We start from the raw sequence: 72,089 nt of genomic DNA, 5'->3' as shown, positions 1-72,089 counted from the left end.
GAGACATAAAGCGAGGGTCTCGATCTGACACTATCGATCATGGAACCCCATGAAATCTAACTATCCCATTCACATAAAGCTCTGCCAAACCCTCCAAGTTGTGACTGATCCTGATGGGCAAAAAGTAGGCATTTTTCATCAGATTATCCACTATCATTCAGATGGCATCGTGATGTCTATGGGTCCTTGGAAACCCTATGATGAAATCCATTAAAATATCATCTCACTTCCACTATGGGATATCTAGTGGTGGTACAAGTCCTCCATATTTTTGGTGCTCGGTCTTCACCTACTGGCAGGTGAGACACTGAGACACGAACTCATCGATGTCGCGCTTCATTCCATTCTACCAATACGTCATCTAAAGATCTTTGAACATCTTGGTGGAACTAAGGTGAATAGAATATCGAGACCTGTGGGGCTTCGATCATTAGTTCTTTCCGCAATACCTTCAGGACCCACCATCTGTCTCTGAACATGATGATCATGTCCTCCTCATGACAAAATTATGCATCTAGTTTCTGGGCACTCACGCATAACTTTTCAAAATCTTGATTAGTAGACTAGAGCTCCTTAATTTGGTCACGCCTGCATCCCTGCACAAAGAATGCATCCTGAGTCATCTGCAAAAGGCTGCCAACTGACAAACTTTTTAATCAGATCCCAACTACGTCCTACGAGACTGGCCACTGTGGTAGACGCCTTCCTGCTAAGTGCATCCGCCACCACAGTTGCCTTACTAGGGTGGTAGGCAATAGAGAAGTCGCAGTCCTTCAGGAACTCCAACCACCTACGATGCCTCAAATTCAAATCACGTTGAGTGAATATGTACTTGAGGCTCTTGTGATCGGATACGACCTCAAACTGCTCTTCATATCGATAATGGTGCCAGATCTTCAGCACAAACACTACTGTTGCTGACTCTAAGTCATGTGTAGGGTAATTCTTATTGTGCACCTTCAACTGCCGAGAAGTGTATGCAATAACATTTTTGTGCTACATAAGAACACAACCCAGTCTGGTGCCTGAAGTATCGATGTATACTATGAATTTACCTGTACCAAAAGGCAACGTCAAAACCGATGTTATGGTCAACCTCCTCTTCAGCATCTGAATGCTCTCCTCACACTGAGGTGACCAATCAAACTTCACCCCTTTATGCAATAGTTGAGTCATCGGGGCAGCAATACGTGAGAACTCTTGAATGAATCAATGGTAGTAACCCACCAACCCCAAGAAACTCTTGATGTCTGTCACCATCTTTGGCTGCTCCCAAGACAACACGACCTCCACCTTGGCTGAATTGACCTCAACGCCCTTTGCAAAGATCACGTGATCGAGAAACATCACTCTATCGAGCCAAAATTCGCACTTTGAGAACTTAGCATAAAGTTGATATTCTCTTAGTATCTGCAATACGATCCATAGACGCTCTCGGTGATCCTCCACACTCTCTGAGTATATGAGGATGTCATCAATGAATACGATAACGAATGAGTCTAGCCACAAACTAAAGACCTGATTCATAAGGTCCATAAATGTTGTAGGGGCATTAATGAGTCTAAAAGACACCACTAAGAATTCATAATGTCATATCTGGACCTGAATGTGGTCTTCAGAATATCCTCCGCCCTAATCTGTAACTGATGGTACCCAAAATGAAGGTCAATCTTCGAAAATACCTTTGTTTTCCTCAGTTGATTGAACAAGTCATCCATCCTAGGCAAGGTGTACTTGTTCTTCACCGTGACTTGATTCAACATGTGGTAATCAATACAAAGTTGTATTGAACCATCCTTCTTCTTGAGAAAGATGACTGGTGCACCCCAAGGGGATACACTTGGTCCAATAAAGCCCTTGTCAAGAAGCTTCTGCAGCTTCTTCTTCAGCTCTATTAGCTTTGCAGGTGTCATGCGATATGGTGCTTAAGAAACTGGTGTCGTGCCAAGTACCAGCTCGATCGAGAACTCGATATCTTTGTGAGGTGGTAAACCAGGCAAGTTCCCGAAAAAATATCTGAAAACTCATGCAGAATATCAATATGTTCTAAGGGTGTCTCCTGACTGTCCTTCGCAGACACACTGGCCAAGAACACCATACACTCCTACTTGTGGTACTTGGAGATCTTAAGTGTCGAATCTATCTTCACATCACCCATCGGTCTAGTCATCAGAAGTACCAAAGCAGATAAATCAGGATGCTCTAATCGAACCTTATTTCTCTGACATTGAAGGGTGGCATTATGTTTAGACAACCAGTCCATACCCAAAATGACATAATAAAAAGTCATATCTAGGATGACCAGATCAGCAGACAGCTCATGCCCCTCGATAACTACACCGACTGCAGGAAAGCACCTCCTGCAAGAAGAAAATATACCCATCAAGGACATCACATCAAGAGTCTTCTCAAGACTCGATGGGACCAAGTCAAGCAAACTTGCAAATGAAGTAGATATAAAACTGTGTGTGGCACTTAAATGAAACATTACACGAGCAAAATGATCGACAACTAAGAAGATACATTCAATCAGATCAGCCTGATCACCCTGTGTGGTAGTTGTACTCTCCCATTCGTCCTCCATTGTGCATGTTGCTGCTAAGGCCTCAACTGCTGTTGTGGCTACTGTTGTTCTCCCTGAGCTATTGGCTTGTTCAGACACTGAGCAGCGATATGCCCAGGCTATTGGCACTGGTAGCAAACTCCTTTAAACAGTAGACAAGAGCCCTATGGATGGCTCTTCTTGCACCTTCAGCATATCAATGGAGTCTTCCCCTGCTATTGTCTCTGTTGGGGTCGACCTTGCTGGGCCTTCTGTCTCTTGTCGCCCGCATGTGAGTTCTTTCTCACTCCTCCAATAGTGTTGCCCCTATTGCCACCCTTCTTCTATAGTTCGCCTTTGTACCTCTCCCATTCCTTGTTCAGGATTGTCGCCAACTCTATAGCACTGTATAAACACCCTAAATTTCACTCATAAAACCCTTTCCTTTTGCCACTAGGACTCACTCTCTGCAGGCTTTAGGAAATCAGTTGGTCGATATTTGAGCCAGGGTTGTTCATAGCCCAAATTTTACAATAAATTTCAATACTTCATCCTACAATCAAGATTTAATCCTCATTTTGGCTCAATCTCAATTATCAGTTCTCAACTTCAGATGAGAATCTTCAATCCTTTGTGTCCGCTAGGGGTTCAGAATTTCAAGTCCCTCATCCAAGGTTTACATTTCATGTGTCATTGCATATCACTGCAAGCATTTGGTATCTCATTTCATATCATTTTGTGTCATTTCATATCACTTTATGACATTTCATCTCATTTTCAAGATCCACCACTCTGGCTTTTCAAAATCTTTCAATCCAGATTCAAATTTTAAAACCTTATTTTAAAATCACTTTCAAAAACCTGGGTTTTTAGATCAATATTTTGCCATTTTCCAACCCCAGAATCTTTATTTCAAAATATTTTCTTTAGAAAGCGAGATGGGTTCATTTTAAACTCAATTTTTAATTGATCTTGATTCTTAGATGAGACCCATCTAGGTGGTGTCACTTATGGATTCCTTCATTCCTCAAATTTCTCAAATTTTCAGAGTTCTAGTTGGATTAGGACTCTATCTTTTTACTTTTTAAACCTTTTTCAAAATTCCATTTTGGTTTTAAATCAGAAGTAGTCATATCCCTTGTCCATTTCTGTCATTTTGGCCAAATCTCAGAGTCCCAGTCGGATTAGGACTCTTTTCCAGAGTTTCAGTCGGATCAGAACTCTACCTTTCACTTTTATTTTTTACCTGCTTTTGAGAAAACCTTTCAAGATCTTTTGTTTTAGAGAAAATTTTAGAGTCACAATCGGACTAGGACTTTGTCCCAAAGTTTTAGTCGGATTAGGACTCTATCCTGATTTCATCATTTACTCATGTTTTTCACTTGTTTTCAAAAACCTTCTCATTTGACTTTTAAAAGGACAAAAATCTTAGAGTTTCAGTCAAACTAGGACTCTGTCACAGAGTTTCAGTCACAATAGGACTCTGTCCTCCATCTCTATTTTTACTTGTTTTCAGCAAAAAATTCAAAATCTTTCATTTTGTTCAAAATTTTAAGAGTTTTAGTCGAATCAGGACTCTGTCCCAGAGTCCCAGTTGGACCAGGACTCTAATTCTGATTTCAGTTTTCACCTTATTTTCATCTATTTTTGTGAAGAAGCTTCTAAAACTGCCTTGTTTATTCAAAATTCTGAGAGCTTTAGTTGAATTAGGACTCTGTCCTAGAGTCCCAGTTGGACCAGGACTCTAATTTTGATTTCAGTTTTCATCTTGTTTTCACTTGTCTTCGCGAAAAGCTCCCAAAATCTTGTATGTTTTTAGAAAAATCAAAATTTCTAAAGTTTTAGTCGAATTAGAACTATATCTCAGAGTCCTGATCGGATCAAGACTTTGTTCTGATTTCTGTTTTAACTCCCATTTTCACTTGTTTTTTAAACCTTTTCACCTATTTTTTGAAAAAAAACTCAATTTTGTAGAGTTTTAGTCAACTTAGGACTCTATTTCAAGAGTTTTAGTTTAACTAGGACTCTGACCCTAACTTCATTTTTAAGCTCATTTTTTCAAATTCTAAGAAAACCTTTTAAAATTCTCTTATCTATCTTTCAAAAATGTGAGACTTTCAGAGTTTTACTCAAATCAGGACTCTGTCTCTGAATCCTAATCGGGTTAGGACTCTATTCTGAATCTTATTTCCACTTTCAATTCCACTTGTTTTGAAAACCTTTTCATTCATTTTTCAAAAATTAGTCTGGTTTGTAGAGTTCAAGTTGATTCAGGACTCTATTCCAGAGTTTCGATTGATTTAGGACTCTAACCCTGACTGCATTTTCTGACTTATTTTCATTAGTTTTGAGAAAATCCTTCAAAAACTTCTTTGTTTGGCTTTCAAAAACCTAAATTTCAGAGTTTTAGTTGGTTTAGGACTCTAGTCTAGAGTTTTAGTTCGTTTAAAACTCTATTTTCAAAACCTCCAATTGTCATCTGGTGATTGTAACTCTATTTTAAAACCATTTTCAGTCTTTACTTCAAATTTTTCAAAACCCTGATGTGGGGCCCACTCAGTTGGCACCACATCCGAAGGAGTCTTGATCTAGTCAGGACTCTGATTGTTTAAATTAAAATTTTCAATTTCAAAACCAATTTCATTCTAAACCTCTTTTGAAAACTTTTATTTTCAAGTTTTAAAATCATTTTTGAAAAAATCAAGTGAGGCCCACTCTGGGTGATGCCGCATTTGAAAGAGTTAGGGTTAGCTTAGGGTTAGTTAGTGTTCTAATTAGGTTAGGAGTCTAGAAGAATCAAAACTTGATTTTAAAATTTTCATTTTTACTTTAGATTTTAACTTAGGATTTTAAAGTTTTAAAATTAGGGTTTTAAAATCAAAAGTGGTGCCACCTTAGGAAGCTTCCTAAGTAACATAGAATTCTCATTAGATCAATTAGGGTTAGTAATTAGAGTACCACCAAGGTTAGGATCCCACCAAAAATTGTCCCCCCTAGTGGGTTTTAGATAGAATTTTGAAAAAATCAACAAAAGCATTAATTACACCCTAATTAAGTGGGATTTCAAAAGGCTATAAATGGGGACCTAAAGGGGATCAACCCATGCTTTCTCACCCTCTATCCCTCTCAAAAATTCATGATCCTCTCCTTTAGCAGCCTTCCTCCATTGTTTCAGCCCCTAAGGTAAGGTTTTATTTAATTTATTTTGTTATTTTAATCATTTTTATTGCTTTATTTTATTGATTTCACCATTATCGCCCGTTATTTGTTGGATTCAAGTATGCTTTTAGTTCAAAAACCATAAAAAAATTTCAAGAACATGATCTAATGTTGTACCATGATGTCTTTTATGTTCTTGATCCATTAGAATAGCTTAGATCCATATTTTTTATATTTATGCCGAATAAAAGATGAGATTAGCCTGTTCAATGGGTCGAATCCCTCTTTCAAAGGCTAAATCGAATTCCAACCATGCTTTCCCTAATTTTTTATTTTATTTCATCATATTAATGTTTATTTTATTCATAAAAACATCAAATCCAAATCTGTTATGTTATTTGCAAGATTTTTTTTATTTTCCATGCTTAGATTAGGGTTTTTCATGTTTTATCGATAATATGTGATTTTTGATCTCGGGCATGCGGGAACCACGTTATTTTATATTTGAGTTTCTGTCAAAAAAATATGATTTTTTTAAGGTTGAACTCTGAACATGTCAGTGATTTCTTGTAAAAAAATTGGATTATTTTGGGTTCTGTAACTCTATCAAAAAAACAGAAAACCGAACCTTGCTTTTTAAACCATAAAATCGCTATGTTGATTCGAGAACAACTTGCCGATGCAATATCTCCCTCGTCAAAAATCCAATTTCTAGATTTTTATGCATTTGTTTGCTATTTTTCCTCTGACAGAAAATAGAATCAGTTTTACAGAGTCGTTATGCATTGTCTAAACCCTAAATCGACTTATGTCAATCATATCTCACTCACCGAAGATCTGATCGATGATCTGTAAAAGGGAAAATCTTTTTTTGTATATTCACTGTCAACTTCTAAAAATTTAAAATTTTTAAACATTGTTTACTATATTTTTCTGTACATGAAATTGGATGTTATTATTTTAACTCGTTATATATTTGCTGGAATCAAACATATATTGCTGAAACGATATCTCCTTAACCAAACATGATGTTTCCGATATGTAAAATAGGAAATCTCTATTTTTTTAGCTAGTATCCCTCTGCAAATGTTTATGAATTTCCATGGTGGTTTAATACCTTATTCGGGTCTGACACTGTGATAGGTACGTGCCCGCAGGCAAAATCATATATTTTAGGGTTTTATTCAATTTTTATATTAAAATAATGTCAAAAGTATATCTTTTTTAATTTAGTTTAATTTTAGGGTTATCAGAACTATCCATGTCAATTTTTACTGATTTTTGAATTTATTTTATATATTATTTGATGAAATCATGAAAACAGGGTGCTCACGGAGTCTCGGTTCAAGTAAAACACTGGCAAAAATTACTATTTTTATGATATTTCGATTTTTTTATCAAAATTCTGATGTTTTTAATGTTTGATCATGTTTATCATCACTCTAGGGTGCTTCACACCCGATTTGGTGTTTATTTAAATTCATTTGAGCCCTAAATCCAAAGTTTTACAAAAAACTTTTCTGAAAACCCTCATTTCAAGGCCATAGTCTTGTTTTTGGGGTATTTTTGTCGTTTTCTCCAAATTCCAAATTTCAAAGTTATTTAGTTTTATTATTACTTCAATTTTATATCATTTTTTATTATGTTTATCTCAGGAAAATATGGAAAAAGGCTTATATCCGGATAAATCTAGTAATTTCCAGATATTATTGGATAAATCTAGAAAATCCAACGTATTTTCACTAACAAGCTTTCTAGTTTTGCAAGGACATTAAAGAGTGTATTTTATTTTCTTTTCTTTTTTCTTTTATGTAAATTGTAATTGTAAACATTGGAATAAGAAGTTAATTTTCTACTTAGAATAGGATTGCATTGCATATAGTTTTATTTTTCAATAATGTTAATGTGTGATGGACGATGATTCATGCATATTCAAACTCACCATGGTCTACATAAATGGCACGTGCACTAGCTTCTAAGGAGTTGATAAACTCGGTGGGTTTCGTATTTATGGACATAGTCAGAATACGAACAAAACTCAGATTTATCATCTTTTTCTAAGCCACAAATGGCCTACACTCTTAGGCATATTAAAAAATTATAGCGTATTTTCCAAACTTTTCTAAATATTTTCTCCTTTTAGAACCAAATGAGATATAATTCAATGCATATTCGTGGCCATAGTTAGGGATATGTGCTGAGTTTATTTCATCTAAATTATATAAGGCACCAAAATTCTCTTTTTCAATGATTTTTCTTAAAATTTCTTCTAAAAATATCTTTTACAAGTTTGCATTTATGCATCATTTAGGTTAGATCACATCATGAAAATGTTTCACAGAGCCACACACCCATACTTTTTTATTAATTCCAAAATCAATTTTCTCAAAATTTGATTTTCTCAAAACTTCAAGATTCCTTTTCCTCAAAATCGATCATTAAGGATTTTCCTCCTTTCAAATACCTTCTCTAAGTTCAAAAATCGATTTTCCAAGTTTCAATACTTCTCAATTTCAGGAGTCAAAATCAGAGAAATCAACTTTCTCTAAGTCTTTTCTCAAAATTGGTTTTCTTCAAAACATCAGGGTTTCTCCAAAAACCAAATTTCCTTTTCTCCAGAAATACTTTCCAAATGTAATTCACGATTTTCAGTGTCTCTTTTTCAAGTATTTTCCAATTATTCTAAGCAAACATCACATTTTTTAACCTGCATTTTCTGAAATCCATAGCGCATGCTTGATTCTTTATGCATTTAGGAAATAGAACATCGATCTAGACAAGTTAAGCAAAGCACCAGATTGATCATTAGTTTGATTACCCCTGATTATGATGCCAGGAACGGTTGAACCTCATACCGACAGGCGAGCCTCGTTCTTCAAAATTATCCTGCATTTTAAAATGGAGGCGAGTTATTTTCAAAATCTTTTTTAAAGGTCAGTTTGACTTGCAAAAGTAAAATTTTGCAATGATAACAGGTTTGGCAACCGAGATGGGACCTGTCTTCGCCTGGTCAATCTAGTGTTTTGTTCTATTCAACTTGTCAAAATTGTGTTCTACAATGTCAGCTCTATTTTATGTGAACCTAGGAGCCTAGACTCAAACCCAACTGACATGGATTGCATGTAGACTTAGGCATGGTTTGGTAGGACCAATTGAGGAGGCATTACTCATGCTCACATAGACTTAGGTCAAATACAATCCTCCTCAATCTAGGGTTTGATTGAAAATAATGTTTGCTTCTTATAAAATTTTCAAAATTCTACTTCTTTAGGTAATTAGAGTCTTCTATTTTCTTGCATGTTGATCATATTTCAAAAACAACCCTACCTACTTTTACCTGGCCACCACGTTGCTGGGCTTTCTTCTAGAACCATAGTTCGGGACAAAGCCTCACAATTGGGCCACCTATTTGGGTTGACCCCTCCTACCACGTACCGAAGGCCATAGTCCAAAGTATATCGGCAGGCGCTCAAGGATGTTGAAAAACATGAGCCTAGAACCGGAGAATTCTTTTTATGCCACGTACAACGAGTCTCGACATGAATATATCAGCATAGCATGATTGGACACAGATGATCTGAGCTTTAGAGTTAGGATTAGGGTCCTACTGCTATTTCAAAACTTGTGCATTTAGAGTCAGCTTTTAGGAAATGTTGTATGTGCATACTTGATTGTACAGGATGTGATTGAATGAATTTTTAGTTATTTCCCTTTAATCCTTTTATTTCCTTATATTTTTTCATAAATTTTCTAAAAATACTAGATGGTTTTCAAAATCTCCTATTTTCCATTTATTTTCATGTATTACCTGACATTCCCTTTTATTTTCTCAAACCCTGGACGATTTTTCAAAACCTCTACTTTTATTCAAAAATTCCAGGCAATTTTCATCCTTTCTTTCCTCTAGATTTTAAATTTTCAGCATTATTTTAATCCTGCCTGCTATTTTCTTCAAAACAAAATCTTGTATTCTTTTTTCTCCTCCAATTTCAATCCTATTAGTTAAACTCTTCACCTTATTTTCCTTGTATTTTCCAGTGAATTCTCATATACTTGTCAGTCATCCTGACCGAGCTTTTCCTTGATCATTCGAGACATTGACAATACCAGTGCTTTCTCGTTTCTCATCTTGCTTTTGTCATTTTGAAAGGATGATGTGATCCCATTTTGCTTTCCTTGATTTGTCATTCTTCCTCCAATGCATCAATAAACTTATCGATTTTTCTCATAACTTGGTGCCATCTTTTGTATTTCTCCTTCTTTATAAAATGTCTTTTTGCAAGGAGTAACCTCTTTTAGAGTGCCTCCCGAATCGATCAAGAAGTCTATTACCTTGTTACCTTCAGAGAATGTTCGTCAAATACCAATTATTTATCCTTTTGTTCAATGTTTTATTCCCTGTTTACACTATGGTATTTTTTTTTTGAAAATTTATCCTTATTTCCAAATGTCTTGTATGCAGGCAGGATCAAACAAAATCTTTCACCATCTATTTGCATTTGTATGCATTTATTTGCATTCATGTACAGCTATTTGTATTCTTTTGCATCCATCTTCATTAATTTACATCAAATTTATTTACCCATTCAGGATAAGGGATAATCCTGAGACCCCGGCAAGTTGTCCAAGTCATCGTGAGGGTGAAGATTGAAAATCTCCCATCACAATCAACAAGCACTTTTCAAAACACCAGTCTTTTTTAAATTTGACCTTCGGGTCGAGTCTTTTATCAAAACCATTTTTGCCGGTCATGTCAAAATCAACCTTCGGGTTAAGCCTTTTTCTAAATCCAGTTTTTACTAGTCGAACTCTCTAAACCCGATTTTTACTGGTCAATATTTTTGAACCCAATCCACACTGGTCTAGTTTTCCTTCGAAGATTCGAGTTTCGACTTGAATTTTCTAGTTGCCTTCGGGATTTGAGTTTTGACTCGAATTATCTTTTCTTTAAATCTAAATTGGTTTTCCTTCGGAATTCGAGTTTTGACTCGAATCTTCTTTCCTTTAAAACCTAATTAGTCTAATTTTCCTTCAGGATTCGAGTCCCGACTCGAATTTTCTTTCCTTTAAATCTTAATTGGTCTAATTCTCCTTTAAAGATTTGAGTTCTGACTCAAATTTTTTTTCTTTTAAATTCGAGAATTGGTCTAGAAGATTCAAGTTTCGACTCGAATTTTCTTCTAAATCCAATTCATCTAATTTTCCTTCTTTTAAATTCAAGAATTGGTCTAGAAGATCTGAGTTCTGACCGGAATCTTCTTTCAAATCCAATTTGTCTAGTTTTCTTTTGAAGACTCGAGTTTTGACTCGAACTTTCCTTCCAAACCCAGCTTTGCGTTGGTGCTTTTTCAAAATCCAATGTTCATGCTGGTACTTTTTCAAAATCCAGTGTTCGTGCTGGTACTTTTTCAAAATCTAGTGTTCGTGTTGGTACTTTTTCAAAATTCAGTGTTCATGCTAGTACTCTTTCAAAATTCAGTGTTTGTGCTGGTACCTTTTTCAAAACCCAGTGTTCGTGCTGGTACTTTTTCAAAACCCAGTGTTCATGCTGGTACTTTTTTTCAAAATCCAGTGTTCGTGTTGGTACCTTTTTCAAATTTTAGTGTCTGTGCTGATACTCTTTTAAAATTCAGTGTTCGTGTTGGTACTCTTTTAAAACCCAGTGTTCGTGCTGGTACTATTTCAAAACTCAGTGTTCATGCTTACGCTTCTTCAAAATCAAGTTTTTATATTGGTCGCTCTTCCAAAATTCAATCCAAACACTAGTCTCGAATTAGGGTTCAAGCTCAATGCCAATCTTCAGATCTACGAGTCAAACAATCTTTATCAGACCTTCGAGTCACTCCAATCTATCAATCAGACCTTTGGTTACCAATTTTGTCAAAATCAATCTTTTTCAGACCTCCGCGTTAATCAATTCCTATCAATCAATTTTTATCAACCAATTTTTATCAATCAATTTTTATCAACCAATTTTTATCAATGAGACCTGCGGGTCGCCCATTTCATCAATTTCGTCAGTCAGACATCTGGTCATCAATTTTTATCAAGCAAACCTTCGAGTTTTCAATTCTATCAAAGTCAATCATTATTTTTCAACCTTTGGGTTGCATCCGCCAAACATGGACATCCAAGATTTGACCTTTGTGTCGAACTCGTATGCCAATTGGCCCAAAATCAATTATCAATCATTTCTCTTGCGAGGGACCCTTTCTTATAAGGGAGAGTTTGAGGGAGCTCATTTTTTTTCATGCAATTTTTGTTGGTTTGTTGAACCCCTTTTTAGGGAGAGTTTGAAGGGACTCGTGTTTTGCGAACAGTTTGCAAAGCAATTTTTTATTATCACACAAAGAACCCTATTTCTAGGGAGACCTTTGACGAAAGCTCGTTCTCCTTATGGCCCTCCAATATTTTTTGTTAGGCCATCCTGTCATCGAGGGCCCTTTTCCAGGGAGAGTATAATGAACTCGCTCTATGATATCTTTCTCGACCTTTGTTATCAGCCATCTTTCCATAAGAGAAGCCTAGAGATAAGGAGTTTTGATAAAAACTTAATTTCTCTTCGAAAGTTCACTTTGCAAACACCTCCTCTTCAAGGATGAGAGGAGTATTTTTTTTATTACTCATTCAGGTAAGGGTCAAGCCTGAGTCTCTCTTTTGTGGAAAGGAGAGAAGAATTTAGCCATGGATGTGCCAATTGGATATCAAGCGATTTTTTTCAACAAGGATTTCAAGAATATTTTGTCAATTTGTTATAAAAATAATAATTGTTGATCTCAAAGTCCTTATTGCATAAAATTTTACCTCATATTACATTCAGTATTCCCTCCAAAAGGACAAAGCTTTTGCGAAGAAAGAATAAATTCAAGCTTTTCTGCTAGTCAACCAAAAGGATGAAGAAAAAAATCCTCGATATGACCAGTAAAGGAAAAATTCAATGATGTTGAAAAGCCATAAGTGAACTGATATTGATCATAACTATGGCACATTTTTAAGGACTATTCTTCTGGTAATAAGGCAATGAAAATATCCTATGTGATATAAAAGAATTCACTCAATCTCAATATATCTTTAATCAATCAAGTTGTAATCAACTATCTGCAAAGGGGATCTCTCAATCATCATCAAGATGAAGATTGATGGATGAGTTAGACCCCCAGGGCCAAAGAAGACTCGGTTCATCTCCAAGTTGAAGGAATATATGACGTGTCCTTTCAGGGAAAGTTTAAATCATCATCAAGTTGAAGGCTAATGCGATGAACCTCCCACCAATCCCTAAAAGATATTAGATCACTGTTATCATAAAGAGATTTTCAATCCATGAAATAATATTATCATTCCTGGGACCAAAGAAGACTCAAATCATCTCTGAGTTGAAGGAGTATGTGACGTGCCCTTCCAGAAAAAATCAGAACATTATCAAGTTGAAGGTTGATGTGATGAAATTCTTGCCAAATCCCAAGAGAACTTACTTTTCATATCTCAAAAGTGCGCAAAAGATTATCAAGAGATTTCAATCAAACAGACAACATCGTTAATATAATTCTTAGGACCAAAGAAGACTCAAATCATCTCCGAGTTGAAGGAGCATATGATGTGTCCTTCTAGGAAAAATCAGAACATAGCCGAGTTGAATGCTGATGCGATGAAATTCTTGCCAAATTTCAGGAAAGCTCAATCTCTATGTCTCAAAAGAGTGCAAAAAGATCATCATGGGTTAACCCCAGATATCAAACTACCAAGACTGCCAAGAATTATCTTTATTCCTGTGAAATTCTTTTATCAATATCCCTACATAAATTGCTTTTATGAAACTAAGAATAAGTTTTCTTTCTTTTCATATCAAGGAAATGGATAGCATCCTTAAAAAACTCAACAACAATATATTTGATTTTGATTTTGGATTCTACAGAGTGAGCCCGGTTGGAGGTCATACTCTAGGTAGAAGAAGGAATATTTTTCAAACAAATGTGTTCATATTTCAATTATGTTAAATCAACTGCAACTTTTATCTTATTGGAAATATTTTCAAGCTATCCTGATATGAAGCAAGAGTTCGATGTTCATCTTGACACATTCTGGCATCACCTTTTGCCTCCTTGAGAGAGTAGCCTTATTCGTCTTTTGCATTGTTGAAAGATTCACCCCACTTTTCTTCAAAAGGATAGCCTTATTCGTCTTTCACATTGTCGAAAGATTCACCCACTTTTCTCTGAAAGGATAGCCTTTGTCGTCTTTCACGTTGTTGAAAGATTAGCCTCACCTTTTCTCCAAAATGATAGCCTTTGTCATCTTTCACGTTGTTAAAAGATTTACCCCACTTTTCTCCGAAAGGATAGCCTTAGTCGTCTTTCACATTGTTGAAAGATTTGCCTCACTTTCCTCTAAAAAAATAGCCTTTGTCGTATTTCGCGTTGTTGAAAGATTTGCCTCACATTTCTCCAAAAGGATAGCCTTTGTCATCTTTCGCGTTGTTGAAAGATTCGCCTCACATTTCTTTGAAAGGATAGCCTTTGTTATCTTTTGCATTGTCGAAAGATTTGCTTCACTTTTCTCTGATAGCCATTGTCATCTTTTGCATTGTCGAAAGATTCACCCCACTTTCCTCCGAAAGAATAGCCTTTATCGTCTTTCACGTTGTTGAAAGATTTTCCCCACTTTTCTCTGAAAGGATAGCCTTTGTTATCTTTTGCGGTGTTAAAAGATTAACCTCACTCCTCTCTGAAAGGATAGCCTTAGTCATCTTTCGCATTGTCAAAAGATTCACCTCGCTCTTCTCTAAAATGATAGCCTTAGTCGTCTTTCGCGTTGTTGAAAGATTTGCTTCACTTCTCTCTGAAAGGATAGCCTTATTCATCTTTCGCGTTGTTGAAAGATTCATCTCACTTTTCTCTGAAAAGATAGCCTTTGTCGTCTTTCGTGTTGTCAAAAGATTCGCCTCACTCCTCTCGGAAAGGATAGCCTTAGTACATCTTTTACATTGTCGAAAGATTCACCCCACTTTTCTCTGAAATGATAGCCTTATTCGTCTTTTGTGTTGTCGAAAGATTCACCCCACTTTTCTTCGAAAGGATAGCCGTTGTCATCTTTCACGTTGTTGAAAGATTCACCTCACCTTTTCTCTGAAAGGATAACCTTTGTTGTCTTTCACGTTGTTAAAAGTTTCACCCCACTTTTCTCCAAAAGGATATCCTTAGTCGTCTTTCGCGTTGTTGAAAGATTTGCCTCACTCCTTTTTGAAAGGATAGTCGTTATCATCTTTTGCGTTGTCAAAAAATTTGCCTCACCTTTTCTCTGAAAGGATAGCCTTTGTCATCTTTCGCGTTGTTGAAAGATTCGCCTCACTTTTCTTCGAAAGGATAGCCTTTATAGTCTTTCACGTTGTCGAAAGATTCGCCTAACCTTTTCTCTGAAAGGATAGCCTTTGTCGTCTTTCACATCGTTGAAATATTCGCCTCACCTTTTCTCCGAAAGGATGGCCTTATTCATCTTTTGCATTGTTGAAAGATTCGCCCCACTTTTTCTCTGAAAGGATAGCCTTATTCGTCTTTCGCATTGTTGAAAGATTCGTCCCACTTTTCTCTGAAAATATAGCCTTTGTCATCTTTCACGTTGTCGAAAGATTCGCTTCACCTTTTCTCCAAAAGGATAGCCTTTGTCATCTTTCGCGTTGTTGAAAGATTCACCTCACTTTTTTTTTGAAAAGATAGCCTTATTCGTCTTTCGCGTTGTCGAAAGATTTGCCTCACTCCTCTCCGAAAGGATGGCCTTAGTCATCTTTCGCATTGTCAGAAGATTTGCCTCACCTCTAATCTGGATTTCCTTATTCATTTTTCGCATTGTCGAAAGAATTGCCTCACATCGTCTTATTCGTCTTTTGCGTTGTCAAAAGAATTGCCTCACATCGTCTTATTCGTCTTTCATGTTGTCGAAAGAATTGCCTCACATCGTCTTATTCGTCTTTTGCATTGTCAAAAGAATTACCTCACATCGTCTTATTCGTCTTTTGCGTTGTCTAAAAAATTACCTCACATCGTCTTATTCGTCTTTCGTGTTGTCGAAAGAATCACCCTTGCCCCTCTTTGAGAGAGTTACCTTATTTGTCTTTTGCACTAACAAAAAATTTGCCTTATACTTTTCGAATGAATTGCCTTGTTTTCCTTCAGAGTTGCCTATTGCAACTCCCATTTTCTTCCTTTTGCAAACCCCTCTGTTATCATCGCAAAATTTTTCCCCTCCCTTGCGAGAGAGAAACGAATTTCGCGAGTCAAACTCGACCAAAGTTTTGAAAATGGTTTTTGAAAATTAACTCGCCTCCGTTTTGAAAATTTGCGGGAAAATTCCGTGGAATGGGATCCGCCTGTCGGTACGAGGTTCAACCGTTCCTGGCACCTTTACCAGGGGTAATTGAACCAAGGACCAATTACGTGCTTTAACTTGACTCAAATAGCTAAATTATGCTCTATTTTTCCTAGAATGCACAAAGAATCAGGCTTGTGCTATGGAATTTTGAAAAATGCAAGTTTGAGAAAATATGATGTTTGCTTTGGAAAATTGAAATGCATTTGGAAAAGGATTGGAAAAGTGCTTGAAATTGGTGTTTTTGGGAAAATCATTGAATTTCATTGGAAATCAGAAATTTGCATTGGAAAGTGATTTCTCAGGAAAACTTGAACTTTGGAAAATCGATTTTGAAATTTGGAATTGCTTTTCTGAGAAAATGGATTTGAGAATTCTGAGAAAATCTAAGAAATTCATTGGAAAATGACTTTTGAAATGGAAAATGAATTCTCAGGAAAACTGGAAAATATGAGAAAATTGATTTCTGAAAACTTGGGATTTTGAAATTTGAGAATTCGAAAACATAGGAAAATCTTGATTTGAAATTGGGAAATGCTTTGAAATGTCATTTGAAAAACTTAGGATTTTGAGAAAATCAGATCCTGAGAAAGACTTGGTAAATCCTTGAGAAAATTGATTTTTCTGGAATTTAAATTGGAAAATGAATTTGAGAATAATGCAATTTGAATGATATGAATGAATGAATATGAATTTGAAAAGGGAATTTCATTGAGGAATTGGGAAATCCTTTTAAAACTTTGAAAAATGCAGTGCATTTTGAAGTTAGCCTAAGTGTGTAGGCTGAATGTGGGTAATACGAAGATCATAAATCTTGGTTTTCTTCGTATTCTGACTATGGCCATAAATACGAATCCCACCGAGTTTATAAACTCCATAAAAGCTTGTGCACGTGCCATTCGTGTAAACCATAGTGAATTTGAAACAAATATGCATGAATCATACATCACATATTAAAATTTGCATAAATTAAACTATATGCAATGCAACCCTATTCTAAGCAGAAATGTAACTCTTATTCCAAATTATTACATTTGATGTTACATTGAATTGAAATAAAATAAGAAAATAAAATCTTCTTCTTGAATATTCCTGCAAAACTAGAAAACAAGGTTAGCACAAAAATGTAGGTTTTTCTGAATTTATCCGAAAATATGGGAAATTATCGGATATTATTCAGATATAAACCCAAAATCATACCCCCTTTGATATAAACATGATGAATAATGAATAAATTTCGAAAATAAACTTGAAAATTCGAAATTGGGGTCAAAATGACCAAAATACCCCTGATGACCTTGAAATCAGGGTTTTCTGAAAGAATTTTTGTAAATTTTGGAAATTTGAAAATCAAATGAAATAAATCAAACATAATATGATGAAATATGATGATATGCATGAAATTTTGGGAGAATTAGAAATTGAAATTTCGAAATTTAGGTCAAAATGACCAAAATACCCCCAATAACAAGACTATGGCCTTGAAACCAGGGTTTTATGAAATAAATTTTGCAAAATTGAAAAATATGAAATGCAAAGGAGATTAAAATTAACCCTAATATGATTCTACATGCTTATGTACATGATAAAAACCCTAAAATGGCGAAAATATCATAAAATATCGAATTTAACCTGATTTTCGCTTGATTTTCGCTTCTGAATTTAAAGATAAACTAACACATGGAGCAAATGAACTTGGAATTAAACCAAATTTGGTATGGACACCTAAAATAACCCTAAAAATATAATGGAGCTCGAAAATCTAATTTTTTTGTATTTTTAAATATGGAAATTCAAATAAAAACCCTAAATTTCATGATTTTTGCCTAAAATATTGATTCTAAAGAGGATTTAGGATATCAAACTTCCATAAAAATTTCCCAAATTTTATAGGATGACAGATGACAGTAAGGCAAGGATTTTTTCCTTTTACACTTTCTGGTTTTGACCTATGGTCGGAGCTGTACCACTCCGGAAAGTCGGATCGGAATCCGGCGACTCTAGTAAATGAAGGAAACAGACAGGTTTCGGTAGAAAATGTGGTAAAAATGGCAGACAGATGGGAAAATGGCTGAAATTGTGGGAAAATGTTCCTGACAAATATAGTAAGATTTTATCTTTTGACACTATTGGGATTCGGGTTACGGTTTGGAAAAGGTCACACTGTTATCAGAGACCTAAATCTCTGGAATTTCTGGACATTGGAATCTGTTAGACAGAAAGAGAAAATCCGGAAAAAATAATGAAACAGATCCAAAAATTCCCAAATTTTGGGTAATGACAGGAAATCATGTTAGGAACAACTTTCATGTTGAACGTTTTTGCATAAGGACTACAGATTTGGAGGAGTCGGTGCATTAAGATCTGTCTATATCCTGACAAAAGAAAATCGAGATTTTCCCAGGGGTCTGAGAAATCCGATTTTTTACAGAGGTCAAAACTGACTGGAAAAACCTCAAAATTTCCAGATCATTAGTAGATTCAATCATGAATCTACTGTGATTTTTGGAGGACGATTTGGATTTCCCATGAGGGTGGTGCCGGAGGTTCTTGTCTGCTAAAGCGCAAACTAGAAATTTAAAAAGACAGAAAACCCGATATAGGGTTTGATTTGTTTAATAGGGATGTAAAGCTCAAATGGATTTCAATTTTTTGCAGGATATCACAGACAGATAATTGTAACTATCACAAAAATTTTAGGATTTTTGAACGAAAAGTTTTATATGAAATCATAGCTAAAGTGGATATCTAAAATAAAACATGATGAACTATCAATTAAATTGAGCTAAATAACAAGAAACGGAGAAATGAGACTAAATGCAATACATAAAACATAAAATTTATCTAAAACATGGAATGAAACATGAAAAATTCAAGGAGACACAAATCATATTTATTTTTATGGCTATGAGAAGGGAGGATCTGGTCCATTGATTGGACGGATCATTTTCCCTCAATAGCAACAACATGAAACAAGGAAATCAAATGAAAATAATAATAATAAAAAAAACAAAAACAAAATGAATATCTTACCTTGGGTTAGTTTGGATCAATTGAAGGAAGATGACACCAACTGAAAAGGGATGCTTCCTTGTATATGCTGGACCAGCTATTGGGCGTGAAGGTGGTTGAAGTTGGGTAGGGGTCCGGCTAGAGGAGCTCTTGGAAGAGGTGGTTGTTGCAAGATGAAGTTCGATGATGGCTGCTGTGAAGGTGGCTGGAACCGATTGCAGAGAAGGCTTCCAAAGTGCTGGGGGTGTTGAAGCTGTGGTGGAGATGTTGGAGCTGCTATGCTGCTGTGGAGGTGGTGAAGGTGGAGCAATGGAGGTTGATGTTGATAGCTCAAATCCGAAGGAGCTGCCAAGGAAGCACCGGCTGGGAAAGATGGGGGTGAAGGAGGAAGCTTGGTTGCTGTGGTGGCTGAAGCTAAGGTGCTGCTGGAGGTTGGAAGGCTGCTGTGGCTGTAGCAGCCAAGGAGAGAAGAAGATAGCTAAAGGGAGAGAGAGAGAGAGAGAGAGAGAGAGAGAGAGAGAGAGAGAGAGAGAGGGAGATGGGTTAGAAAGATGGGGGCAGCCGTATGGCTTTTTTCCTTCTTTTTTTTTTGGTTTTCTTAACTTAGGGAAGATTATATCTTTCCCTAAGTTCTTAGCTTTAATTAGGGAAGGAAAGGAAAACAGCCTTTACGTGAATGGCTGGGCAAGAGGGAGGAAGGAAGGGAGAAAGGGAAGAAGGAAAGAAAGGGAAGAAAGAAGAAAAAGAAAAGGAAGAAAAAGAAAAAGAAAAGGAAAGAAAGAAAAGGAGGGAAAAAGGAAAAGGGAAAGAAAAACATGGGGAAAAAAAATGGAAAGTGGGGCTGGAGGTTTGGGTGACCATCTTGTGGGTCCCACCTCTCTAAAATAAAATAAATAAATAAAAATTAATAAAAACAAACACAAACAAATAAAAAGAAACATCTTTTTTTTTTTTTTATAAAATAGAAAAGTAAATGAATGGGCCATCTCAGAGCGGGTCCAAATTCCACTTTTGAAATTCATTTTGACGATTAGACGGGTAAAATAGTCTTTTTAGAAAGTTTCCAGACGGAACGAGCTATTTTTGGTAGTTTTTGAAACGAGCTCGGATTTTGAAGTTCAATACCCCGTTGCGAAGCAAATCCAGAGTAGAATTTAAAAATGTAATTTTGAAAGAAATCCATATTGTTTTTCTTGAGAAAATGCTTCCAACCGAAACGAGCTATTTTTGGCAGTTTTTGAAACAAGCTCGGATTTTGAAATTCAATACCCCATTGCGAAGCAAATCCAATGTAGAATTTGAAAATTTGATTTTGAAAGAAATCCAGATTATTTTTCTTGTGAGAAAATATTTCCAAATTTAGACTCCCGGGGGTAAAAATGTTAATTTTGGAAACCCTGGGTTTCAAATTGATTTCTGAAAACTTTTAAAACTCAATCTGGATTGGAATTTATAAAGCTGGAGTTCTGGACTTCGAAAATGAAATGAAATGTGATGAAATGTTATGAAATGCTGAGAAATGATATGAAATGATGAGAAATGACATGAAATGCTATGCGAAATGCTAACCCTGAATGAAAAATTTTGGATGTTAGACCCCGATTGACACTTGTACTTGTTCAAAAAGTGTTAAAATTGACAAAATTTGCAAAAATGGTTGAAGAAATGATTTTCGAGCTCTACTGGGTCAGAGTGACACTGAAAATTGGGGTTCAAGCTGGATTGAACTGAGATGAGCTAGATTGAGCTGGGTTTTAGAGTTTCAGAACTCCAATGAGCTGACAATGATATTGACTCAACTGACCTTTCCGACTGAATTTTCAAGAAACGTTGCCATTTTTAGAGAAATGGTATGGAATGATCACTGGAGCGAAGTCAATTACGAACCTGAGTTGGGTTTGAGCTAGAACAAAGGTCAGTAATACTGATATGAACTAAAATCGAAGCTCAAACACTAGCTCAATTGACTAAACTCGGCTCAATTTCAGCTAAAAGAGCTGAAATGGACTGAAATGGACTCCTGGACACTTAGAAATGGTTTTGAACTGAAATTGGAGCGCTTGAACTTCTGGTGAGCTCAAGTTAGACTCTGGGGAACATGACTGACTGGGAATGACTGACTCAAAGACAATTTGTTTGGATTCGAGTGAGAAATGAGCTCATTTTTGAAGAAATGATCCCATTTTGGCAGGAATGGTCAGAAATGAAAATGGTTTGTTCATTGTGAGCTCAGATGAGCTTGAGATGACTGATATTCTAACTGTCTTGAACTGACCAATGAGTTTGGTTGACTCCGACTGACTGGGGTCCGGGATGACCTAGGGGTAAAATGGTAATTTTCCTAATGAAAATGGGTAAAATGGTGCTTTTCTGAAACTGACTCGGGGTTTGACTCCTACACTGACCTAACAGGGTTGGCACTGAACAAGGAGGATTGTTTGAGAATGAGTGAGGAAAATTTGGGGTGTTTACACCCTCTCAAATTTATTGTGTAAAAAATCAAGAGGACCTAGTTGCATACCTGTCCACCATTGTAGTGGATAGATCTGTCCAGATTGGATAGCAGGTGCGCTGAGATAGAATTGTCTTGTTTGTCTCGTCTGTCCTGGATTAAAAAGGATCAGACCTGTCCAGATCTGTTTGATTATTTCATGGATAAATTTGTCCAGGTATATATATATATATATATATATATATATATATATATATATATATATATATATATATATATATATATATATGTTTGTGTGTGTGTGTGTGTGTGTAAAATATGCAAATAAATATGAAATAAGACACATCATTCTATAGATATTGCATCCCAAATTTGAAATACCATTAGATCACCATGTAAATGTCAGTTTTTCCTATTTTTAAATACAAAAATCGAACCAGATTCATGAACTTTTTATAAAATATCGCTTAAATCATATTTAAGCTCTTTTTCCCTATTCGAATAGAAAGAGATGAACCCATACCATTTTTTTTTATGCTTGAAAAAGAGGATCAGAAGCTTCGGAGAGGACGATGGCTTCTCCCTCCTTCTTCCCTTCTCTTTACCTTCTTTTCCTCTTTTCCCTTCTCTCTCTCTCTCTCTCTCTCTCTCTTTTCTTTTTTTTTCTCTCTGTCTCTTTTCTTTCTTTTTTTCTCCCTCTCTTTTTCTCTCTGTAGTTCACGCCCCCCCCCCCCCCCCCTCCCCCCCTTTCTTTTTTTCTTACTTTAAATAATGAGGGGGCCTAGAGGTGACACCCTTACTTCATTTTTCCACTTAGCTTCTTTTACTTTTACTTGCCTTTTTCTCTCCTTGTTTGAAGGTTAAAGTAGATTCTTCTAGAGGCTTACCATAAAGCAACTTTTGAAATTCAGAATTAATTTATATTTAATATTAATTTAATTATTTATTAATAAATAATTATCCAAAACCTTCCAGAGGGTATCTTATCCCTTTGGGGCCCTTTTTAACTTTAATTTGAATAAAAAATAAATTTAAAGCTATATTATTGTTGGGTATGGGTTTTAATCTAGATTCAGATCCAAGATCCATATCCAAACCCCAATTGGGTCATGGGTTGGATCAACTCCAGATTAATATGGGTCTTGGATAGAGTCCAGATCCATATTAACTTGGATCAAATATATTAGATCCACCCCGATCCAAATCTAGACTCGGCATGTCGAGGTGATCCCTTTTTGAAAAAAAACAATTTTTGAGTCAACCATAGCTCAGATTGGGGAAAATAAAATATTATTAGACTCAAAATTCTGAGACATATCCAACGACATATACTTTGAATTTCATTGCCGAAATTCACCTAAATTTAACTTAAATTTTGCTTAAAACTTACTTGAATTTAAAGGTCAAAAATAAAACTTTTTTTACCTTTTAATTGGCTCATTTAAACATTGTCGATGAGACATGAGTCGATTCCAGACTCAAAGGACATAGGCCTATTATCGAGGTATACGTGCTTTTTCTTCTATACTTCCAAATTTAAAAAAAAAAACTCAATTTCAACTAAGTGTGAGAATACATGATATTACAAAACACTCTTTGAAACATCAGCATATAGGATCATAAAAATTTAGGTGTTTACAACTTCATATGGGTCCAAACCTATTGGATATGCTCTTTGCTTGTGTTTGGGCTCTATCAGGACACAATTGTAGGACCTATTGGCAAAAGAGAGGTATATCAACTGAAAGTTCTGGAGGATTGATGCAACTAGCACTAGAGGGAGGGTGAATATTGTTTTTAAACTTCGTCTTTGAAATTTGAAGGAATTTGAATCTTGCAAAGCAATCACACACAAAGAATACAAGAATTTTATCCTGGTTCGGTCTTCCAGACCGACATCCAGTCCCCAAGCAAAACCCGCTTGAGATTTTCACTATCACACTTGTGTCACCACAAGTTTAATTAGACCAAAACCGATCTCACTTTTAGCAACAGCCCTGCTGAAAGCAAACACCTCCTTTAAACCAAGGAGACCTTTTTTCTTTTACAGAAAAAAGAAATAATCAACTTACAAACCACCTACGAGCCTTTCTTGTGAATGCAAATGGAGTAAAATAGGCTTCTAAGGTTGCTGAAAGACTCAACTCACAATTTCACTAACTCACATAAAGAATTAGAGTGAAAAACTAGAGTGAAAATACTCAGTGAGTGAGAAAATAAACACTTGAATGAATAGGAATGAAAATCAAAGAATTTGATGTTTCTCTTGATGTAATTTTATTATTTTGAGTGTAGATCACACTCTTATTTATAGCTGAGAAATTTCATACATTGGAGATATGAAAGGGTATCAAAACAATCAGTTTTGAACAGTCAAATCATTTAAAAATTTGAAAAGATACACCTTTAAAAAGTTTCAGAAAATTGCTATATTAGTCGACTGGAATAGTTATTAGTTGACTAAAATCAAATATTAGCAAACTGACAGTTAAAGTCAGTCGACTACTGTGTCTAGCCTAACAAATTTAAATTCTGGTTTTTGAAACTTAGTCGACTAATGAAAAGTTAGTCAACTAAAGAAAAGTTAGCCGACTAATAAAAATCATCAGTAGACTGAAAAAACTTTCAGTTGACTCTGCTAAATTTTTCAGAAATCAAACATTATGTCTGGTCGACTAAGAGTCGACTAATCAGAAAGTTGACGTTTTGCTTTGAAAACCTGACACAAAAAAGTTAGTCGACTGATGAGTCTATTGGTCAACTGATAAACCTAAAAATGTGAGTAAAGAACTTTCTAAAACAATTTTTGTTAGGAGTTCTTTTGGAAAAGTTTTTCCTAAGTATTTTTAGGTGAAATGCAAGTAAGATATGCAATCAAAGTAAGGCTCTTACAAGAATCTAAGACTTTTAAAGAAATTTATATTTACACACTTGTCTTTACAGATTCTTTAATGAATTCTTCAATTCTTGTCATCTTGCTTTAATGCCTTAACTGAAATTTAGTTATTTCACTTGTTCATCATCAAAATCTTGTACTTGAAGTGTCGTGCACAACTTCTTTGTCGTAACAATCTTCCCCTTTTTTATAATGACAAACTAGTCACATATAAAACATTGATAAACAGATAGAGAATTTACTCCCCCTATCAATATGATGTCAAAACATAAGAAGTTAGCATATATATCACATATGCATATTGATTGCCATATATCACACATTGTGCACATGCATATTGTTTTTCTTTTCCCCATATATCACATATTTTTGTTTTTTTTTCCCTTTGTCATGATCAAAAGGAGTAAGTGGAGTCATAGCATAAACAAAATGCAAACACAAGTTCAAAATATTATAACCCAAAAATGTTATCAAAGCAATATCAATAAACAAAATTCAAGAAAAATTGTTAGTCTTAAAAAAATTCAAGTAAAACAAAGATTTCAAAAACAAATTATAAGTCTAATAATGAGAAAATGCCTAGTTCTCTTCTAATTCTCATAAAATCTTTATTTTTTAGTGGTTTAGTAAAGATGTCGGCATGTTGTGCATTTGTGGGTATAAAATTTAAAAAAAATGTCTCCTTTTAAAACATGATCTCGTAAAAAATGATGTCTTAATTTAATATGCTTAGTTCTTGAGTGCTGAACAGGATTTTTTGAAAGATTTGTGGAGCTGCTCTAGGAAAAGAAAAGTTGTAAGATATTCCATGTAAATCACAAAACTTTAGAAAAGATTCATTTTCAAATTCTCCTCCATGATCACTACGAATAGTAATAATATAAGTAGATTTTTCATTTGTAATTCTTTTACAGAGTTTAAAAAATTCAGAAAAAGCATCATTTTTGTTTTTCAGAAAAATTACCCTAGTAAAACGAGAATAATCATCTACTATAACAAAATCATATTTACTACCATTCAAACTTTGAATTTTAGATGGTCCAAATTGATCTAAATGTAAAAGTTTGAGAGGACGATTTGTTGAAACTATAGCTTTTGCTTTGAAAGAACTCTTGATTTGTTTACCCATTTGACAAGCATCTCATAAATGATTCTTTTTATATGATATTCTAGGTAGGCCTCTAACAAGATAATTCTTGGATAACTTAGAAATTAATTTGAAGTTAACATGTTCAAGTCTCTTGTGCTATAACCATTGAATTTGATTTGAAGCGATAAGACACTTTTCATTGAAAGTGGGTAACTCATCTAGATAAAGTTCATATACATTATTCTTTCTCTTTCCTTTAAAGATGATCTTTTTAAAACAAGAATCAGAAATTAAGCATAAATCATGTTCAAAAGAGATGAGAAAACCTTTGTCACATAATTGACTAATAAATAATAAATTATGCATTAATCCATCTACTAAAAGAACATTTTCTATCAAGAAAAATTTTGGATTACCAATACCGATTACTTTTTCGTTATTATTATGACCAAATGTGACGGTTCCTTCATCTTTACTTTAAAGGGTGGAAAATAACTCTGGCCTTCCAGTCATATGTTTGGAACAACCGCTATCAAAGATCTACTTGTTCCTTATTTTGTGTACCTACAACAAAATAGGAAGACAGCATTTGACCCCTTTTTATTTTTGGGTCCATGAGAGTTAATCTTACGAACCCAAATCCATTTGGATTTTGGTTTCCTTTGAGGATAATTACTCTTTCTATTATAAAATTATTTAGCATTTTTAGAATGATAAGATGGATAATCATGTTTAGGCTTATATGCATTGAAAGTACCATGATTAATACGTTTCTACCATGATACACAAGTCTAGAAAACTGAGTTCATTGAACCAATGATTGAGAAATTTGACTTTGATTTTTTACCACATAGTTTGGTCTATTTTGAGTATCAAAGAAACTATATCCCAATCTAGTTTTGTTAACCGGGCATCTTTGAAAACCAAGAAGTTTTTCTAGATTTTCTTGACCTTTAGTGAACTTAATCACTATAGAGAGAAGATCATTAGATTTTTCTTTCAAACTAGATATTTCTTCTTGTAAGACATTATTTCTAATACCAATTTCTTTTATTTTAGATGCTTGAGAAAAGTTTTTCTTCTCGAGATCTTCCATCTCTTGAAGTAATAAATTGTTCTTAGAGTCAAGAGCCAAATTTTCTATTTTCAACTCTTTGTTTTTAGAACTTAGACTCTTAAATTTAGTATATAAATCATTAAAAGCTTCCAATAAGTCATCATAATCAAATTGACTTACCAAGTATTCATGTGCTACAAAGCACATATTGGCGACTTTTTCATTTGATTCTTCATCAAAAGAAGAGTCACTTTCATCCCAACTTGCTTGAAATGCCTTTTTCTTCTTGAATTAGTCCTTAGGCTTGATTTTGAGAAGAGGACAATCTCTTTTTATATATCCAGCCTTTTTGCAGTTGAAATACTTGACTTCATCAGGATTTAATGGTTCAATTTTCTTCACCTTTCTTTGGAATCTCCCCTTTTTGATGAATCTTTTGAATTGCCTAGTGATAAGGGCAATATCTTCATCTGAATCTTCATAGTCTAAAGTGGCTTTGAATGCAAGAGATTTCTTTTTTGGTTCTTCTTCTTGTCTATCTTGAAGTTGAACTTCATATGCCATCAAATTACCAACTAAATCTTCAAGAGAAATGGTGTTTAAATCATTGGCTTCCTCTATTGTTGTAGTCTTTCTCTCCCATTCAGGAGTTAAACACCTCAGAACTTTTCTAACTAAATCCACTTACGAATATTATTTTCCAAGGGATTTGAGAGTATTAGTAATATCGGTTATTCTAGTTATCATGTCAGAATATGACTCATTTTGCTTTATTTTAAATAACTCAAATTTATGAACTAAAGAAACAATTTTAGATTCCTTTACCTTTGACATACTTTCATGAGTCACGAGAAGAGTATGCCAAATTTCATTTGCAGTAGAACATTGAGAGATACGATTGAACTTTACTTTGTCAATGGCACAATATAGCGCATTCATAGCTTTGGCATTGAGTGAAGCAGTCTTCTTTGTTTCATTGGTCCATAGACTGAAATCAGTTGATGGTGCTTGATACTTTTTTGAAACGACTCTCCAGATTTCAAGATCCATGAATTGTAAGAATATTGTCATTCTTACTTTCCAATAGTCATAGTTTGTTTTGTCAAAGAGAAGAGGACACACTGAGGAGCGTCCTTCTTTGTGCTGAGAAGACGATGTTGTTGTCATGCTAAATGATGGTAAGATCAAAAGATAGCAAACCTTGCTTTGATACCAAATGAAAGTTTTGTAGAATCGATGCAATTAGCACTAGAGGAGGAGTGAATAGTGATTTTAAACTTTGTCTTTGAAATTTGAAGGAATTTGAATCTTGCAAAGCAATCACACACAAAGAACACAAGAATTTTATCCTGGTTCAGTCTTCCTAACCTACATTTAGTCCCCAAGCAAAACCCGCTTGAGATTTTCACTATCACACTTGTGTCACCACAAGTTCAATCAGACCAAAATTGGTCTTACTTTCAACAACAACCCTGCTAAAAGCAAACAATTCCTTTAAACCAAGGAGACCTTTTTCCTTTTGTAGAAAAAAAGAAAAAAAGAAATAATCAACTTACAAGCCACCTACGAGCATTTCTTATGAATGCAAATAGAGTGAAATAGGCTTCTAAGGTTGCTGAAATACTCAACTCACAATTTCACTAACTCACATAAAGAATTGGAGCAAAAAACTAGAGTTAAAATACTCAGTGAGTGATAAAATGAACACTTGAATGAATATGAGTGAAAATCAAAGAATTTGATGTTTCTCTTGATGTAATTCAATTCAATTTGATTATTTTGAGTGTAGATCACATTCTTATTTATAGCTGAGGAATTTCATATGTTGGAGGTACGAAAGAGTGTTAAAACAATCAGTTTTGAACGGTCAAATCATTTGAAATTTTGAAAAGATGCATCCTTAAAAAGTTTCAGAAAACAACTATATTAGTCGACTGAAATAGTTATTAGTCGACTGAAATCAAATATTAGTAGACTGAAAGTTAAAGTTAGTTGACTACTGTGTCTAGCCTAACAAATTTAAATTTTGGTTTTTGAAACTTAGTCAACTAAAGAAAAGCTAGTCGATTGATGAAAATCATCAGCAGACTGAAAAAACTTTCAGTCGACTCTGCTAGATTTTTCAGAAATCAAACATTCTATCTGGTCGACTAAGAGTCAATTAGTCGACTAATCAGAAAGTTGACGTTTTGCTTTGAAAAACTGGTACGAAAAAGTTAGTCGACTGATGAGTCTATTGCTCGACTGATAAACCTAAAAATATGAGTAAAGAGCTTTCTAAAATGATTTTCGTGAAGGGTTCTTTTGGAAAAGTTTTTCTTAAGTATTTTTAGGTGAAATGCAAGTGAGATATGCAATCAAAATAAGGTTCTTATAAGAATCTAAGACTTTTAAATAAATTTATATTTACACACTTGTCTTTAGAGATTCTTCAGTTCTTGTCATCTTACTTTATTGCCTTAACTGAAATTCAGTTATTTCACTTGTTCATCATCAAAAATCTCGTACTTGAAGTATTGTGTACAACTTCTTTGTCGTAACATCAACAAGGTGTGGGCTATGGTGTAAGACCCATAAATTTTTTAAATAAATAAAAGAGGACTTTGTTTTAATTTTCAAATTTTAACTATTTAATTTTATCCAAAAAGAATATGAATTTAAAAAGTATCAATTAGATTGAAATTAAAGGCTTCAAGGAATTCAAGTTTCACAATTTAAAATCCATTTGGACTTGGACTTTTGAATCTAGATCCCAAAAACATCTGAACTCCATTATCTAAGATAGGCGAATCCAGTATATGAATCTGGATCGCTAGAAGATCTAAAAACCCATTAAAGAAAATGATTGGATTTGTGAATTTGAATTTGGATCTCAAGAGAATCCAAAATTCACTTTGCATTTGGATATGAGATTGGATTGATCCAAATAGAATTGGATCTAATATGGATTCAGGATCCGATAAGAAATATAAATCAAGGTTTATATCAATTATTTAATATTAGATAGTGTATTAATACATTACTTAAGAACTAACCAATTATCTAAATGATTGTTCATGAAGATAATACAAGCTATATAATATATCACTTAAGAAATAACAAACTATCTTAATGAAATTTATTCTTAGAATTAATAGGAAAACCAATAGACAAAACTTAGCTAGATAAGAAAGGCGACAAATATGAAGAGTTGTCTACATTGTGGTGAGGTAGACCACACTATCTAGGATTGCCAGATAAGGAAGACAATAAATATGAAGTGTGCTGCTATGACAACCCTCGTCGATAATGTTTCAAGTCAGTTGGTAGGACATATTCTTTTGGACACTATGGTGATAAAGGAGGAGGATGAGAACTCGCCAAAGCAAAGGTGCGCGGGTAATGCAATGGAGTATTTCATGACGTGCTTGTGATGCCTGTAAAAGATAGGGATTTCCAGTAGTTGATACGAGTTGATGAATGAACTTAGGATAAATAAGTTCTTTTATGGTAGTATTTTTGTAAGACGAACCAGGTTTAATGACATACTACCATCATGATTAATAAAGTTTAGAAATTTAATAATAATATATAATAATAATATAATGATGATATATAGTTGTGTGATGTTTTGCACTCATAACAAAACTTGACTAATATGATAGATTTGTCGTCGAGCAAACACGAACACAAATGTGAACATTGTCGATGACAAGTAGGCACAAAGTGGCTTCGTCATGGAGTTTCTCAACAATTTGGCTTAGACCGTAAACACACATATACATAATCATGCCACACCAATTCAGAAAAACCCTCAATCATGGTCATGAAACTTACAAGAAGTACCTAAAGTGGAATCTGCCTACTTACTCCAGAAAGGTCGATCTCGAGGTGGCTAAAAGTTAGCTCAAGAAGATCAAGCGAGCTTTCTAAGTCTTGCCTATACTTGAAGATCGCTAGACTGATTTCAACACCTATCAGTTGAAAGGAGAGACACAAAAGCGGTGGGATACTGTCCATAGAGTCAGCTTCATGGGAGCAAGACCGATCCCTTGGGCTAAGTTTAGAGTGATCTTCCTACATACTTACTTCAACATGCTCGTAATCAGAAGCAACAAGATTTCCTGAAACTCACATAAGGGAGTATAAGTTTGGTTAACTATACCACCAAATTTCGGAGTTTAAAATGCTACTACCCGATCCTATTCACTAATGATAAGGTTAGGGCGACAAAGTATGTCCAAAAACTGAAAGACTGACTGAGATATCAAGTAATGACAAGCCGACCGATGACCTTTAATGAGAAGATTAAAGCGGTCACCACTCTCTCTGAAGAATGAGAAAGATCCAAAGTGGATCAATCCAAGAGGTCAGTTGGTAATGGTAACAAGAAGTTCACTACACCTCCTAAAAAGTAGAAACAACATAGAGAAACCAAACAACAATAGAGGCTTAATCAATGTTGCTCGAAGTGCAACTATTCTCATAATGGACAACCATGCCCTCATGACATGCACACCTGTCTTTACTGTAGAAAGATGGGTCATTATATTCGGCAGTGTCATCAGAAGGAGGCTAATGAGGGAAAGTGGGCAACTGAGGAAGTTTAGCAGCATCAATAACAACATTAGAACCCTCCCCAATAACAGGCCCAGAGGAAGAATAACAAAAGACTATACTCTACCAAGGCAATAGAACTGAACGATCACGGTGAACCATGTTAAGGTAACCTTTGAGATGTAGGATCTTAGTTTTGTCGTAGTAGATTATGTTAGGGTATCTCCATCTAACAGCGGTGGGCATAAGGGATATCTACATAAAACTATAATCAAATTTCGGTGATGAAATTCCTTTAAGGGGAAGGATGTAAGACCCATAAATTATTGATAATTATTTAAATAAATAAAAGAGGACTTTATTTTAATTTTTAAATTTTAACTATTTAATTTTATCATAAACAAATAAGAATTTTAAATGTATCAATTAGATTAAAATTAAAGGCTTTGAAGAATTCAAGTTCACAATTTGAAATCCATTTAGATTTGGACTTTTGGATCTGGATCTCAAAAATATCCGAACTCCATTATCTAAGTGTCCATATCTAAATCTGGATCGTGAAAAGATTCAAAATCCATTAAAAAAAGGAATAGATTCGGGTATTTGGATCTGGTTCTTAAGAGGATCCAAAATCCACTTTAGATTTTGATATGGGATTGGTTTGATCCAAATAGAATCAGATCCAATAAGAAATATAAATCAAGGTTTATATTAATTATTTAATATTAGATAGTATATTAATATATTACTTAATAACTAACCAATTATCTAAATGATTGTTCATGAAGGTAATACAAGCTATATAATATATCACTTAAGAAATAACAAACTATCTTAATAAATTTATTCTTAGAATTAATAGGAAAACAAATAGACAAAACTTAGCTAAATGATAACACAATAAACCAAGAAGAAAATAAAGCCTAAGTAGGCCACACCTTTAATAAATGTTCATACACATTTTTAGGGGAGTTAATGAGAGGAATGGGAATGGGTGAGTCACCATGTGAGGTTTCATTTCAGCAGTAATGATGTAACCACTAGAAGCCTAACTTAAAAACCCAGACGCAGAATCATAGTTGGCATTCTCTAAATTTTTTAATAGTGTGGTTTCAAAAAAAAAAACATGCAAGTGACATGAATAAATCTATGCTAATATGTGACTTGCCTTTGGCACCTTGAGTTCTATGACTAATTTACATGCACATGGAGTTTTAGATGTATCTCGTAGGATTGATACTTCATATTGACTTTTGTTTTCTTTATGGATGACATTAGCTTGTTTTATTTTATTTGGTTAAAATCTTTAAAAAAAAAGAATTTGGTCTTAAGGCTTCGGTTTCTCCATAGAGCACAATATTCAACAATACTAATTGAATTTTCACATGTTTGGCTCTTTTATGCGAATCTGATGTTCAGCAAAATTTTGATTTTTATTTAGCAATGTGAAATTGTCAGTCAATTCTTTTTTAGTAATACTTGGGAGCGTTCAAAGTAAGTAACTTTTGGCATTCTGAAAAAAATAGAAATTAGATAGTTTTGGCCGTCATTTCATGTGAAACAGTGTATACGGGCACGCTTTTGTGAAAAGTGCATATTTGATTTTTTATACCCAAAGTGAATGTTTAATCCATTTTGCAAAGTTTCACGAACTACACAAAATGACAACCGTACTTATTATTTCGCTTGCAAATAGATTATGCATTGACATGATTGAGACTACTTTCCATACTATGTTCTACTAATTACATGATTTTGATGTATTGTACTGCAATGAATGTTTTCAGGGTCATGTTAATGTGTGGGCTAAAAATGAGCATAAAGTTTTGTAGAACCTTTCTTTGTGCCACACATGCACTTATGATATTTTGTTTGTGTTTTTTAAACTTTGTATTGTGGTTCAATGGTCAGTTTGTTTGACCAAGACTGGGCATGTGGTTAAAAAAGACCAATGGAGTACGATGCGTACGCCCAAGTTATTAAATTAAATAACTTCATGCACACAAACCTAAATGAATATCTGATTGATTTAAATGTATTGGGGCATTCTTTCGGCACTCACTGGTTTAAATGTATCATGAGTTCACTAGATGAGTAATTTGAACATACCAAATAAAATATAAGTATTCTCGATTGTCCTTTGGTGTAGTATGCATTTTTGCCTTATAGGAAAATTTACTGTATACCCCATAGTGGTACTTGGGTTTTTGAAACCTTAGTTTTTTCAAGTGAAGCAGGTACAAATAACCTGAATGAATCAAGTAAAAAAAATGGATACTCATCCAACATCAAGTTGTCTTAGAGATGGTAGATGGGATAAATTTTGTTGCGCTATTGTTGTTGTTGCATATAATGTCTGTTATTATGCTATGAATGATAATAGTTCTATGGTCTTCCACCCACAGAGTTAGGGGACTCATACTACTAAATCTTTCTCCTAGGCGAGTAGGTCTTGTAACTTCTGCAAAAGTCGGATGTAACCTATTTATCTCATCCTTTAGGAGTTATCTCGTGGTTATTATACCGCCCTTTAGGAATCTGATTCAGATAGTCATTTGAGGTATTAAAACACTCATGCATAATAAACCCCTGGATGGTCTCATATGTTTCGACATATTCGAACTCTGCGTACTCGTAGGGGGCTAATAAAGTGAAACATAAATTTTAATTGCTAACTTTATTTTTCTGTAATTAATTATTTGTGAATGCGCTTGATTATTTTTGATGCACTATGATTGATTTAAATGTACTTTAAAATATGTTTTGATATTAATTGTACTTGTCATGAAATACTGAAATATTAAATTTAATATGCTCTTATATGCCTGATACTTTGCTTACATACTTTGGAAAGAGATTCTCTACTGACATTGGGGAAGTCTGACCTCAATATTAATAATTTTACATATAAGATAAATGATCAACGAGAGCTATTGCAGGAGGCTTGGCTGGAGTTGCGAAGATCACATATTTTCTTGCTGATCTACGATTTTGTTTTGCTTATTCCAAATATTTTTAATGAGTTTTATTTTGAGGGATGTAATAACTCTTTAAATTTTAGTTGAATAGTATTTATATCAATGCTTTTGTTAAACACAAGATTATCTGTAATTGCTCAAAAAAATTCTAACTTCACTTTGAATGATCTCGCTATGTGTAAAAAAATTATTTTTGCCTGAAAATTTAGATAAATTTTGGGGTGTTACATATGGAGCATGGACCTAGGTTGGGTATAGGGTTGGTTTTGGATTGGGTATTGATTGAGATCAAAAAATTGGGTTTGATTTTGATCCAAGTGGTGTAGGTAAGAATTCATATTAAGTTGGAGGTGGTTTTGATGGATTTTGGGTCAAAATAGGATCCCCACATGTGGTGTTTATGTCAAATGAAGGGGAATCAGAGAGGAACCGATTCTATCACTTGGTTCGACAAAAAAGGAAAGGGTAGAGGTGGATCAAGAGTGGGTTGAGTGAAGCGGTTCAAAACTGAACTGGTTTTCCCTACCCACCCATGTTTTGGGAATGGGTGATGCAATGACATGGCCGATTGGGTTAAGGATTCATTTGAATCTATTTATTTCTTTTAGGATTTTTATTAGATTTAAATCAAATATTGAATATGGGATTGGATTTTATTTTATAGTTAAGTATTGGATGAATCTCATGACCATAGATTAAGGTTTTGGCTTTTGTCTATAAATATTCCTTATAGAGACTTATTTTCAAAGAAGATTGCATGAATTTATGAATATTTTTTTAAAATTTTTGCATATTTTTTATTAAATCTCTAGTTTCCTCTAGCGCAATTTCATAGATTATAATTTTCTGACTATATGTCTTGATATATGGAACATTCATCCTAAACTACTAAGCTATGTCTCAGTTCAATTTTAGTGAAATGTACCAACTGGGGCTCCACTTGTTTGCTAGGACCAGCCAGTGCACGTCTTCTTGTGTTGGGACGTTGCAAATTTAAACCCATGGTATCGTTGTATAATTGGTAAGGGTCTGCCTAACCCCAAATGTATTTCTTCAAGAGTGGTAAAACTTTTATTTTTGATAAATGAAACAAAACACATAAAAAATATTATTGTTGGATGTTTGCTAGAATCAAGAAAAAAAATGCATGGGACCACTGATTTGGAAGAAATTTTTCCTTCTTCCAAAACTTTATCTTACTTTGACTTTTTTTTTTATGACGAAGAAACCCTCATCAAGAACCGGGTCACTAACAGGCCCGCCTCCCTACAAGGTAAAACTCTGGGTTGGGGACGGACCACCCAGCCTTACGTGCCCAACTGCCTAAAAGCAACAACCAGTCCCATGTGGCAGACGAGTTCGATCCTAGGCCTTTAACTTGACATAGGACCACACTTACCACATTGGATACCATGTTGGTGGTCTATGACCTCATTCAGATGAAAAGTGAAATGAGGAACTAGAGTCGGCAAATGTCACTCTAGTTAACTCTAGAGAAACCATACTCATATCCTATAAGGATTACATGAATCAGACCCAGTGTCATGAGCCTATTTCTTCAATAAGCCAGTGTTGCATGACGGTCCTTCCTTACCATCGCAAGCCTTTTTCGTCGCTCGCTTGCCGTTGCGAAAGCTTTGAGTATAGAGAGTGTAAGAGAGCGAAAGAGAAGAGAGGGAGAGAAATTGCAATCACTTGAAGGTAATTACAATGAGGGTGAATAAAGAAAGCTCAACGCATTTGCATTCATTTACTATTTTGCCCGTAGGCACATTATAGTTCAGATCTATTGGCTAACCATTCAGGATATTGATCAACCTGAACCAAGGTACAAGGGTGGCCTGAATAAAGTTACAAGTGACTCAACACTTACATCATGACTCAACCAAAGTAAATCAGACTCTAGACATAATTGTACAATATAGGTCACAAGGGAACATGCTCCCCCCTTCAAATCATGTGCCGCCCTAAATGCCATCGGTTTATGTTAAGCCCTGACTTCATTTGGATAGCAGTTCTTCATCTGGAATGTTGGCTCCCATGTTGGTTCCACTGTCTCCTCCCACTGCACAAAATACTTCTTCGCTTCACCCAAGTAGTTAACCTTATGACAAAGGATCTTGCTGAGACATTTTTCGGCTCGTTATATTGTCAAAGCCCACTAGAGGATAGGAGCGTGTTGTGGCATGCTACGTTTCGGATCCTCTTCGTCTGCATAGAACGGCTTCAGGTTTTCCACGTGAAACACCGGTTGCACCTTGAAGTTCGGGGGTAGGTCTAACTTGTACACCAACTTGCCCACTCTCTTGGTGATGGTAAATGGTCCAACGTACTTCCTAATCAGCCTGTGTTGTCATCCACAGAAGATGTTTGTGTGATCAGGATAAAGCTTCACCAATACTTTGTCTCCAACATGGAACTCAGCAGGCCGACGATGCTTGTCCACCCACTTTTTTATCCTCTTAGCTGCCTTATGCAGAAATGCCTTTACCAGCTCGGTCTGCTCATGCTAGTCTCGAACAAACCGATAGGTAAAAGATGACATTCCCTTCTCTTGTGCAGCTAGAGTACTCAGAGTCAACGGTTATTGCCCTATAGCTATCTCAAACGGGTCATGACCTAAAGACTCACTCTTCTGAAGATTGTAGTAGAATTGGGCCACGTCTAGGAGTTTCACCCAGTCTTTCTGATTGGCACTAACAAAGTGCATGAGGTATTGTTCCAACAGTCTATTAATGCGCTCTGTTTGCCCATCCGTCTGTGGGTGAAAACTTGTTGAAAATAGCAGATCAGAGCCAAGTAGCCAAAACACTTTATGCAAGAATTTGCCCATGAATCAAGCATCACGATCGCTCATAATGCTTTTCGGGACACCTCAGTGCTTCATAACATGCTTGACGAACAACTCTGCAGTCTTGTCTTTGGGGCACACCTTCAAAGCTGAAATGAAGGTGGCGTACTTAGAGAAATGGTCCACCACCACCATGATAGAGCTGAAGTCATCTACCTTTGGCAGACTAACAATGAAGTCCGTGAAAATGCTTTTTCAAGGACGTTCTAGAATAGGAAAAGGCTCAAGGAGGTCGACAATCTTCTAATTGGTCTCCTTGACTTGTTGGCAGACGAGGCATGTTCGCATGTACCCCTCCACATCGTGTCTCATCTGCGGCCAATAGTAGCTACGCTCAAGGAGTGTTAAGGTCCGCTCTTGACCTGGATGGTCGGCCCATAGTGTATCATGGCACTCCTTAAGCAGTTTGCGGTGAATGTTTCCTCACCATGGCACGAAGATGTGTCCCCCTTTAGTCACGCGGAGGTTGTCCCATAGCCAAAAATGTTGAGTCTTTTCTGCTTGCGAAGGAGAGACAAGGTGTTGTGCCATTGTGTCTTATTACATATCTTCACGGATGCGGTCTAGCAAACTCACCCTTCAAGTGAATTTTGGAAGGCTCTGCCCGCACAACCGCTAGTTTTGCCTTGCGACTCAGGGCGTCAACAACAACATTGGTCTTCCCCACCTTATACTTCAAAGCGAAGCTGAACTTAGCCAAAAATATTTGCCATCAAGCTTGCTTGGGCGTCAACTTCTTATGTGTTTGGAAATAGCTTGTGGCGACATTGCCCATCTTGATGACAAACTGGGCACCCAGAAGATAGTGCTGCCATGTCCTGAGGCAGTGCACGTTGGTCGTCATCTCACGTTCGTGCAGAGTGTAGCTTTGGAGGGGTATGACCCTTATAAGCCATCCAATGACCCATCTGTATAATAACTCTGCCGATGGCGAAGTCTGAAGCATCTCTGTGGGCTTCAAAGGGTCTTGTGTATTTTGGCAACCGCAGCACAGGTTTCCTTACCAAGGTTTTCTTCAAGTCATCGAAGGCATCTTGACAGACTCTTGTCCAGAGCCATACCCGATTATTCTTCAACAAATTTGTAAGGGGCGTAGCAATGAGGGAGTAGCCTTCGATGAACCGCCAATAATAGTTCGCTAAGCCAAGAAATGATCGCAACTCTGGCACTTTGCTTGGCGGACTCCATTCTTGGATGGCACTTATCTTCTTCCCATCCATGCACAACAAACCACGCCCCACAACATGGCCAAGAAAGTTGATCTCCTCCTGCCCGAAGAGACACTTCTCTTGCTTGACACAGAATTCATTCTCCTTCAGCACTTGAAATATTATTCATAAGTACCCAATATATTCCTTCATACTGCTGCTATAAATCATGATGTCATCAAGATAGACTACCACAAACTTATTTAAGTAAGGGTAGAAGATCTTATTCATCAATGTCGTGAATGTGGTCAGAGCATTCGTCAACCTGAATGACATCACCAGAAATTCATAAGCACCATAGCGAGTGACAAAAGTTGTTTTGGGTTTGTAACCATCTGCAATCCTCACTTGCCAGTAACCTGATTGCAAATTCAGCTTTGAAAAGATATGGGTGCTGCCTAGTTGATCAAACAAGTTTGCTATCAGTGGCAATAGATACTTGTTCTTTACCGTGACCTTATTCAACGCATGATAATCCGTATATAATCGTTTGAAACTATCATGTTTCACTTGAAAATTATAGGGGCACCAAATGGTACTTTTGAAGGATGAACGATGCCTGCTCTAACATCTCGTCCAGCTGCCTGCGCAGCTCCTTCAATACAACCGGTCCCGTGCGATAAGGGACCATGACAGAGAGCTTTGCTCATAGGGTCAACTCAATCCTGTGATCGACCTCGGGTCTCGATGACAGACGCTTTGGCAGTTTTAAGGGCATCACTTCTTGAAACTCCGCCAATAGTGGGGCAAAGGTTGGTGGAACTGTTGCTTCAACCTTTTCTTTTTCAGTGCGCACAACCACTAAGAATGTCTGCTCTCCCTGCTTGACACCTTTTTTTCAATTGCATAGTAGATAACATTGAAGTCTTGCCTCCAAGAGTGAGGCACTGCACCGTGTGCGACAAGTTTGACCCCATGATTGTCAATGAGTTTATCTTCGACAACATCATTACATTCTAGCTATAAAGAAACTTCATACCCAAAATCATCCGAAAATCGTTCGGGGACACTACTGGGAAGTTGGCTTTGCTGACCCAACTCCCAATTTGGATAGCCACATCCCTTGCTTCACCAAGGATGGGCTTGGCCTTAGAGTTAATCGTTTTGATGGTCCTCTACTTTGGCCCGGACTTCAAGCCCAACTGCTCTGCCTCTTCTCGCGAGAGGAAGTTATGCGTAGCCCTAGATTTTACCATTGTCGTAATAGACTTTTCATTCGCAATGACTTTAAAATACATGAGTTCTTTGCTAACTGGTATGCTTTTAAGTGCATAGCTTCTAACCACGTTAACCAACCGCATAGCTCTCATCCTTGGTTGCATGACCTCGGTGTCGCTACTCTCTGCTCGTACAACATTGACTTGTCTGTCGTCCTTCACGAGGTGCTTAAGACATTGCCTTGCAATATGCCTATCGTCACAAAACCAACAAGTCATAACTCGCCCTTTGTTGTCGTTGTTATACATCTTGTAAGTCTGTTTCTTGTCGAAATGGTGTTGGGTCGATGCCTTACCCTTATTGTCGCGTCGATCCTCTTTCTTGCCTCCATGGTCCGGCTTCTTCCTAGCCTTAGTCGATGGAGTGAAGGTCTTGCGTTGAATATCCACTAGGCGCTCGACCATCACGTATGCATCTTTCAAAGTCTCAGGATTGCTCCTTTCCACTTTAGACTGTTCCCACGACTTTAGTCCCACAATAAACTAGTTGAGTCTGTCTTTATCTGGCATATTTAGTACATCCAACATGAGCTTCTCAAACGTCCTGATATAATCTATCAAGGCTCCAGTGTGCTTCAATTCTGACACTATTTGATATGCTTGGCATTGTATATCCTATGACATAAAGTAGTTTCATAGCTCAGTTTTGAAGGCCTTAAAAGTATCAATGACACAATGCCCTCTTTCCATGTTGCTACGTTTCCTTTTCCACCAGGCTATAGCATCTTCGTCGAGCAGAGTTGTTGCAGCCTTTACCGTGAGGTCCTCGACTAGTACATTCTGAATATCCAGATAGTCTTTCATTTGGAACAAAAAATTCTCTATGTCCATGCTGTCTTTGGAACCATTGAATTTCGCTGGCCTCGGCACATCTATTTTTGATGGCCTATAGTCGTTTCCACCATTTATGGTCACCGTTCACTGTAAAGTGCGGTTCTTCAACTAAAGCTCTCCTACTTCAGTCTGTAGGGCAGTCATTGTCGTAGTCAGTGACGTAACCTGTACCATCAACAAGTTCACTTGCTCTCGCAGGCTTGTTACCTCGTCATCCATTGCTCCGAATGACTCAACTGCATGTGAAATCACTTTCTCATGTGAAGTCACATCAACCACCAGTCTATTGACAGTTTCGGCCATTTGCTCATGGCTCCGAGAAGAACTCATCTCCTCGGTCTCGACGATTGCCTTACGTTTGGTGCTACGCAAGTTGTATTGGGGCACCACGATGTCTTGCTCACAAATCGTGGCATGTCGTTGTGTCTCTCAACACCGACTCTGAAGTTCCTTCCCCAACTTGAGAATGAGCTTCAGTACCATTTGTCACGGGCCTATTTCTTCAATAGGCTAGTGCGGCGTGACGGTCCTTCCTTACCACTGCAAGCATTTTCGGTCGCTCGCTTGCTACTGCAGAAGCTTTGAGTATAGAGAGTGTAATAGAGCGAAAGGAAAGAGAGGGAGAGAAATTGCAATCACTTGAAGGTAATCACAGTGAGGATGAACAAAAAAAGCTCAACGCATTTGCATTCATTCACTATTTTGCCCGCACACACATTACAATTCTGATCTACGGGCTAACCCGTCAGGGTATTGATCAACCTGAACCAAGGTACAAGGGTGGCCAGGAAGAAAGTTTTAAGTGACTCAACACTTACAACATGACTCAACCAAAGCAAAACAAACTCTAGACACAACTGTACAACGTAAGTCACATGGGAACACCCAGAACCGTACTGATAAAATAATATTTTTTTTATCATTTTTACATTAAAAAATTATGGATCTAAATCGAAACTTGGGTCAGGCCTGGGTGTGGTATGATATTTCACAAAACATACCTGGCTCTATATATTAATTGGACCCTTCTCCGACCTAGATTTTAATTGGACCTTCTTATTTATCACCAAACCCTGACTCTATAAGGTTTGGTTCGAGTCGGGTCCAAGCCTAGGTCAAACCCTACCCACATATCATTTTTTATTTTCTTTTTCTTATCATTCGGATTCATGTTGGATCAAGTATATTTATCATTTGCGTTTTTTTTTAACCACAATTCATAGAGCTACATATCAGTCACTAAGACTCCAATTAGGACATGGAACTAGGGGTGTGCAAACGGATTGGATACAGTTGGATGTCCAATCCAAATCTAGCATATTGTCTCCTGATTCAAATCCGTCCAGCAAGAGCCAAATGTGCCTTCAGATCCAACCTGGATTCACTTAATCAGATCATTTTAGGACATGGATAGGATTCAGACCAGTAATTTAGGTAAGATCTAAGTTAAATTTGGATCAAAATCCAATCCGATTATACTTTTTACATGCAAGGAGCTCTGTTGGATGTGTTTTTACCAGAACAATGTCACCACATATAGTTGGGTCCAGATTCAACCTTAGATCACAGGATCTTTTCCAGATTCAGACGCTGATTTGGATCGTGTACAAAATTTGTATTTGGATTTGGATCAGGCATGATCCAGACCGTAGATGATCCGTTTGCAACCCTACTTGGAACCAGGTCCGTCAATGGGTAAGATTTCTGCCAGACGGGTGGGGTCTGGATCTAACATTGTCCTGGCTCAGGTCCAACCTTGAGGTGCTGGTATGGGTCTGGGTCCGGGTCAGATTGGATCTATCATAGGCAGAACCAGACCTGGGCCTGAAAATAGCTAGCATATATTAAGGTTTTACACTTTTTTGCGTTGAAAAAGAACGGATCTTAATTAGAATTTGGATCGGAACCAGGACCTGTTTCAAATACTTAAACCAGACCCGGGTCCACGTATTTGTTGGGCCTCATTGTTGGACCCGAATACCTAATCGGACCTATTCCATTTGTTATCCAAGCCGGAAATTTTGATCGGTTCTGGGTCGAGATCCGACCCGTTGACCATCTCCTATTTATTTCGCCTACGCGCGTCGTTGCTGTACCCTCTCACCGCTTTCCGCTTGTTTTTAACGTTGCAAACGCAAGTTATCGTCCGGTGCTGATTTTATGTGATAGAGAAGATGCTTCCATTTACCGGTGAGATTCCGGCAAATCTCCGGCAATACTGATGCGAATTTCGCTCCCGCCGATCTCTTTGTGGGTTTAAGTCTTCGCCATTCTTTTGTTGGAGAGAGATCCGTCGAAAATTCGGTTCCCGAAAATCGCGATATTGGCGACGAAAGATCAAACGGGAGCTGAGGGAGTCGTCGTCTTCGATGGAGCAAGAGGACCAGCGAAGTATCCTCCTCCGATCCGCCTCACGCTTCCCTCTCCCTCCTGGTAAATCCTCTGTCCCTCTCTTTCCCTTTCTCTCTCTAATCCCTAATTCGCTACGAACGAGCTCGAAACCCTTTTTCAGGCGTGAGGATTTCGTACGGCACAGCCGGCTTCCGGGCGGACGGATTGGTGCTCGGATCGACGGTGTTCAGGGTCGGGGTGCTGGCGGCGATGAGGTCTCTGAAGACGGGGTCGACGATCGGGCTGATGATCACTGCCTCCCACAATCCGGCTTCTGACAACGGCGTCAAGGTCGCGGACCCGCACGGCGGGATGATGACACAGGAGTGGGAGCCCTTCGCCGACGAGCTGGCCAATGCAGATTCTGGCGACGCGGTCGTCCAGGTGCGAGTGGGATTCATGACCGAAAAATGGGCCCTTTTGCCTGATTATCTTTAGAATTGGTCTACCTTTAGAAATCTACAGGGATGTTAACGGTTCCGATATATGATGATAGTTGCTTATTGTTTTGAAGTGAGATGTCTAGTTTCTATGTTACATAGCTCAACATGGTACAATGTGGGACTATACTGACATGCATAGATACATTATACACACATAGCCAAAATTTATAACCAAAAACACGAGACTTGGGAAAAAAATGAATAAACTAGTCTGAATTATGCAACACACTTCCAGGATGTTATGGTCATAGTCGTGCATAGATTGCGAATAAATATTCCAAGATGTTATGATCAAGTGATTTAATTTGGAATTGTATAAAAGGAAAAATCAGTTCAAAGAAAGAAATATTCATCATGAATTAGGACTAATGGAGCAATAGAAGTCTATTGATGTTATGGATGCTATTCATGCATATTTTATAAATGCGCAGCTAAGTATGTCATTAATGTGGCTCTAGCTGTTACTGACCTGTTAAACGGATTTGAAAATATCGTGCCAAAAGTGCTCTTCATGATTTTCCTAGTTTCCCATTTTTCATATCTTTATATATCTTCCTTGTATTTAGTACCTGTCAGTTTGTCATTTGGTGTTCTATGAAACAAAATACCTTTACTGTAAGATTGTGTTTTTTTTCGGTCACTATGTTTCTGTTGTAATACTTTTTTTGTCACTGCATGGAACAATCAATAGTTCAAGTCGCGCACCCCTTAATCTATCATCTCTTCTGGCAATCCACCCTCTCTTCTGGCAATCCCCCTCAACTGCTTGTATTAAATAAAAAAATACTTTGGGGTCAAAAGGAAATATCTAAATTACATGTCTTATTCTTTTCAATGTGCTGTTTATGCCTAATGAAAACTGCATTTTTAGAAAAAAGGTACCAATAGTTCATTATTTAGATGGAGTTATGTTTCCCTTATTGATGGTTCCAGCTAATGTTTCTAAGAACATCAAAAGGTACTAAAGTCTTTCTTTTTTTCTTTTTCATAGTTTTTCCTGTTCATATTTTTTAATGTCTTCCTAGTTCCTAGTAGTCAGTGCTTTGTTGTTCTAATCAGATTTCATTCTAAATCAGTTATTTTTTGTTGGCAATTAGCTTGCCATTTTAACATTTGTGATCATTTCTGTATCTCAGTATCTCACACATTTGTTTTTCTTCCTAACAGTTGATACTCGACTTTGTCAAGAAGGAGAATATTCCATTTGGGGGAGGGCAGTCTGGAGAGGTGATTTTGGCAAGAGACACGAGGCCTACTGGAGAATCTCTTCTTGAAGCTGCCAAACAGGCAAGTCCCCCTCCCCCCTATTTTCAGTATTTTGATATCAGGTGTCACTTTCATTTTGACCTTTATTCACTGAGTCACTGGTGATGGTAGTTAGGGTATATGTGCTGTTGTTGGTGTGGCTGCCGTTGACATGGGAGTTCTAACAACTCCACAGCTTCATTGGATGGTTCGTAACAGAAATAAAGGCTTGAAGGCTGCAGAATTTGATTATTTTAACCAGCTCTCAAACTCTTTCAGGTATGCTCAGAGAGAGAGAGTGACGAATCAGTCATGTTGTCTTCAGTTCTGTTTTAAATCATGAAAACCCATGACAGGATGGGTTGGCATCAGGCTGCCTGCTGACCAAATTGATTTGAGGCAACATCAGTTCAATGTAACATGCACAGGCACTTGATAGTCAAGTCACTGAATCTTTATGCACTTTCTATATCTTTTAAAAAAACCTTTCTGGTACTTGTACCATTTCCTCAAAGTGCTATATGAATGCAGAATCTTGATGGGTTTGATACCAGAGAAAACTGTCAACAATGCGGTGGATGAGAAATTGGTTGTAGATGGATCAAATGGTGTAGGTGGAGAAAAACTTGAAGAATTTAAGAAATCATTATGTGGTCTAGAGATTCAGGTTAGGAATTCAGGCAAGGAAGGAGAAGGGATGCTTAATGAAAGAGTTGGTGCTGATTATGTGCAGAAGGAGAAGATAGTTCCAAGAGGCTTCAGTCCAGTTGATGTGGGATTGAGGTTAGTTAGTGAGTCACTCAGCAACTGACATAAAAACATGGTCTTCTTCTTGTACTGTTATTACTTGCGTGATACTAACATGTCAGTGGCTTTAGTGTTTCAGGTGTGCAAGTTTGGATGGAGATGCAGATAGAATTGTTTATTTCCATGTTCTACCAAACGGAAGCATCAATCTTGTTGATGGGGATAAAATATTGTCATTATTTGCATTATTTATCAAAGAACAGCTAAATATCTTGGCTAATCATCCAGTAAAGCTTGGTGTTGTACAGACTGCATATGCTAATGGGGCATCTACAGATTATCTGAAGAAGCTTGGTTTAGAGGTTGTATTTACGAAGACAGGTGTCAAGTATTTACATGAGAGAGCTTCTGAATATGATGTGGGTATATACTTTGAGGCAAATGGACATGGAACTATTCTTTTCTCAGAAGAACTTTTGAGTTGGCTGGAAGCTAGGAAAGATGAACTTGCTTCAAAACAAGCTGGTTAGCGACAAGTCTGTTTGATATTTTATGCTAGCCAATACATATGCAGCTGCATTATCAATCCATTTTCTAAATTTCTTTTTCTCCAGATTCTGAGGAACAAAGAGCTATTGAAAGGCTGTTGGCAGTCATTTCCTTGGTGAACCAGGCAATAGGAGATGCCTTTAGTGGACTGCTTCTGGTCGAGGTGATTTTACGATATAAAGGATGGTCCATCAAAAGATGGAGTGAGCTTTATCAGGATCTTCCTAGTAGGCAGCTTAAGGTTCCGCTCTTTCTACTAATTCTAGTCTTCCTTGATTTACTCCAAAGAAAATCTTATTATTGGTTACATTTGGAAGTCTTTGTGGATAGATAAGTTCAAATTTCATTATCCTAAATATCTAAAAAAGAGTATGACCCAGCCTGTTGAGAGAATAGGGCTGGACTTCTCTTTTGTTAGGTATTTATATTAGGAGGTTACAATTAAAATTACATAAATATCCTTATTTAAGTACAATACAAAAACAAATTCAGTATTAGAAGGTATTGCACAAGTGTGTTAAATACTCGGTCTCAATGCCCCCTCTCAAGCCATCCATGGGCAAAAACCATGAATAACTTACTCTTCAGCTCTACTCTATGTCACATAAGTGCGGGTGCGAAGGGTGTGACACATCCGTTTCAAAAAACTTGGGTGCGAGGGTGCGGATATATATGTATATGTATATATATGTATATGTATATATATATATATATATATGTGTGTGTGTGTGTGTGTGTGTGTGTATTATAGATGAAACTGGATTTGGTTAGTGTAATATCTCATAATTTTTTTTCATAATTGTTAAGCTCAAAATTATAATTTTTAATTAAATATTTATATTTAATATAAAAAAATTATGGAAATATTTAAATATGGGCTGATGTCAACATGGGTCTGGGCAGGGTCTAGGGCTCATTAACAATATCTCTAAATGATAAGAAAATCTATGAATTTATTTGTTTTAAACCTTTAAATTCAAGCAAAATTCAGATTAAAATCAAGTTAAAGCAAAATTCAAGATAAAAATAGGTCTAAGACCATAGTTAGATCTGTTTCAGAACGTAGATCTCGTAGGACATCTGTTTTATCGAATTCGGATATCAGTTGGTTCAGAAAATGCATTTTTCTAAATTGACCGGCCTCTATTTTTGGGTCTTTTTCAATTTGGATCGGACTCGACCCACTTCGTTGGCTGATGTTAGTATGGATCTGGACATAGTCTAGGATTCATATTGACTAGTACCCGGTTTGGGTTGAGATCTAATTAGAATTTGATATGGATTTGGAGTATAATCCATCTATACTTTTTTTTAAACCAATATGAATTTAAACTTAAAAAAAATATAAATATGAATTTAAAGAGAAAGGATGAGGTAAAGTTCTACCTTGGGTAAATCTCTACTCCACTTAAATATCTAGAAGGGGGAGTCCTCCCCTAGTATAGAATATTTCACAGGATAAGATTTAAAATATATATATATATATATATATATTATAGAAGATAATGGTAGAAGTAGAGTTCTGCCACTCATTATCTATAAGGGGGCGTCACCCCCTCTAGAGACTCTATAGTTATAAAAAAAAAGAGAGCCTCTCTCTCTAGAAACCGTCCCCTAGAGAAAGAGAAGAAGAAGATGATGAAGTCTTCCACATCTCCTCCTTCCTCTAAGTTTTTCGCGAATCTTCAATTAAGGTACATGTTATTCTTTCTATTCTGATGAGTGGGAAAAGTAGTGTGGACTAAATCGATTATGGGTTTGAGAGAGAAACCAAATCTGGATATGTTTATATAGATTTATCAATTTTTATCAAATCTGCCACTATGTTGATTGAGTCAATCTTTCTTTTCAGCATATATATATATATATATATATATATATGTGCTGTTAGTTCTAAACTGGCGATTTCTTTTTAGCATAAACAAATTTTCGTTTGACTGAGAAGTGTTTGTTATGGTTTAATAGCTGTTTAGATTTTTTTTTCTATGCTCAGACCATCGTATATATTTTTCTGCATGATCAGATTGTTGCATATATATACACAACAACAACAACAACAACAACAACAACAACAACAACAACTACGCCTTCATCCCAAAACAATTGGGGTCGGCGATATGAACCAAAAAAGAAAATCATTCTGGGTCTTCCACATGAATCATTCTCCTCCAATCATTTCTATCCAATGCCATATCCTCGGTGAGGTTCAAAGCATTCATATCCTTTTTTATCATCTCTATCCATGTCTTCCTAGGCCTACCCCGACCTCTTTTAACTAATATATTTTCCCATTTCTCCATCCTTCTAACTGGAGCATCATTAGGCCTTCGCCGAATATGTCCAAACCACCGTAAATGGTTCTCTCTCATCTTATTTTCAATGGGTGCAACGCCTACCTTCTTACGTATCTCCTCATTCAAAATCTTATCTTTTATTGTATTTCCACACATCCATTTAAGCATACGCATCTCAGCTACACTCATTTTTTGAATATGATGTCTCTTGGCAGCCCAACATTCCGTACCATATAGTAAAGTGGGCCTAATAGTCGTCCTATAAAACTTTCCCTTCAACCGCAATGGCATTCTGCCATCGCACAACACTTCAGTTGCACTTTTCCATTTCATCCACCCAACCTTTATCTTATGATTTACATCTCCATCAATTTCTCCATACTTTTGAATGATAGATACCAAATATTTAAAACAATCATCCACTGGTATTTCTTGCTCAGCAAGCTTCACTACACTCCCATCACTACTTCGTTGCTTACTAAACCGACATTCCATATATTCTTTCTTACTCTTACTCAACTTAAAACCTCTTGCTTCCAATGTATGTCTCCATAACTCTAACTTAGCATTAACCCCAGCTCTAGACTCATCAATCAAAGCAATATCATCAGCAAACAACATACACCACAACACATTTTTTTGAATTGATCTCGTAAGCTCATCCATCACTATAGCAAATAATAAAGGGCTTAAAGCAGATCCTTGATGTAACCCAACCGTTATAGGAAAATTGGTTGTCATCCCTCCATAAGTGCGGACATTGGTTACTACTTCATACATATCTTTAATTATACTAATGTAACCTTTCTTCATCATTGTCCGCCAGAGAACGTCCCTAGGTACTCTATCGTATGTCTTCTCCAAATCAATAAAAACCATATGCAAATCTTTGTTCCTCTCTCTATTTCTCTCAATAAGTTGTCTAAGAAGATGTATAGCTTCCATAGCTGATCTTCTAGGCATAAAACCAAATTGATTCTCCGATATCATGACAACCTTTCTCAACCTAGACTCAATCACCCTCTCCCAAAGTTTCATAGTATGACTCATGAGTTTTATACCACGATAGTTTGTGCAATCTTGTATATTACCCTTATTCTTATATAAAGGCACCAAAGTACTCTTCCTCCACTCATTAGGCATCTTATTTGTCCGCCAAATCTTGTTAAAAGGATTTGTCAACCATTCTAAACCTTTCTCTCCCAAGCATTTTCAAGCCTCGATAGGTATACCATCTGGGCCAACTGGCCTTATTGATTTTATTTTCTTCAAAGCCTCTGCAATTTTTTTCTTTTGAATCTTACGCATAAAGTCACAATTCATCTCATGAAAAGGAATGGAGAAGTCTCCAAGATCCTGAGCATGACTTCCATTAAATAGCTTATCAAAATAATCTTTCCATCTCTCCTTAATCTCCTCATCTTTGATTAAAACCCTTTGCGTTTCATCTTTAATACATCTAACTTGTCATAAACCTCCTTATATACCTTAGCCCTCGCGTTTCGAACAACTTTTTTAGCTTCCTTCTTTGCTATCATATACTTCTCCAAATTCTCATTATCACGACTCTTACTTAGATTTTTATAACACTCTCTTTTAACCTTAATAGCTAATTTGACATCCTCGTTCCACCATGATGTATCCTTACCTAGTGGTGCACCGCCTTTAGACTCACCCAATACCTCCTTAGCCACTTTTCTCATGCCATCCGCTATCTTATTCCACATTGATTTTGAATCCTCCTCGAGACACCAATCAGCTTCCTTAACTACCTGCTCTACAAACATTCCTTGTTTAGCTCCTTTCAGTGCCCACCACTTAATTCTAGGATCTATCCTATGTCTATCCCTTTTGCGGCATTGTCTAATTCTAAGATCTAAAATTAAGACTCTATGTTGTGTAGCTACACTTTCTCCCGGTATAACCTTACAATCGATGCAACAACCCCTATCTCTCTTTCTAAGTAGGAAAAAGTCTATCTGACTCGTATTAACCCCACTTTTAAATGTTACTAGGTGAGACTCCCTCTTCCTAAACCAAGTGTTTGCTAAGATCATATCATAGGACAAACCAAAATCTAAAATTCTTTCTCCACTTTCGTTTCTTTCTCCTATACCATAGCCTCCATGGATACTCTCAAATCCATCCTTACTAATGCCAACATGTCCATTAAGGTCACCGTCGATGAAAAGCTTTTCTCCATATATATATATATATATATATAAAATAAATAAATATATAATTCAATAGTTGTTCATATTTTTTTTAGCTATTGTTTGACACGTGTGTGTTTAACAACATGCCCAATTCATTAGGTGTGTTAGTAAATATAAGCATGCTGGGTACTGATATTTTTAGCATTCTGCACGATCTTCATGTTCTAGTGTGTATCAGGGCACGATGCTTGACTGTTAGTCAGTGTTGTGAAAAGCATTGAGGCGTAGCGAGGTGCTCCACCAAAAACCGAGGCAAGGCTTAAAGCGTAAGCCTTAATTTTTTTTTGAAAAATTATAAAAAATATCTAAAAATAAAAATAAATAAAATAATGTTTTATTGATGAAGTAACAACCAATAAGAAATAGAAAATCTCAAATAAGTACTAAAAACTATGAGATTAACATATAAAAGTATTTTTAAAAACTTTTAAAAAATATCTAAAAATATAAAGAAATAAAGAAACATTTTATTGATGAAGTAATAACCAATAAGAAATAGAAAATCTCAGATAAGTACTAAAAAATATGAGATTAGCGTATAAAAGTAACTAAGAAACTGATTACATAACTGGAAAACTAATTATATAATTGAAAAATATAGTGTGCTATAAAACAACAACCAATAAGTAAATAAAGCAACATATAAGAAGTAAAGAAACTAACTAATTAATTAAATATAATTAGAAAACTAACTAAAAACTAATTAATTAAATCCTCCTAAAAAAAAAGAAGGGTATGATTACAATGTGATTTGGACTGGTGTTAGGTTTGACAAAGGATTTGATCCAGCAACATGCAAACAAAATTCTAATGTGATTAGGGAACTCGAGTTTTGTTAAAAGGGTCTGCAGCCAGACTAAAACAAACCTGAGTCTTGTTTTGTTAAATATAGTCTGTCTCTTTATTTTTGAATGAGGTACACTTGATTGAAGCTCGATCTGTTGGAGCGGTGCTTTTGTTCATAAAACAAATCTTATTATATAGCAAGAATCAATACATATTTTGTGATTAAAACTGTGTTTAATTTGAATTTGAATTTAATATATATATTTTTACCTTGAAGGTTTTGTATGTGACGTTCCAACAGAAAAAAAAATTATGGATGCTTATTTACCTGGTTTATGATGAATCAAAAATTCTGTGTAGATTTTTGCTATCATGTTTTTACCCACTTGATTGAGTACAATTGGATCATAGCGTAAACCTGGAAATTTAATTGTACGTTTTGGTTTTGATCAACATGTGTTAGTCTGCATAAAGAAAATAGTCTGGCATAAAGAAAATAGTCATACACTTTAAAAAGTGCAGATTTTTTTTTTTTAAATTATTGCGGAAATATTCTCAGAGACCCGAGGCTTTTACAGTTCCACTCCCAATTGGATAACCAAACACACCACAATGGATCTTATATTTATCATCCACACCATAGCAACTCATTATTTATTAATTATGAAAGAAAGAATGTTTAGAAAATAATTGCAAAAGACATATCAGAGTTATTTAAATGCCATAAAGGTAAAGAAAGAAAAACTGAGTCACGTTGTCCCTTTGTGAACATTGTCTAGCAAAAATGTGACACTCGTAGCTCTCCCAGAAGCTAGTTGCTTCACTGATCCCCTGCGGCTGCAAAAAACCACGGAAGTAGGGGTATCAGAACCGAAATCTTGAGTACAAGTACTTCTAATGAAACAAATGAACAAAAAGAATACAGATAAGATTTTATGCAATAATTCAGAAGAAATGCATTTATGATAGATCCATGATTTTAGCAAGTATGAAATTAACATGAAATAATTGTTAAGTAAGAAAATATCTTATATCAACAGGGAGCATTAAAGTCATGCTATTATGCAAAAGAAAATGCATATCAGGCATTCATTCATATATCATAAGTAATTATGCATGATCTAATAATACATAGCAAGAATATGCATGACTTCAGTGAAATGAATGAGTAAATTATTATCTTTTATTAGGATTTCTTTTTATATGCATGTTCCTATTAAATGCACACAATTTAAGTTCTTCTTTTTAATTACCGTTGATACACTAAACGGGTAAAAAATTTTTGAGGTCAATCAGGGTTCCCAGGGTAACTTAGCACACAAGTTGTATTTTTATAACTGAGTTCCAAACTTAGCCCTCGACCGAATCACTTTCGGAACATTAGACCTACACATCTAATGTCGGGACACTAAGGACCTTCACATCCAATAGTACCACTTTCTTGGTATGCCAAAACAAAGTTGTGTGTAACACATCACCCCCAAGTCAAGTGACAGACTTTCCCTAAAACCGTGCCTAGGAGAAAAAACCTCAATATTGGGCTCAAGGGTAATCAATAAAGCACACAGAGTTTTTCATTCTCGTGGTTTCTTCAAAACCGAACTTTAAGATTCTTTCGATGGAAGATCTCAGAACGTATATTACATTGTTCTTTTCATTATCTTTTTATTAAAAGCCAATTATTAAGTTTTGCAATTCAGCATGCAAAATCAAAGGCTAAAGCTCACATCTTCCCCTGCGAGAACCATCACGGGACTCCCGCCCGTGGAAATACACAGAACATTGCAATACATTGCAATAAAAATGACTGTGATTTTTGCGATGCATTTAAAAGTAAATAAAGAAGGAACATCCAGTGCTCAAGGCTCTTCAGGCCTGCGATGATTCACTTGGATCATCGATGCACCATATGCAAAAACCAAAGCAATATGCCATACATGACACAAATCACATGTTCCAAATGCACATTCATGTATGCAAACCTTTATCATGCGTATGGAACAAAAATACTTATAAGCATGCATTTACTTAATTCATATGCAACTATGTTAAGTGCATTCTTTTATTTGCATACACGAATCCACACCAATGTAGGTTTCCTTTGAATGTACGTGCTCATGTAAATGCATATTCCCATCAAGTGTGCATATTCATGTCAATAGCATAACCTCAATAAGACAATGCATGTTCTCATTAAATTCTGCACATACTTAGCAAATGCATGTTCTAATTAGACTTTGAATAAACATAAACAATGCATGTTCTCGTTAAATTCTGCACATACTTAGCAAATGCATGTTCTAATTACACTATGCATAAACATGGTAATACATGTTCTCGCTAATTTCTGCGTAAACATAGCAAATGCATGTGCTAATTAAATTCTGCATAAACATAGAATTGCATATTCTCATTGAATTCTGCAGAACCATGATAGTACATGTTCTCGTTAAATTCTGCGTAAACATGGCATTGCCGGCTCTTATTAAATTCTGCAGAACCATGATAGTACATGTTCTCATTAAATTTTGCATAAACATGGCATTGCCTGCTCTTATTAAATTCTGCATCATCATAGTAATGCATGTTCTTATTAATTAATTTCACATGGGAAGCCCAGTCAGATGTACAAACGGAAGTTCCTATGAGTCGCATATATATACTCATGCATCATCTAGGCATGTAACATTACACCAAGTCACTTGCACCATTAAGCTCATCATGTGAATCACATTCAAAATGTATGCTTTTGAAACATGGTTAAGAAAACAGAAAATCTGTATACATGTTTGATTTGACTCCCATGATCACAAATACACACCCTGAGCTTGGTTTACATAGACACACTATATTATTATTATTTTTTTTAAAGGGTCTTGACATCCAGCCGACCCGGTCAACCCAGATCAGGCCCAACCGACCCTGGTCAGCTGGGTCTGATCCGATCAGACCCAACGGGGCCTAGCAGGGGGCTGCCAAGCCTACGTCAGTCCGGCTTCCTGTCCAGACTGGGTCTGGCAGGGCCCTGCCAGCCCAGGCTGGCCAACCATCCCAGCCGAGGTCACTCGCTGGGCCTGGCAGACCATGCACAGGCCCAGGGCGAGCCTGTATAGGTGCTGCCAGGACCTGACAGTCATCCAAGACTCCCTCGGCTGGCTGCCAGCCGGATCAACCCCTTTTTAAAAACAAAATTAAAAACAAAGCCTTTCCTTTTTTTTTCTTTCAAAATTGTCTCCTTTATTTTTTTTTAAGCTAGCCCAAAATGTGTCCCAGCCGAGTCCACTAGGCTGGAACCCCTTACAGGCTCGAGTCAGGCCTACCACGAACAGGCCTGACGAGACTACATTTCACTAGCCTAGATTTCAGAAAGAAACCATAAGCAGATTGCAGAAAGAACACATAAACAGATTTTTTTTTTCTTTCATAACCCATGGTTGTATACACATCTCATACTCACATGAGCACCAGCCTTCAACTGCATGCTATAAATACCCTGGTTCAGACTTTAAGTACACTGTTACTTTCATGTACAAGTGATTAGAATGATCACGCTGTAGATGTCTTTCGTGAAATCTTAACTCATCAAACGATACATGTTCACATTGCTTAATATGACACTCATGCATAAATATAATTTCTTGCACATGGTTACATACATCCAACCACTTGTACATTGGGAAAATCGTAGGAATAAAATCTACTACAAAACAAGTGCTTAAAAGCTGTTTTTAACATGAAATAAAATTCTGTTTAACATGGAAGACACCTCTACATAAATTTATTTTCTTGAACTTGTGAAAAGAATCGAAAACACGCATATAAAAAGGGAAACCATGAACCCTCATCCATGTATTCTAGAGTGGGCACATGGATTCACTCTTTAACCGTGAATTTACACCAAATATTACATAGAAAATCAAATCGGTATTCGATTTCTCACTTGATCCAAAGGAGAGAACCCATACTTTTATGTGAAAAACAAAGAAAACAAATATGGAAGGAGTGGATGGGCTGGAGAAGAAGACCCTTCTTCTTCTTCCTCCTCCTCCTCCTCCTTCTTCCTCTCTTTTCCTTTCTTACTTTTTCTTTCTTACTTTTTCTTTCTTTCTTTTTCTTTCTTGCTTTTTCTTTCTTTCTTTTTCTTTCTTACTTAATTAACTCCAATTTAAAGCTCATAACTGAATTTAAAGCTTGAAAAAACGTTGGGCATGAATGTGGATCTGGATCCAAGATCCAAATCCAAATCCAACTCCTCAAATCCTAGTAGATTTTGGATTGGACCAAATTCAGATTAATACGAATCTTGAATAGAGTCTAGATCCATATTAAATTCGGGTCAAACCCATCGGATCCGATCCAATCCGGATCCAGTTTAACAAACTTCTCATTTTTTGTAAAAGCATGATTTTCTGGTCAATCAGAACCCGAATTCAGCAAAGTAACATATCGTTGCGCTTGGCATTTTGAGACGAATCCAACGACATATTATACTACTATCAAATTCCGAACCTTACCTGAAAATAACCCGATTTTCGCTTGAATTTAAAAGTCGAAGATAAAACTCTTTATCTCGCTTCGATTGGCTCGTTATGACCTTGTCGATGGGACCTGGACCAAGCCCAGACTCAGAGACATCAGTCTAAAAATCGAGCCTCACGATTTTTCTTCCAAACTTAGCCAATTTTTCGACAAAATTTAAAAATGACTAAGTGTGGAAAAGCGTGATATTACATTTGATCTAATCATAATCTTATGGTGTTTAGTATGCTTAAACTGCTATATGTACACTGATTTGGTATATATAGTTTCATGCATTAAGCAATATATATATATATATATATATATATATATATATATATATATATATATATATATATATACCAGTAAGCTTGTATACTAATCTGGATATATATATTTATTTCCATATATAAAGTGTTGGAGTTAATACATGCAAAAAACTTTTCGATGTATGATTCTTTATCCAGTGATCTGGTTGTACATGTTATGTAATATTACGTATTTTCATACTTAGTTAAATTTGAGATTTTCGAAAATTTGGCTAAGTTTGGAAGAAAAATTATTTGAACCTCGATTTTAGATCGATGCTTTTGAGTCTGGGCTTGACCTAGGTCTCATCACTTAGGTCTAAACGAGCCACTTAAAACGTGAGAAAAAGTTTTATTTCTGACCTTTAAATTCAAGCAAAATTCAGGTTATTTTTTGGTGAAATTTGAAATTTGATATTCGTGTTGTATGTGTCTCAGAATTCTGAGCGCAACAATGTTTTATTTTTCTGAATTCAGGCTACGGTTGGCCCGAAAATCGCGTTTTTCCAAAAATTGAGCAGTTTGTCGAAACGGATCCGGAGTTGGATCAGATTGGATCTAATGCATAAGATCCGAATTAGTATGGATCTGGATCTTATTTAAGACCCACTTTAATCTGGATTTAATCCAAATCTTGATCCATTTTCGTTTTGGGTATGGGTTTGGATTTTGGATCCAAATCCAAGCCCCATAATTTTTCAGCTTTAAATTGAATATAAAGCTTTAATTTGGGGTTTAATAAGGTTAGGAAGCCTTCTGGGTTAATTTGGCTATTTTTGGAAGTTTTTAGATAATTTTAATTAATTAATATTTAATAATTAATTAATTAATATTAATTCCAAATTTTATTTTAGGGCTGAGTAAGACTTATTAAAAGAGTCCTTATTCTTGGTTAAGAGAGATGGGTTAAGAAAGAGTTCTAAAAGGATTGAAAGTTTTTTTTTTAAGAAAAGTCAACATTTGGTAGTGTTTCAAAAAAATTAGGAAACTAAAAGAGAGAGCGAGTTCCATTTTTTTGGAAACTCTCTTAGAGAGGGATGGAGAAAAAGGGTGGGGCGACCTCCCCTATGGGGCCTATAAAAAGACCCCAAAAAAGAGAGAGAAAAGGGAAAGAGAAGGAAAGATAAAGTGAGGAAGAAAAGGAGGATATTTGATCTTTTTCAACCATCCATCCACATTTTTCAACATTTACCATTGTTTTTCTTCATTTTATATACAAGGTACATGTTTCTCTTTTGTCTTGAGTGAGAAAAGGAGCATGAAATCGTATTTCATGCAATATTTTAGTAAAAGCCCTAAGAAGAGAGTAAATTTGAATATTTACTCAAAAAAATCCATGGTTAAATTGAGGTGTTTTCATCGTTTTCAGAATTTATTTGAGAATATATATATATATATATATATATATATATATATATATATTTACATATGCACAGCCGATTTAGTGTTGATGCTTTAAAATAATTTTTGAGCAAGCCTAACCCTTTAATTAAAATGGAAATCGTGGTTTTGGATTTGTAATAAAATTAGTGTATTAAGTAATATGCTTAGGTTACTTCTTGGAATCCTCCATGTTAGTATGTCTTTTTTTTATTCACTGTTTTGGCAAGCTTGTTAGTGCATACATGGTTTAGTGTATATGAGCATACACATAAGTACTTAAAGCTTTAAAACCTGTGTACATATAGGCACATCTGTTAGAAAATTTTTATGTAAAAATTTTCTGGGTTTGAGTGGTTCATCAGGGGCTCACCTGCGTCCTGGCCGACCCAGCCACTTGGTTCGGCTGGCGCGGGCCTGGCAGACTTGCCAAGCCAGCCATTAGGCTGGCGCAGGCTTGGTACACCCTGCCAGGCCAGCCACTCGGCCTGGACAGGTGTTATTCAAAAGAAAAACAAAACAAAACGTATATAAGCACTTGGTTGGCTGGCTGGCCTGACTTGCCAGGCCCCACCATGGTTCGGTTGGGGTCTGATCGGACCAGACCCGGCCTGGTGCTGGTTGGCAGCCTGGTAACCCAGCCGAGTGGCTCGGCTGGGCAGATTCTTATCTTGAAGAAAAATAAATAATTACATCAATTTAATACAGAAGAATGAAAAAATTGTGCTCTCATTATTAAATTGGAATGTTGAATGGTGCTTATAAATTTTGGATATCAGCCATGTTGTCTGTGATCATGAAATGGCCCATGTGGCCGATTTGCACAGTGTTATTGAGGGTTTAGATAAATGCACTAAGATTCCAAAATTTGATCTTTTATGGGTAATTAGACTATGTGCATGCGAGAAGTAGATATTCACATGCTCATGGTTGGTTTCCTATGTGTGCACATGAACTCTAATGTTAGATTTTGTTTTCTTATTCATGTATTGAGCATGTGCGACTCCGGAAAATTATAGTGTTGTATATACACGTTTGCATGAGTGTCATCACGCTTAATTTGAAATGATTCATGTATGAAAGCATGCATCTGACATTGATATGTGAAATTAATGGAAGCGTACACTTGACGTGATGGTGTAAGCTCATGCACGCGCGTATATATTATAGTTTCGTGCATGTCTCTGAAATGACATAAATGCATATGCTTATGAATTTTATTATTTCATGCACATCTCAAAAGTTTGCATACATGAATGTGCATGGAAAAGCATCTGAAAGTAATGCATAGTGGCATGTGATTGATGATTTTTGCATATGAATGCATCGATGATCAAAATGGATCATTCTGGGCTGTGTGAGCCTTGAGCATGTGTTGCTTTTTGTTTTAGTTGTTCTATGTATTGCAAAAATCAAATGTGATGTTATTGTTTAAATTGCATTGTTCTATTGTTGCCACGGGTAGAAGGCCGTGAAGAGTTGCACATGTGGATATGCGAGCTTATGTTATTAATTTTGCATGATAAATTGCAAACAATGGAAATTGATATTAATAACAAGATAAATAAAGAGAACAGTGTAATTAACAACCCCTTGATGTTCATTTTACAGAAAGGTAATCTTGGAGTTTCGGTTTTGGGGGACCACGAGGATACAAAAACTCCATGTGCACTATTATTGTCCTTGAACCTGATATTGAGGTTCTTCTTCTGGCCACGATTTTAGGGAGAATCCACCACTTTGCCTGGGGGTAGTGTGTAGACACAGTTGTTGTTTTGGTATACCAAGAAAAATGACACTTGTGGATGGGTGATCCCTGGTGTCCCCGACATTAGATGAGTGGTTTAATGTTCCGAAGGCTGTTTCGGTCGAGGGTTAAGTTTGGAACCCAGTAATAAAATACAAATTATGTGCTAAGCTATCCTAGGAACCTAACTTGACCTCGGGGATTTTACTCGTTTGGTGTATCCGCGGGCAACGATAATTAAAAAGCGAAACTTAAATTGTGTGCATTTAATAGGAACATGCATCGAAAAGAAAACTTGACTAAAGATAATAATGCGTTCATACATGTGCATTGAAATCATGCATATTTCTGCTATGCATTAGATCATGCATATTTACTTGTTCCCTTAATTGTGATATATTGATGAATGCATGATATTTCTTCCCTACTGCATGCTAAAAGTCTATATTGCTTAACTTGTGGTTCCTATTGATTATTAAATTGTTCATCATGTTTAACAAGTGTTCTCTATTGCATAAATGATTAATTAAATTACGAATTTGTCATAAATGCATCCCTCTAAATTATTGCATGAATCTTATATGTATTCTTTTTACTTATTTGATTCATTAGAGGAACTTGTACGTAGGATTCTTTGGATTTTGACACCCTACTTTTTGTGTTTTTCGCAGCCTCAGATGTCTAGTGGGGTAACCTGCTTCTGAGAAGAGTCACGAAGGGACCACACGACTACATGACAGATTCTTTGGATAACGTGGTTTCTTTTTTCTTTCTTTTTGCTTCCTTTACTTTTATTTATTTATGTCTTAGACTCTTTACATTTGAATAAATAAAGTTTGGTTTGATATAAAAGATAAGTATAAGATCCCTTGTGGTTGGTTGGTTATCCAATGGAGAGTGGAACTGTAAAGGCCCATGGTTTTTTAGAATGTTTCCGCAATGGTTTAAAAAAATGTCACTTTTTCAAGAGTACAAGTTGGGGTTATTACATGTTATGTTTGACTTTTTGTTTTAGTTGAGTCATGCATAAATTCAGTCATGTGAATTACTATGTTGCAAAATATGATTTCTATTGACATTGTGAAGTTTGATCAGTTTTGTAAATTCATCTAAATCTGAGATGAATAGGATGCTGAAACTGGTCGATTTTAAAAGTTGGGTTTTTGGGCTAATGTGATGAATTTGAAAAGATTGTATTCATTCATTTGCTACAAATATGCATTGAGATGATTGTGTATGGTGAACATAAGTTTATGTCTGTATATGGTTTATATTTCCTGAAATTTTACAATGACATGAATTATTTATGAAATTGAATAGTGATTATGTGTGAACCATTGATTGACCAATGCAGGCCAGGAGCATGTGTTGCTCATGCATTGCAAAATGATTTCTGGAAATATTGGTTTTTCCAAAATTAATTACACTATTGAATTGTTAGGGCAATGTCCCAAATTTGTTATTGCATGTTGATTTGCATAACTGTTCTTGTGTAAAAAACTTTTAATTTATTAAAATGGTAAAAGAGACCAATGTTCTTCCTTGATGTCCCTTTGATAGTGTAAGAATCATGGATGACGGTCGTGGGAGATCATGAACATACTAAAACTCCTTGTGCAATTGTTGTCTCCAAGAATCCGATGTGAGGTTCATGTTCTCGACCACGGTTTTAAAGAGCTTTTATCCATTTTGCCTAGTGGTGGTGGTGTTGACTCAACTGTAGTTATTGGTATACCAAGAAAGCGACATTAATGGATGTTGATGTCCCGACATTAGGTGTTGATGCCAGATAGGGAAACAAGTGTAGAACTCAGTAATTAAAATACAAATTATTTGTTAAGTTATGATTGAGAATTACCTTGAACCTCAGAAACTTTACCCATTTTTTAGTATCTGCGAGTTTATAAGGAACCATCAGAAGAGGAGGAGACATTACATCCATGGTCAGAAATTTGAGAAACTGTAAGAGATTTAAACTTCATTTTGGAATATATCTAACTTTTGGAATAGTAAACCTTTTGAAATTTCGCAAAGTACTTTCAAAATTTTCTACTCCTTTTATTTCAAGAGATGTACCATCAGTTGTAAAAACATTTGACATGCTTGAGTTAATATGATATTCATATAAAATATTATTATTGGGGGTTGTATGGAAAGAAGCACCAGAGTCAAGAAGCCAAGGAATTTTACTAGGGCTGGTGAAGGATGAGATTACAACTCTAGTTGATGCCTCATTTGAAGAAGATGCTCCTTTGAATAGTGGTTGAAGAATTTTTGTTAGTTGAGACATAGATATGGGTGCATCATGAGCGTTGTCATTGGATTCTTGAGGAGAGCCAATTGAAGTCACCTTATTTTCTTCTTTTCTTCTATACTTTGGACATTGAAGTTTAATGTGACCTAGTTCATGGCAACGATGACATATAATCTTTTTCTTATCATACTAATTGCTTTGCTTTCAATAAGGCTTATTTTCACACTCTTTACTTGTTTCCATTGATACATGCACATGTAAATGCCTGGTCTAGAGGCGGTAAGAATTAAGTCATCTTCATTCTTCAAAGTATGCCCTTTAAGCTTATTCTCCTCCATAGTTAACTCTTCAGTAGTGTCAACATTAGAGGAAATTTTTTCTCTATGTTGATTTGTTTCTTTCAAACTCCAGTCTCAATCCATTTATGAATTGATTGAAATGCTTTGCATCAAGTTGTTTTAGTACAAACTTTGTTTTGTAAATTACACACATGTGCAATATCTTTAAGAGAATACATATTCTTAAGGTATTCTCAAGCCTTATCTACATGCTCAAATTTGGCAAGGCTAGAGCATTTACTAAGAGATCCACACTATTGATTAGGCAAGCCATAATCTTGCCATGTCCTATTCTTCGTTCTTTCCACTTTCTCTCATAACTGGCTAAAGCCTTGGTTTTCTCATCATCTATGAGAGGTATTTCTTTCCTGCTTTCTACCTTGGTGAGAACTAGTTTGGGTCAAATCGGAACCATCCATTAGTTTCCACAACCCTTTTTCTCAAAGGTGGTGCTTCACAATTGAAGACCACATTACAAAATTAGTATCGTTGAGTTTCATGGATATGATGGTGACTTTTTTATTGTTATCCATTCTTACAAGGGATAAAAGAGATATAGAGGAGATGAGAAAAGAGAAGAAAATAAAGCAAAGGAGCAAAAACACGTGCACCACACTACGAACAAGAACCACAAACCACTTTTGTCTTCAAATGTACGATCACTTGAATCACCAAAGAGCAAGAGATACTTTCTTGTTCTTATAAACATGGAAAGCATCAATCTTCAAGGATTCAAGAGCATCCAAGCTCTGATACCATGTAATGAAACAAAGTGTGCACAAATACAATGCCACTATAGGGCTATAAGGTGCACAATCACAAAAGCCACTAATGGGCACACTAACAAATGCTACGGAGGGCAAACACAATATGTAAACTAATAATTTATTGAAACCTCAAAAAAATACAAGAAGCATTCTTGAATATAATGAGAGGGGATCACCCTTATTTATATACAAATACAAGGGAGAGGAGAATAGCTCAAAAGAGTTGTTGGAGCAAGCTTCAACAGTCATAAATAGAGTGACTAGTCAACCTTGTGTTGACTAGTCAAACTCTAGTTCAAAATGAGAACTAGAATAATGTTCTAGTTCAAAGTGAACTAGATAAAATAAAATAAAAAGAAAGAAAAATAAAGAATAGAAAAAGTATATACATCAAATATATATATATATATATATATATATACACACAATTTAACACTGCATACCTGTTTGAGTGACTATTCCAGTTGTGCTTCTGGTAGGGTGGATGGACATCTTGATCATATTTGATTTGAAATCACATGGCCCCATTTTCTCATGTTTGGTTAGCCATGAGAAATGGGGCCAAATGAGAATCTCTCTCATTTGCATGAGTGATTCTCATGGGGCATGACTAAACATGCCCTTAGTATGACACAATCTCATTTATAGGAATCATTTATTATATTTGAATGAGACGATTCTCGATAAGATCTTTAAAAATCTAGCCTTTTTAAGATACATGCACATAATGCACTAGTTTCTGCATAAATACTCCACCATTTGACCATTGATTACATTTATATTGTAACTATCAAATTCAATAAAGAAAATGTGACATGTAATCCCAATACTTTACTAGGAGTCAAGGGAAAAAGGGAAATTTTGTGCCTAGCAATATACAGACACCAAGGCACTTAGAAAAGAGTCCATTTTGGAATAAAGTCATCCTGATCACACATGTCCAATTATGGACAGTACTTGAGGAGAGTATCACCCCAAGTTGATATGCTGAATATATCAGTTCATCCACAAGTATTACAAAAGTGATTTATTTATATTGGAAACAAAGACCACTCCAGCATAAAACATGTATGAATCTAAGCGTTTATACCCATATAAGGATGAGGGGATGATCTATGTCACCTGGATACTCAAACTCCTCTTACTATCCTTGATGGAGAACACGAGAGGAGAAGATGAATCTTGTGTCCTGTAGTTGTATCCATGGAAACAGAAAAAGCAACATATTAAATAGATATACACCCACACATTCTAAACTAAATACCTTCAAGACACTCCAGCATGTTCCCCACCATTCAAAACTAAAAGAACAATCCCCTAGTGGAAGAAAGAGGATGCCAACTATTTCAAGAAACAAAAATCCATAAGGATGACATACATGTGAATGTACCAGCAAATAGAAAATTCTGCAAAATCATATTCATGATAAATATGCTCATTTTGCAAGTCAGGTTCCGAGCTCCCAATCCTAGTTAGAAAGAAAATGACACATGGATTTTATCCCGAAGCTATCATCTCGTTACTACAACAAACAACAACAACAACAACAACTACGCCTTCATCCCAAAACAATTGGGGTCAGCGATATGAACCAAAAAAGAAATTCATTTTGGGTCTTCCACATGAATCCTTTTCCTCCAATCATTTCTATCCAATGCCATGTCCTCGGTGAGGTTCAAAGCATTCATATCCTTTCCTATCATCTCCATCCAAGCCTTCCTAGGCCTACCCCGACCTCTTTTAACTAATATATTTTCCCATTTCTCCAACCTTCTAACTGGAGCATCATTAGGCCTTCGCCGAATATGTCCAAACCACCGTAAACGATTCTCTCGCATCTTATTTTCAATGGGTGCAACACCTACCTTCTTACGTATCTCCTCGTTCCGAATCTTATCTTTTATTGTATTTCCACACATCCATCTAAGCATCCGCATGTCAGCTACACTCATTTTTTTAATATGATGTCTCTTGGCAGCCCAACATTCCGTACCATATAGTAAAGCGGGTCTAATAGTTGTCCTATAAAACTTTCCCTTCAACCGCAATGGCATTCTACGATCGCACAACACTCCAGTTGCACTTTTCCATTTCATCCACCCAACCTTTATCCTATGATTTACATCTCCATCAATTTCTCCATACTTTTGAATGATGGATCCCAAATATTTGAAATAATCATTCACCGGTATATCTTGCTCACCAGGCTTCACTACACTCCCATCACTACTTCGTTGCTTACTAAACCGACATTCCATATATTCAGTCTTACTCTTACTCAACTTAAAACCTCTAGCTTCCAATGTCTGTCTCCATAATTCTAACTTAGCATTAACCCTAGCTCTAGACTCATCAATCAAAACAATATCATCAGCAAACAACATACACCACGGTACATTTTCTTGAATTGATCTCGTAAGCTCATCCATCACTATCGCAAATAGGAAAGGACTTAAAGCAGATCCTTGATGTAACCCAACCGTTATCGGAAAATTGGTTGTCACCCCTCCACAAGTGCGGACATTGGTTACTACTTCTTCATACATATCTTTAATTATACTAATGTACTTGAGAGAAACACCTTTCTTCATCATTGTCCACCAGAGAACGTCCCTAGGTACTCTATCGTATGCCTTCTCTAAATCAATAAAAACCATATGCAAATCTTTGTTCCTCTCTCTATATCTTTCAATAAGTTGTCTAAGAAGATGTATAGCTTCCATAGTTGATCTTCCAGGCATAAAACCAAATCGATTCTCCGATATCATGACAACCTTCCTCAACCTAGACTCAATCACCCTCTCCCAAAGTTTCATAGTATGACTCATGAGTTTTATACCACGATAGTTTGTGCAATCTTGTATATCACCCTTATTCTTATATAAAGGCACCAAAGTACTCTTCCTCCACTCATTAGGCATCTTATTTGTTCTCCAAATCAAGTTAAAAAGATTTGTCAACCATTCTAAACCTTTCTCTCCCAAGCATTTCCAAGCCTCGATAGGTATACCATCTGGGCCAACTGCCCTTCTTGATTTCATTTTCTTCAAAGCCTCTGCAATTTCTTTCTTTTGAATCTTGCGCATGAAGTCACGATTTATCTCATGAAAAGGAATGGAGAAGTCTCCAAGATCTTGAGCATGACTATCATTAAATAGCTTATCAAAATAATCTTTCCATCTCTCCTTAATCTCCTCATCTTTGACTAAAACCCTTTGCGTTTCATCTTTGATACATCTAACCATACCCAAATCCTTCGATTTCCTATCTCTCATCTTTGCAAGCCTATAAATATCCTTCTCGCCTTCTTTGGTATCCAACTTGTCATAAACCTCCTTATATACCTTAGCCCTCGCGTTTCAAACAACTTTTTTAGCTTCCTTCTTTGCTATCATATACTTCTCCAAATTCTCATTATCACGACTCTTACTTAGATTTTTATAACACTCTCTTTTAACCATAATAGCTAATTTGACATCCTCGTTCCACCATGATGTATCCTTACCTAGTGGTGCACCGCCTTTAGACTCACCCAATACCTCCTTAGCCACTTTTCTCATGCCATCCGCTATCTTATTCCACATTGATTCTGAATCCTCCTCGAGACACCAATCAGCTTCCTTAACTACCTGCTCTACAAACATTCCTTGTTTAGCTCCTTTCAGTGCCCACCACTTAATTCTAGGATCTATCCTATGTCTATCCCTTTTGCGGCATTGTCTAATTCTAAGATCTAAAATTAAGACTATGTTGTGTAGCTACACTTTCTCCCGGTATAACCTTACAATCGATGCAACAACCCCTATCTCTCTTTCTAAGTAGGAAAAAATCTATCTGACTCGTATTAATCCCACTTTTAAATGTTACTAGGTGAGACTCCCTCTTCCTAAACCAAGTGTTTGCTAAGATCATATCATAGGACAAACCAAAATCTAAAATTCTTTCTCCACTTTCATTTCTTTCTCCTATACCATAGTCTCCATGGATACTCTCAAATCCATCCCTACTAATGCCTACATGTCCATTAAGGTCACCGCCGATGAAAAGTTTTTCTCCATAAGATATCCCTTGTACTACTCCATCTAAATCTTCCCAAAATTGATGCTTAATGGAATCATCTAAACCTACTTGAGGTGCATAAACACTAATGATATTAATAATATCCGTACCTAATACTAATTTAATAAGTAAAATTCTATCACCCTTCCTACGGACCTCAACTACATTATCTATAAACTGACGACTCCTAACAATCCCTACTCCATTCCTATTCCTATTTATTCCTGTATACCAAATCTTATATCCCCAAGGTTCTATCACTTTTGCTTTCTCACCTACCCATTTGGTCTCTTGAAGACATAAAATATCAATCTTTCTCCTACACATAACATCTACTAACTCTACCAACTTACCGGTTAAAGAGCCTATGTTCCAAGTGGCTAACCTAATTTTTATGGTCTTGGACTAACTTCTTTACCCCCACCCGTCCAACAAAGTGAGGGAACCCTTGCCTATTTGACACCACACCCGGGCGCCGGTGTGACGCGTCGCTTCTGGGCATTGCCTATTCCTATCACCTCGTTACTGCAAACACAAAATTAAAAAGAAAAAATAAGCATTATACACTTGTTTCTGGCAGATATAATTTATTTAAATCTGTTTTATTTGGATTTCTATTTCAAGAAACATAGTTGAGATGTATTCGAATGAGCGGCATTTCTTTTCTCAACAATTTCTGTCATACTCAGAGACTACCAAGTGGCTAATTTCTTTATGCATGTTCCTAAAGTAGAAATAGTGTGATCAGCTCCTGAATAGCCTCCTTCAAAAGGGCTTCTGCTTGCTCTATGAACATCTTGGTAGAAGAAGATATGATTTATTGGAATTGAGGCTTGTTCATTTTTATAAATTTCTTTACCGTCCAATTTCTAATTGATCAAGATGTCCATCCGTTTAAGTATAAAATAGTAACTATTTGCTCTTCCAACCGAACAGGGATGATTGGGATTGTTTGAGCAACTCCTGTAATCATTGCTCTTATTTTTATGGGTATTTGGTCTTTTGGAAAGTCTCCTCTTTCTTGCATAACTTTAGTTTCTTGACTTCTATGTTTTTTTCATACAATGCAACTATTTATCTATTAACATGGTTGCATACTTGTATTGTTTGCATAAAATTAATTTTATTCTTTTTAGTTCTTGAAAAATTGGTCTAATCTATTACTTTCAGTAAGATTCCTATGTTTATTACCTTTTCTTTCATGTGTACTCATGTGCTAATATGTGTGTGCGTACATGCATGTACTATTTCTTTCTACTCAGGTGAAGGTGAAAGATAGAAATGCAGTGGTTACCGAGAATGCTGAAACAACAGTTGTAAGACCAAAAGGCCTTCAGGAAGCCATCAACTCAGAAATTGGTAAGCAAAATGCTGCCTTGGCATGTGAACCTATTAAGCCTGACTCATCATGTTTGACTCGTTAGAGGGAAGAAATTATTAAAACTGCTGAAACAAAATGACCAGAGGTCCAAATGCTCCCTGAAATTCTATACACAATCTAACAGTTGTTCTTTGTGACTAGTTCTCTGTCTGATAACTGTCATTTTCCAGTGTTGTTCAGTGCATTATCCACAATGGTGCTAGAACTGCATTGACTGTTGGACTTTAATATTTTTGAAAAATCAGAAAGTCACTTGCATAGCCTGTAAATCATTTTATAAAGTAAGAGGAGGCTTGGTTTATTTTTGGACGTGGCTCATAATATGAGCTCTAAACTAATACACAGGAACTTTGAATTTTGATTTTTCACGTTCTTGTGACGGGTGTATTTTGGCATAAAGTTTCTCACTCATCTGGGGACCTGAATTTGATGAAGATACTTTTCAAAAGAAGTTGGAATGTCACAGAGCTGACATTCAGAGCAGCATAAGAAAATGTTCTCACAAGAATTCACATGGACGTAGGTGTCTGTTCCTCAGACAAAGAGTCCTATGGACCTAAAATATTTTCTCTGGCACGTCCATACAACTGGATTTCTGCCAAGGGCACTAATCAATGTGAAATGCAAGCTTCTCCTGAACCTACCACACTTCAGTTCTTTGTTCACATCCTCGTTTCTCCAGTTGATTCAGACTTTGGCTTTACTCTGAAATAAGTGCCTGTGTTATGTTACGTAATTTTTTAGGTGTATAAATTTCGCTCTGTGATTTATTTTCGGCTCATATTGTTCTTTCCCTTGATTGTCATATATTTCCAGTTAAGTACTCCCAAGGCCGATCGTTTGTACGGCCTTCTGGAACAGAAGATGTGATACGTGTATATGCTGAAGCATCCAGACAAGATGCAGCTGACTCCTTGGCAGAATCGGTTGCCAGCCATGTGGATCTATTTCTTGGCTTTGGCAGCAGCACCTCTAACAAATAAGCACACTTTGAGTAAAATGGTTTCCCTAAACATTCTATGAAAATGATTGCATGGTGAGTATAGTTGTGTATTTGAACATATTATGGGTCTTCCATTTAATCATTAAAAGTGGTTGCTTAATTTTCACCTCTAACAAGTAAGCAAGCTTTGAGTAAGATGGTCTTCTTAAACCTTCTTACAAAAATATTGCACAGCTTCAAACTTTTTTGGCACTATTAATCTAATATTTGTATATCAAAAATTGTTGCTTAATTTTTACCTTTGAGAGTGACATAGAGTTGAAAGTTTTGCTTTTCCATATATGGAGCGTGTATGACTTTAGATCCCCCACAATATCAAATTGAAATGTAGGTATGCTGAGATTATTTTGATAATGAAATAATTAGGATGCTATTGTAGATTAACTAATTTCATTATTTTCTAAAGACAACCACAGAATCGATTTTCTTCTATTGATATTAATATATTCCAATTCTTTTCAATATCTCAAGTAAAATCTGTTAGGTGTAAGAAAGAATCGAGAGAAATTTAAAGAAGGAATGAGGTGTTTAAGATAGAGGTCTTGATGAGGTGGAATAATCCCATATTGCTTTTGCATGAGTTTTCTGAGAGCTTTATAAGCAATTAGTGAACTCACACTTGTTCCTGAGAACAAGGGAGTGGGATGACCACCACACGCGCGCGCCCGCCCGCCGTGCCGAGCCGGGCCGGCTCGGGCTCGGGCTCGGGTAACTGGCCCTTTAGGGCCATATCCAATCAAGGCAAGTATCTTTTTACCCAAAGTTTCTTTGGATTCGGTAACGGGTTATGAGAATGGATAACGGGTCACGACTCCTCGGATTCCGTGCCCGTTATGGAACTTCGGATTCCGTAACGGATCTCGATCTTTCGAAGTCCGTTAACGGATCACGTCCCCTCGGATTCCGTAACGGGCTCCTTCCACGTTTCATAACCGTTCGTGGGTTATAAAAGCGTGGTCAGGGGTGGGGTTACGGAAGAGGCTGAGACAGGCGATTTTCTGAAGGAGAGTTCTGCGATTTCCCATCTCCCCTGTTACTCTCTCTCTCTTTCCTGTGAGTTTTTCCGAAAGAGTGGTTCTGCAACTTTGGTTCGAAGAGGCTGTTTTCGAAGGACGACCCGCCGGAGTGCACCGTTCGGTTCGTCGTGGCTATTGTATCCTGGGGGAAGGACGCCGGACCCTGATTTGCACAGTATGTGGGGGCAAATCTTCTCTAAGGGGAGTACTTTCGTACGCCTTAGCCTATTACATAAACTAAACATGTTCTTGTTGTTTTCTTTATGTTCTATGCATCTGTTTAATCTTATGCTGTCGTCTGGATTTTGGTCTGATGCGGAAAATGCCATGCTTGCTCCCTGTCACTGTTTCGGTCGTTTGTTAATCATGTTATTTACACTGTTATATTTCTTGATTTATTTCGTGTTTTATATCATGATGACGATTGTGAAACTGTGTGATTTGAAAAATGATCCAACAGTCTTAGAGAAGATTCTAAGCATGTCGTCTTCTTCTGCGTTTGTACCAAAAGTGGACATGTTCGGTATGCTGGAAAAGTTTGCCGGACAGAACTTCAAGCGTTGGCAGCAACGCATGAAGATCTGGTTCACTACGATAGGGCTGTTGAATGTTCTGGAAGTCGACTGCCCTTCGGTGTCTGATACTAACCCTGACCCTGCTGCAGTTACTGCGGCTGTAGAGTGGAAAGAAAAGGACAGTATATGCCGTGGTTGCATACTGTTGGCTCTGTCCAACACATTGTTCGATATGTACTGTTCTTTGTCTACCACTGCTAAGGGTTTATGGGATCAACTTGACAAGAAGTACAATATCGAAGACCAAGGTCTTGAAAAATACTCTGTTGCCAAGTTTCTGAAATATCAGATGGTAGAAGGCAAGTCGGTCACTGAGCAGGCACACGAGTTTCTGCTACTGCTCCATAGTTTGGCTGAGGCTGAAATGAAACTTCCTGAGAAGTTTCAAGTTATGACCATCGTAGAGAAATTTCCTAAGTCTTGGGTAGACTTCGGTATGTCTCTCAAGCACCGTAGAGGAAAAATTTCTCTAGATGATCTTATGGTAGCCATTGCCATTGAAGAAGAGCATAAGAGCCAGAAACAGATCGTAATGCCAACTGAACCGCCTAAGGTGAACATGATGACCGGAACTTTTAAGGGCAAAGGACAAAAATCGAAATCTGCAATGAAAAACCAGTTTAAACCTAAGGCCAAAATCCAGAAAAAGGCAAAGAACAAACCGTGCTGGAACTGTGGGCAGGTTGGGCACTGGGCTAAGGAATGTCCTTCCAAGAAAGCCAAAGCTCATGGGACTACAGAAGGAACGCCTCAAGTCAACATGGTGACTGAGGTCGTTGGGACCAGTACTGGGTATGTTTCTGTTAACCCACAAATCTATCACGTTTATGAGCCAACTGAGTGGCTGGTTGACACTGGGGCTAATGTGCACGTCTGTGCTGATAAGTCTGTCTTTGTCTCATACCAGGCTGCTGCAGGCAGATCCGTGACTATGGGCAATTCAACGGCTGCAAAGGTGTTAGGAATTGGACGCGTGGATCTGAAGTTTCCTTCAGGACGAGTTCTATCATTACACAGAGTGCACCATGTGCCTGTAGTTAGAAGGAACATTCTTAGTGGTTCATGTCTTGTTAGAGAGGGTTATGAATTTAACTTTAAATGTAATAAAGTTGTTATTTTACATTCTGGAACTTTTATTGGCAAGGGGTATTTAGATGATGGTTTATTTAAAATTCGTGTTGAACATGTTTGCAGTGATAAATTAGAAAATGATGTTTCTTTTGACTCATTGTCTAATGTTGCTTATAACATAGAATCATCTGACTTATGGCATAATAGATTAGGTCATGTGAATTTCAACTCTGTGAAACGCATGATGAACTTGAAAATGATTCCTGAACATTCCATTGATAAAACTAAAAAATGTGAAATTTGTGTGCAAGCAAAGCAATGTAGGAAACCATTTCATACGATTGTTAGAGATTCTGAAATATTGGATCTGGTGCATACAGATATCTGTGAGTTTAATGGAGTGTTAACTAGAAATCATAAAAAGTATTTTATCACTTTTATAGATGATGACACTAAATACTGTTATGTGTATCTGCTAAAATCAAAAGATGAAGCTTTTGATAAGTTTCTTAACTTTAAGAATGAAGCAGAAACACAAACTGGTAGAAAACTTAAGAGATTGAGGTCTGATAGAGGAGGAGAATATACCTCTAATAAACTCGATGAATATTGCAAATCTGTTGGAATAGTTCATGAGTTTACTGCTCCATATTCTCCTCAATCCAATGGGATTGCAGAAAGAAAGAATAGAACCCTAACTGACATGATAAATTCTCTACTTGGGAGTTCTGGATTACCTACCTATATGTGGGGGGATGCTCTGAATACGGCTTGTCATATTCTGAATAGAGTACCTCAAAAGCATAAGGA

The 72,089-nt window shown here is 36.3% G+C and overlaps 1 protein-coding gene across 1 annotated transcript; it reads left to right on the top strand.

Moving 5' to 3' along the window:
- The first annotated feature begins 42,415 nt into the window (after positions 1–42,415).
- Positions 42,416–68,838, top strand: DRT101 (phosphoglucosamine mutase-like protein). The gene is made up of 9 exons (XM_089981131.1): positions 42,416–42,624; positions 42,704–42,966; positions 44,193–44,312; positions 44,407–44,549; positions 44,802–45,053; positions 45,157–45,542; positions 45,632–45,807; positions 67,496–67,592; positions 68,431–68,838. The coding sequence occupies exons 1-9, from the start codon at positions 42,561–42,563 to the stop codon at positions 68,595–68,597; spliced, it is 1,668 nt and encodes a 555-aa protein (XP_089837257.1). The 5' UTR covers positions 42,416–42,560; the 3' UTR covers positions 68,598–68,838.
- Positions 68,839–72,089: the final 3,251 nt, after the last annotated feature.

Source organism: Nuphar pumila, chromosome 11, assembly GCF_984573655.1.
Source record: "Nuphar pumila chromosome 11, dmNupPumi1.hap1.1, whole genome shotgun sequence".
NCBI lineage: Eukaryota > Viridiplantae > Streptophyta > Magnoliopsida > Nymphaeales > Nymphaeaceae > Nuphar > Nuphar pumila.
Note: the sequence above shows the minus strand (reverse complement) of the source record. Positions and strands in the feature narration are given on the sequence as shown.

Bases quoted from the DNA above. Each gene is read 5' to 3' on its own strand.
- DRT101 (XM_089981131.1), top strand. From the start codon at position 42,561: ATGGAGCAAGAGGACCAGCGAAGTATCCTCCTCCGATCCGCCTCACGC. The intron at 42,967-44,192 runs GTGCGAGTGGGA...TCTTCCTAACAG, and splicing joins CTGGCGACGCGGTCGTCCAG to TTGATACTCGACTTTGTCAA. The intron at 67,593-68,430 runs GTAAGCAAAATG...ATATATTTCCAG, and splicing joins AGCCATCAACTCAGAAATTG to TTAAGTACTCCCAAGGCCGA.